The sequence below is a fragment of the Lactuca serriola genome, chromosome 1 (assembly GCF_051521515.1).
Source record: "Lactuca serriola cultivar US96UC23 chromosome 1, Lser_US96UC23_V15, whole genome shotgun sequence".
Classification (NCBI taxonomy): domain Eukaryota; kingdom Viridiplantae; phylum Streptophyta; class Magnoliopsida; order Asterales; family Asteraceae; genus Lactuca; species Lactuca serriola.
This window is the reverse complement of record NC_136408.1, coordinates 42,793,230-42,865,318: the sequence shown is the minus strand read 5'-3', so window position 1 is coordinate 42,865,318 and position 72,089 is coordinate 42,793,230. Positions and strand designations below refer to the sequence as shown.

General features: G+C 35.9%; 1 protein-coding gene and 1 long non-coding RNA gene across 2 annotated transcripts; both read left to right on the top strand.

Annotated features, from left to right (window-relative positions):
• The first annotated feature begins 15,555 nt into the window (after nucleotides 1-15,555).
• On the top strand, nucleotides 15,556-22,141 carry LOC145086031 (CASP-like protein 3A1). The gene is made up of 3 exons (XM_079023741.1): nucleotides 15,556-15,982; nucleotides 16,967-17,102; nucleotides 21,783-22,141. The coding sequence occupies exons 1-3, from the start codon at nucleotides 15,669-15,671 to the stop codon at nucleotides 21,993-21,995; spliced, it is 663 nt and encodes a 220-aa protein (XP_078879867.1). The 5' UTR covers nucleotides 15,556-15,668; the 3' UTR covers nucleotides 21,996-22,141.
• A 13,490-nt stretch (nucleotides 22,142-35,631) lies between these two features.
• Nucleotides 35,632-38,510, top strand: LOC145086023 (uncharacterized). The gene is made up of 3 exons (XR_013700278.1): nucleotides 35,632-36,071; nucleotides 36,782-37,464; nucleotides 37,544-38,510. It is a non-coding gene; the product is annotated as an uncharacterized LOC145086023 (long non-coding RNA).
• The last annotated feature ends 33,579 nt before the right edge of the window (nucleotides 38,511-72,089 follow it).

Genomic DNA, 72,089 nt, shown 5'->3' with positions numbered 1-72,089 from the left:
ACTTACCTACTGAAATCACTCAAGGTGAGTTCATACCCCTACATTTTTATGTTTTCTTAAGTTTTTAGGGGGGAATACAAGTTAAAACACCAAGAACATAACTAAATTTTTCTAACAGTTTTCATTAGAAAAGTTGGACTCCATTCACGGACTGTTTTGGACAACTTAAACATTTTTGTTTGAAAACTGTTTTAGGTGTAAGTAGTTCCAGTTCTTAGCTTTAAAATGACTACTTGCACATCTCCATACGATTTTTCTACAATTTATGGTGATTTTTACAAAACTGCCTATCATTTCAAACATCAATCCAGACCAGTCTGTGATTATGGACTTTTTCACCCAAGTTGGAGGTCATTAAAAATCATGATAAAAATTATGAGTAAACTAGACACATTTTGGGAACTCTCAGAATTTACGGATTTAGTTTTCAACTTCGTATGATTATTCTATGACTTTTCAAAAACAGTGTAGAAAGGTTGAAAATTTGTTAACAGCTTATAACTTTCATAACACTTTGTATTATGTTGAGCAAAGTGTATAACGATAAGTTCTAAATATTGAATGTGTTTCCTTGTTAGTTTATCATCATAAACTGAAATATAGTCATTCATGATAAGATTATTCATTCATTTAGAATACGTAAATTAAGCTATAATGAGCATAGTTTATGGATTCATAGTATTAAAGCATTCATAAAAGAATTCTTATACATTACAAACGTTTTGGATAAACTATAATAGGTATAGTTTATGTATCATTTACTTCTCAAACTTATTTACCAAAGGTTTTCAGTTTAGTTCACGTAAATCTGTTAATGAATAAGTTTGTGAGTCATTCCCTTCGGGTTACTTCCAAAGTAACAAAGTCGACAAGTCCTGTAAATTGTAACCAGAGTCTCTTGTAGGGAGAACGTGATAGTTGTGTATAGATCTATATTGGGTTTGACAAACCCACACCAGAGCTGCTTGCAACAGCTAGACCGGCAGGTCTGTGGTGACAAGTGTCATTTAACGGTGACGCCTGAAGAACGTCGCATTACGAGGCCGTCTATGTCAAGTATGGTTATAATAACTCACGAAAAGTATTAACAAACTTAAGAATTTACGAGAATTTCACTAATATCATACGCGTTTATATCGAAACAAACTCACGTATTTTTTGTAAATAAGGAAGATTACTCATACGTTTCAGTCTTTGGATACAAGACTACAGTATTCATTTTAAGGAAAATATCGGATTTTTCTGGAACAACTATACAATTACGAGACAAGCTTTTTCATAATTATATACAAAAACTTATGAACTCACCAACCATTGTGTTGACACTTTTTCAAACTACTTGTATTCTCAGGAAATCGCTAAACAGGTAACAAAGTACTTTTGAGGATGGGACGTTGAGGCGTCAAACTTATCATATTTTGTCAACATATTGTAATTGATTTTGAAACATGTAATTCATACAATGATGTAACTCTTTCAATTATATATATGTTGGTTGTGTTTACTTTCATCACTATTGTCATTGTTGTTATGATACTACACATGAAGTCCTCCACCCCCGGACGTTTCCGCCATCCTTGGTTTGGGGGTGTGACAGGGAGCCTGGTGAGCATATAGGGTTTTCAACCCACAATAAATATTTATATTTAATTTCCACCAACCAACAATAACCCAATTACCCATTCCCGTTATTCTCACTTTATGTCCCTAAGACAACTAACATAAGGGACCTAGTCTAAGAATATTTCATCGGGGCGACAACACATGCTTCGGGGGTTCCTCAGCAATATAAGTCAAATAAGGCAACCATGAGGGGGATGGAGTACAGCGAATGAACACCCAAGTTCATTAACACCTACAGGTGGCGAACCTGCTAATGTTTCCACAAGACTATCTAGAAAAGTCCATGGTCGTCATCTAAACTCCGCTAGATGACTAAATCAAACAACAACGAGGCCTCTCATCTGTTTATTACACACCAACTATCTACCCATGTTCTACCCAACATATTAGTAGATAAAAATATACATTTTTATACATAGTTTAAAAACCTGTATAGCATGCTTTGATCAATACATATTCCACATAACAGATGAGGCGCACACACATAACACGTATTTCATAGAAAACAAATCAGATCCATGAGATAGAAGAGAGTGAATATACATTCACACATATAACACAAAATATACACATAACACGTATTTTGTATAAAATACTTTATAATTATGCGTTAGAAGAAAGTGACCACACACTCACACCTATAAACAACAATATACTTAATACACTCAAACCATACTTGTATTATTATCGTGTTTATGAAAGGTAGTATACACTCACTTGATCAGAAGATGATCGGACAGCACTACGACTTACAGAAGTAGTAATCCTCAGCAGATCTGGAAGATCTTCACAAAAATCGAACTTCTCGCGGGCAGAGCTTCGGCTCGAGAACCGCACTTCTCGGGATCTTCGGGATCTCGGGACTTGCTTCGGGGCTCGAGAATAATATCGGGGCTTCGGGGTATTTCTGGCACGCAAATCGATGCAAAACGGGAGAGAGAAGAGAGAAAAGAGCAAAAGAACTCGGCTGCCCTCGCATCCTATTTATAGGAGGCTGGAGCCTCGGAGTACGCGGGGTGTACTGCTCCGAAATCGTCACTGCTTACGTATCCGAAGTGCTTGAGTGCGAGTGTCGACATTCCTCGGTGTACGCGGGGCGTACATGAGTACGCGGGGCGTATTTCGGATGAGTCCGATGACTCCTCTTCGGATAATGTCGGATTTTCCAATTAAATTTAAATACAAATTATTTAATAAACTTCGGAAATTCATATCTTCTTCATACGAACTCCGTTTTCGATGTTCTTTATATCCACGCGAAGGTGAGACTACGCTCTACAACTTTCGTTTAGACTCCGTCGGCTAATTTTAAATTTATTTTTATTATTTATTTTTAATAGGTCGGGACAGAAAAACTTCGTAATAAATTCATAACTTCTTCGTTTGACGTCCGTTCTCGCCTAACTTTTCATCGCTTCGATACCAACAACGAGACCTTTGATCCTCGTTTAGATTGCTTCGGATACAAACCGCTCGATCTCAAATCGAGTATTTCAGGCTGCATACCGCTAAGCCGAAACTTCGATAAATCATAACTTCCTCATACGAAGTCAGATTTGGGCGTTCTATATATATTCGGAAACCTCGTTTCAACTACTACAACATTAACCAAAGATATCAAGTTTATTTTACACTTTAATTTTGACGCTTATTTTTATTCTTAATTAATCAAACCACATAATTAAGCAATTAAGCACAAAACACATAATACTCAAATAATACAGTCTTATTATTTCAAAACGGGTTACAAAGGTTAACCTAGACTATTACATTGCTAAAAATGGCAAGCCCGGAAACACAGGCGTTAGAAAGGGTTAGTCAACCTTAGTTGTGAAAGTGTTAATTAGAGATATATTGTGTTATAGGAGGATTATAGCTCGGGGGATCGAACGCGAGTGATTTCCGGGATTTTGCGAGTTATCGAGATACGCGAGGTGAGTCTTCTCACTATACTTTACCTTGAGTAGGTAATCAGAGTTATGTGACAGAGTATTTGTATGCTATATGTATGTTATGTGTTGTACTGCATTATTTCTATGTGATTTATGTTGTGCATGTTTATAGAGTTGGAACCGGAAGGTTCACAGAGTTAGAACCAGAGGGTTCACAGAGTAGGGTCCACGGACCCACAGAGTTATAGTCTCGAGTGGCTAATATGTGTTATGTGTGGTATTTTTGGGAACTCACTAAGCTTTGTGCTTACAGTGTTGGTGTTATTTGTTTCAGGTACTAGTGATGACCGTGGGAAGGCGCCGACTTGATTAGTATACACACACATAATTTTTATGTTATGAGATCTTGGGATTTTTATATGGCAAGGATTGAGTTTCAAACATTGATGTTTTTATGAATGTTAAATGAATTGTGTTTTTATAAAATGCGAAAAATTGTTTTGAAATTTACGGTGTTACAAGTTGGTATCAGAGCCTTGGTTTTAGGGATTCGAGTACACCTTCGGGTGTATTTGAACTCAAACTGAGGATTTGAGAAGTATTTTCAAAAAGAGTAAAAGATTTTTTTGAAAAAAAAAACACAGAGCAGAGTTGTGTGTACGATCAGTCCGCGCCCGAACGGTGACTTCCCAAAATACCCTCATGTTATTTGATATTGATATTGATATGGTGTATTCTCATGCTAGAGTAGGCTAGGTACTCCTATTAGGACTAGAGTGGCCTGATTTGTGATGCCTTAGCCTAGGGAGAGGTGAGTTGCTATGAGATGCTTGAGAGTGAGTAGGTAGCAGTGAGGGGCTTATGAGAGATCGGTTAGAGAGTGGATTATGCATGATAGAGTACTTGGAACTTGGGATCCGAAGAGGAGGACTTGGGGTGTATTCTGATACGGTGCAGACAGTAGTATTGGGCCCGTACTACTGAAAGCACCGGGGCGGTGTACAGCCCAAGTAAGAATCTTTGGAATGCCCAGGGATCAAGGAGGAATGGGTTGTCGAGTGTGAGTATTCTCGAATGGATTTTAATTTATCGTATGTTGTATTTCAGAGGTAGATCATGGTGAGGACACGTCTTATGACTGAGAGCAGTGGGGCCAGTGATGAGGAGATTCGTCGGATCATCCATGAGGAGGTGGCTGCGGCCATCAGGGCAGAGATACCAAAGATGTTCGGGTCTATTAAGACCACGTTGATTGAGACCTTCAATGAGCGTTATGCTGCTCTTTCTGAGGCTGCTGTTGCAGCGGCCACCGCAGCTATTGCTGCCGTGAGGCCGCAGAGTGGTGATGCGTTGCTGTTCCGAGAGTTCAGCAACACAAAACCGTCGGAGTTTGATGGGACCCAGGACCCGGTGGCGGCTATGAGATGGATTTCTGACATAGAGGGGTGTTTCTTCACTTGCTCATCTCCTGAGCATTTGAGAGTTCGGTTCGCGCTGAACCAGCTTCGCTTGGGAGCGAAGGACTGGTGGAAGTTTGTGACGGCGCACTTTACGCCTGCTGAGCTTGCGGCAGTGACCTGGGAGAGGTTCACTGCCATGTTCCGTGATGAGTACGTTCCCCAGGTGGAGAGGGAGCATTTGGCCCAAGAGTTTCTAACCCTCAAGCAGGGTACTGAGTCTGTTACGGTGATTACCAGGATGTTCCACGAGAGGGCGATGTTCTGCCCTGAGCACGTGTCCACTGAGCAGGCACGTATGAGCCGATATTTGAGTATCTTGAGGCGAGACATTTGGGAGTTCGTGGCGAACTCCTCGTACCGGACATTTGTCGAGCTTCAGGAAAATGCCCGGAAGAGGGAGATTGAGCTAGAGACTCAGGCCAGGGAGGAGGCGGAGTCTCAGGGGAGGGATCGGCGACCGGCACAGTCCCAGCCGGCAGCCAAGCAGGCCAAGCCCGCTGATCCCAAATCGGGGAGCCAGAAGGGACGCACTTGTGGAAAGTGCGGCAAGGGTCATGATGGAGTATGTAGAGCTGGATCTTGCTACAAATGTGGCAAGGAGGGGCATATGGCCAAGGACTGCCCCAAGGGGTTTGCAGTGTGCTTTCACTGCAACCAGACCGGACACCGGAAGGCGGAGTGTCCGTAGTTGCGGGGATCAGCTCAGGGAGCACCTCAGGGATCTGCCCCTGCCGCCATCAGAGCTACCGAGAGTCGGCCAGTGAAGGCCGAGGCGCTGAGGGCACGAGGGAGAGCCTTTCAGTTGACCGTGGAGGAGGTCCGCGCAGCGCCTGATGTCGTGGCTGGTATGTATTCTTTCGTGTATTTATTTTGATGTTGAGATATTATGCTTATAATATGTTATGCGTTGGTACTTTTCTTGTAAATTCTGTACCTGCCTTGGTGTTATTTGACTCGGGTGCGAGTCGGTCTTTTGTATCTTTGGCTTTTAGTCAGCATATCAGTGTTAGTCGTGAGGCGTTGAGTCGGCCTCTGAGAGTTTCCATAGCTGACGAAAGGGTGATATATGCCACGGAGGTTCTCCGAGGGTGCGTATTCGAGATTTTCGGTGTTGAGTTTCCGATTGATTTGGTTCCTATTGCGATGGGTGATGTCTGTGTCATTGTGGGCATGGACTAGTTGAGCATATTCGGTGCGGTTATCGACTGTGAGCGACAGCTGGTGACCATACGAGACCCTAGTGGGGGAGTTCTTACGGTGTACGGCGAGGGTACACATTCTGGGTCAGCGTTTTGTTCGGCCGCTAGAGTGAGGCAGTGTCTACAGTAGGGCTGTAAGGGTTTTGTGGCGTATGTGATGGATACGCAGGTGGATTCCGAGAGGCCGAGGTCAGTTGAGGAGGTTCCGATAGTGCGTGAGTTCCCGGATGTATTTCCTGAGGAGTTACCGGGTGTGCCTCCTGTGAGGAAAGTGGAGTTCAGTATCGATTTGGTTCTGGGGGCCGCGCCTATCGCCAAGGTGCCTTATCGCCCTGCACCTCCAGAGATGCAAGAGTTATCCTCGCAACTTCAGGAGCTATTGGGAAGGGGGTTTATTCGGCCGAGCAGTTCGCCGTGGGGAGCGCCTATCCTGTTTGTCAAAAAGAAGGATGGTTCACACCGGATGTGCATTGATTACCGGGAGTTGAACAAGCTGACGGTCAAGAACCGTTACCTGTTGCCAAGGATCAACGATTTGTTCGATCAGTTACAGGGAGCATCTTGGTTCTCCAAGATCGATTTGAGGTCTGGATATCATCAGGTGAGAGTGCGAGATGAGGACATCCAGAAGACAGCGTTCAGGACGCGTTATGGGAATTACGAGTTTGTGGTGATGCCTTTTAGGCTCACCAATGCCCCAGCAGTATTCATGGATCTCATGAACCGAGTGTGCAGACCGATGCTGGATCGGTCAGTGATTGTATTCATCGATGACATTTTGGTATATTCGAGATCTAGAGAGCAGCATGAGGAGCATTTGAGGGAGATCCTCGGAGTTCTGAGATCGGAGAGGCTTTATGCCAAATTCTCCAAGTGTGATTTCTGGTTACGAGAGGTCCAGTTCCTGGGTCATCTCGTTAACCAGAAAGGGATATTGGTCGACCCGTCCAAGGTTGAGGCGGTGATGAGTTGGGAGGTGCCGAGGTCACCCTCCGAGATCAGGATTTTCCTAGGGTTGGCAAGTTATTATCGGAAATTTATCAAGGATTTCTCTAAGATCGCAGTGCCACTCACCAGGTTGACCCGAAAGGGTGTCGCTTTTTCATGGGGCCCCGAGCAGCAGGCCTCCTTTGAGACGCTTCGCCAAAAGTTATGTGAAGCCCCAGTGTTAGCCCGCTCGGAGGGGATGGAGGACTTTGTGGTATACTGTGATGCATCGATCTTGGGGTTGGGAGTGGTGCTGATGCAGAGAGGGCATGTGATAGCATACGCATCGAGGCAGCTGAAACCTCATGAGACGAGGTATCCCACCCATGATCTAGAGTTGGGGGCAGTGGTGTTTGCCCTCAAGATTTGGCGTCACTATCTGTATAGGGTTCGGTGTACGATATACACGGACCATAAGAGTCTGAAGTATTTGATGGATCAGCCCAACCTAAATATGCGGCAAAGGAGGTGGTTGGATGTGGTCAAGGATTATGATTGTGAGATTTTGTACCATCCGGACAATGCTAATGTGGTAGCCGACGCCCTGAGTCGTAGGGCGGAGAGCGCCCCGTTGCGAGGTGTATGTTTGCGATTGACCGTGATGGCTCCGGTGTTGGACACCATTCGTGGAGCACAGGCTGAGGCTGTGAGATCGGAGAACCAGAAGAGGGAGCGAGTTGTCGGGTTGGTATCGGAGTTCGTTACTGATGGTTGGGGGCTTATGACTTTTCAGGGGCGTATATGGGTACCGTTTGTGGGAGGGGCGCGTACCATTTTGATGGAAGAGACTCATCAGTCGAAATTCTCGATCCATCCTGGGGCCACTAAGATGTATTTGGACCTGAGGAGGGAGTATTGGTGGCCCTGTATGAAGAGGGATCTTGTGTGGTTTGTTGAGAGGTGCTTAACCTGTCGTAGGGTTAAGGCCGAGCCCCAGAGACCGCATGGTAAGTTGCAGCCTTTGGAGGTTCCCGAATGGAAGTGGGAACAGATTACCATGGATTTTATCACCAAATTGCCAAGGACTGCTAGGGGAGTCGATGAATTTTGGGTGATTGTGGACAGGTTGACAAAGAGTGCCCACTTCCTTGTTATTAGTGAGAGCTCCTCCGCAGAGAAGTTAGCAGAGATGTACGTGAGGGAAGTGGTATCTCGGCATGGGGTGCCGATCTCGATCGTCTCAAACCGGGATGTATGTTTCTCTTCCAGATTCTGGAAGAAGTTTCATGAGGAGTTGGGTACTAGGCTGCATTTTAGTACCGCATATCACCCCCAGACAGACGGACAGAGTGAGCAGACGATTCAGACGCTCGAGGACATGCTCCGGGCATGTGTGTTGGATTTCGGGGGGAGTTGGGATACGTATTTGCCCTTGGCAGAGTTTTCCTACAACAACAGCCATCATTCGAGCATTGGCATGCCGCCCTTTGAGCTGTTGTATGGGAGGAGGTGTCGGACCCCCATTTGTTGGGGAGAGGTCGGACAGCGTGTGATGGGCAGTACAGAGATCGTGCTTCAGACGACAGAGCAGATCCAGCAGGTCAGACAGAGGTTGTTGACCGCCCAGAGTCGTCAGAAGAGTTATGCGGACAGATGCCGGTCTGAGCTTGAGTTTCAGGTCGGCGACTTTGTGCTCCTGAAGGTCTCTCCTTGGAAAGGAATGATTCGATTCAGGAAGAGGGGCAAGTTGGGGCCCCGATATATTGGTCCATTCCGGGTGGTCGCGAGGGTAGGCAAGGTAGCCTATCGTTTGGATTTGCCAGCAGACTTGGGGCAGATTCACGACACTTTCCACGTGTCGTAATTACGAAAGTGTATAGTCGATGAGTCGGAAGTGGTTCCATTAGAGGATATTCAGGTGGATGCGAGCATGAATTACGCTGAGAGACCAGTGGCAATCAGAGATCGGAAAATCAAGGTTCTGAGGAACAGAGAGGTACCCTTGGTTTTGGTTCAGTGGCAGCATCGGAAGGGGTCCGAGATGACTTGGGAGCCGGAGCGTGAGATGCGTGAGCAGCATCCAGAGTTATTTGTAGAGTGAGACTTCGAGGGCGAAGTCTAGTTCTAGTGGGGGAGAATTGTAACAGCCCGGATTCCCAGGTATTTTGCATTCTTATATTTTTGGTGAATTGTGAGGAGACTCGGCGATTTGGAGCCCAAACTCGCCGAGTATGATCGCGGCTATGGGCATGGGTTCGCTTTTGGACTCGGCGAGTCCATGCTGTTTAATGAAACCCTAATTCCCCGGGTTTGGAGCCTATTTAAGGGCACTTATAGCCTCCCATTGCGGCTACCAGTCCCTTGAGAGAACCCTAAGAGATCTAATTCGTTTTGGGAGAGAGGAAGTCACTTTTGGGCCTTTGTATTCCTTGTTTAGCAAGAAGAAGGTGGCAAGAGCAAGGAGGAGGTGAGATTCCAGCAGATCCAGAGTCCAGAGGCTTCATTTTGAGGTAATAGTTCGAACCTCCTCCAGTTTTAGGGTTGATCTTTAGATTTAGGGTTTTCTAACCCCTTTGGAGAGTGATTATGTGAAGCAAATGGTCCTTCTTCAAGTTTGTGCCTTAGATCTGGACTCAAAGAGGTCCAGAGACCTTAACCCTTGGATCTTTTTGGGTTATTATAGAGTTATTGGACCTAGGTTGTCATTTTTGGAACCAAATCTCCTTTTGATGCCTTGTGGGGGTTATACAAGCATCAAGTTTCAAACTTTACATAACATTCATGCTTGGGAAGGCCAGGTCTATGGTTTCGGAAAGCAGATCTGACCTCAAAAGGTCAATAGAGTTTGTGCATGGCATGAACTCGCCGAGTTGTTCTTGAGACTCGGCGAGTAGGGTTGGGGTTTCACGAAAATTGTTCAGCGAGTAGACTCGCCGGGTTGGGGGATGACCCAGTGAGTCAGGGAGAGTCAATAGGGGGCTGAGTCAAGCCGGAACTCACCGAGTTGTTCTTGAGACTCGGCGAGTTGAGTCGTGGTGGCCCCGCGATTCATGCCAGGTGGAACTCGTCGAGTTAGGGAAGTACTCTACGTGTCAAGAGAGGATCCTAGGAAGTCAGTGAACACGTATAGACTCGCCGAGTCGCTCTAGTGCACTCGCCGAGTCCGGTCAAAGTTGACCGTTGACCAGAGTTGACCAGCGTTGACTTGAAAGGGTTAGTCAACCTTAGTTGTGAAAGTGTTAATTAGAGATATATTGTGTTATAGGAGGATTATAGCTCGGGGGATCGAGCGTGAGTGATTTCCGGGATTTTGCGAGTTATCGAGATACGCGAGGTGAGTCTTCTCACTATACTTTACCTTGAGTAGGTAATCAGAGTTATGTGACAGAGTATTTGTATGCTATATGTATGTTATGTGTTGTACTGCATTATTTCTATGTGATTTATGTTGTGCATGTTTATAGAGTTGGAACCGGAAGGTTCACAGAGTTAGAACCAGAGGGTTCACAAAGTAGGGTCCACGGACCCACAGAGTTATAGCCTCGAGTGGCTAATATGTGTTATGTGTGGTATTTTGGGGAACTCACTAAGCTTTGTGCTTACAGTGTTGGTGTTATTTGTTTCAGGTACTAGTGATGACCGTGGGAAGGCGCCCGCTTGATCAGTACACACACACGAAATTTTTATGTTATGAGATCTTGGGATTTTTATATGGCAATGATTGAGTTTCAAACATTGATGTTTTTATGAATGTTAAATGAATTGTGTTTTTATAAAATGCGAAAAATTGTTTTGAAATTTACAGTGTTACACTGATTTTGACTCACCATGGATCTATTCTTATATATCTTTCGAGTTGATTTTGAGTCACCATTATTCTGTTCGGTGTTTGTTATCGATATGTGAGCAAAAGATTTGAAGTCAGAATTGATTATTAACGTGTGATCTGTTAAGTTGATTTTTATTTTCTCATGGATGGAGGACCCTTTGCTAACATGTGATGTTGGTTGGAATGAAAACGAAGATTGGAACACCCTCTAAACTCGTCTGTTCTTTCTAAAATAGTTTGTTCTTTCTGCAACATCAGGTAAGCAATGATTTATTAAAATTTTTTGTTCTTTCTTCATGTTTATAAAATCGTTTGTTGTTTTTTCAACTATTTTAATTGTTGGTTGGATTTGTGTCTATGTTGTAACAGGTAGGGCAAAAGGGTATTTGGATTCGGGTAATTTCTTGACCAAAATCTTCAATTGTTTTGTGTATGAAAACATCTGCCCACCAAGTGTTCAATAAATTGCCTGAGTGAAGAGTATTTGGATTCAGGCAATTTCTTGACCAAAATTTTGGTCCCTTGATCATCTGTCAAGTTATTAAGAACCATGGATTGAAGATGTAGGTGGTTTGGTTCTGGTTCTCAGTTCATGTCTGAAATTGAATATGTTTTTCCATTTTTTCAGCTTTATTGATCTCTCAAGCATCACAACAGATGTTTTAAGCAGTGAGTTATGTAAAAGGCTTAAAGGTTTTCTTGGAGCATGGCCTCCTTCAAGTCCCCAACCTCATGTCAATGAACTTCTTATAGCAAATGTGTTTTTTTAATCATAGTTTCATGTTATAATGTTATATTTATTAAACTTTTAATAATTGTTTTTTTTAATTTATAATGTTATATTTATTAATATTATATTTAATGTTATATTTAGAATTAATGTTATATTTATTAATTTTTAAATATTTTTTTAAATAATTAATGGTTCTCGATTAATCCCCGCCTAGGCGATTATTCTCTTGACCTCAGTCCACTGTTTAGCCTACGCCGAGCGATTTCTACAACCTTGGATGTTGTTAAGATTTGAAACCCTAACTACTACTTCGTTTAAATAAGGTGCAAAACCCAAAATTTAGGGTTTAGGCCTCCAGATAGCTGTCATGCCATGGCCAAAAGAATGTCACATCGTGGTGGCTTAAATGAGTCCGCGACCAATTTGCCCTTGCCACGTCATGGTGGTTCCTCTAACACGTCGTGGCAACCCCCATAACTCAAAAATTAGGAAATAAAATATATCTCAAGAATCTGGGTGTTACAAGTTCTGTCTTGATAGTCTATGTTTGTGTTGTTTTTGTATGCTATGTGTAACGCCCCGTTCCTAAGAGTACCTAATTGTGAGTCCCCGGGATTTAAGAGAAATGGTATTTTGATCATCTTGTGGGAAAAGTGGAATAATGAGGGCCAAGTATGAAATTTGGGGACTCGCCGAGTACGCCCAGCGTAAGTTGGGATTACGCCCAGCATAAGGCGTAAGTGGACGCGGGTGCAAGGTTGAGTACGCCCAGCGTACTAGAGGTACGCCCAACGTACTCTCAGGGTTCTAAAACCCTAGAATTAGGGTCAGCCACTATATATAGGAACATGTTGGTGCATACCCTAGCCTCCATAAGCTCTCCCTTAACCTCAGAAACCCTAGATAGCCGTTCCACCTCCATTGTTGGGTGTGTTTGGCCTTGAAAAGCTTATTTTGGCAAAGGAGAGGCTAGAAGAAGAAAGAGGAAGTTGTCAAGGAAGGAGTTGAGTGGCTGGAGCTTGTAGATCTGGAGAGATATCATCCTTTGGAGCCTATTTGAGGTATAAAGCTTCTTGCTTGTCAATTATTTTGCATAGATCTAAGTGTTGTGAAGTTTTGGCATCATTCTTGTCCCAAAAGTCCTCATCTTGATGCATGCTTTGAGTTGGCCGAGATTATCTGTCCTTTCAGACCTTTGGAGAGGTCTTGAGTGAGAAAAATGAGGTCCTAAGGGTTGTGGTTGTTCCATGTTTGAGATATGTAGGTCTTAATGGATTAAGACCTTGGAATAAGAGCTTTATGGACGTCCCAAATGATAAAGTTTGAGACTTTATGAATCTTAGGCATATTTGGCCTAGGGATCTAAAGTTTGGGCTTAAGAGCTTAAGCCATTAAGAAGTTATGAGGACTTAATGAGTAGCGAAGTTACGCCCCACGTAACATGTGAGTACGCCCCACGTAGCGAGTCAGTGCCCCGATCCCCTGTTGCGAATCGGCGTGTACGCCCAACGTACTCCCTCTGTTGGGTTTTTATCTTGGGCCTTAGGGTTTGGGCTGTTATTTGGGCTGCTGGATTTTGGGCCGTGACAGGACATTATGGTTAGAGTATTGTGGGCCCATTGGTTGTTATGGATCATGAGTTTAGGCTCATTTGGTGAGGTGGGCCCAATTTAGTAAATTGGGCCAATAGTGGGCTTTGCTTCGGACTTTTGGACTTTGGGCCATTGGTGGGCTTGGGAGCTTACCTAGTGTTGGGCCGGATTGAGTTAGGGGTAAAATGGTCAATTTACCCTTGGAAGAGTATTGTGCTTGGCCTAATGTTTATTTGTGCTATGTTGGCTAGTTCGGGATTTTCGGTGAGTCGGTGATTCGAGAATCTGCTTCTTCAGTTCAGAGTTTCGGCAGTGCGAGGTGAGTTATCCTCACTATATCAACAGGGTCTAAGGCACCAAGGCCGGCCCTTTATCGGATTGAGATCCGGGTATTGTTGTTATGTTATTTCTTTGATATGTTTGCATCCTGGTAGCTAGGATGGTGTATGATAGAGACCTGGTTAAGGTCGGTAACCTGATATGTAGGGTGATGCTATGCTAGTGACCGGTTAGGTCGGTATCCTGGTTAGGATGATGATATGCTATGTGGTCTGTTTGATCGGCTTGTTGACTGCAAATTGTTATATGACTGTATGTTTATGTGCACATGGTTGTTTGGACTAGAGTTGGGTTGAGGCGGGTCCTGCTTTGTGCTGTAGGCCAAGATACCCAGGGCGGACCGGTTGTCCCGAAGGCCCAGCGAGCGGTCTGGATAGGCTGTAGGCCCCAAAAGGGCGGACCAGACGTGCCGAGGCTCGGAGAGTGGACCAGGCCCACCGAAGGCCCGGTGCGGGCGAACCAGTCATACTGTAGACTCAGAGAGTGGACCAGGTGGATTGAAGGCCCGGTGCGGGCGGACCAATCACACTGTAGACTCGATGTATATGGCTAGACTCGGAGGGTGGACCAGGTGGACTGTTGGCCGGTGCGGCCGACCAATCACACAGTAGACCCGAAGTGCATTTCTGTTCTGTGATCGGATATGATATGGCATGTTATGCGTGTATGGTATATGTGGTTGGTATTTTGGGGATATCTCACTAAGCTTTCGGGCTTACAGTTGTGGTTTTATGTTTTTCAGGTTCTTCAGGAGACCGTGGCAAGGCGAAGGCGTGATCGTACCGCTCCTCATGTTTATGTTGTGATGTGATTCTGGGAACACTCTAAATAAATTGTATTGAAAACCTTTTTGTAATAATTTAATGAAATCGGGTTGTTTTTGAAAAATTTAAATTGGTTGGAATTTTTCGGTCGTTACACTATGTTCCAACTTCTCGTTGGTTTATTGTTTTAATAAACTTTTTGCCGTTCAAAAAAAAATTGTTATTTATTTAAGGGTTAATCTTGAAAAAAAAACCTTTATATTTTGTGTTTTTTCCGGATTAAACCTCTTTTTTTTGTCTGAAAAAACTTTGTATTTTTTCATTTTTCCCGAAAAGGCTTCAATTTTGTATTTTTTTTTTCGGAAAAAAATATTCAACCTTCCAACTACTTCTAAATAAACCCTTAACTTTTTTAGTTTTTTTTTGAAAAAAAAAACCCACACATTTTACATTTTTTTTTGGCAAAAAAATGACTAAAATGGTCAAATCAGAAAAAATGAAAAAATACAAAGTTTTTTTCGGACAAAAAAAATTTAGGTTTAGTAAAAAAAAAACTTAAAATATAAGGTTTATTTAGATTAACTTTTATGTAAATATTGCAATATTTATATATAAAAATGATATTTATATAATTTTTTTCAAATAGTTTACTATAAAGGGTTAATAATATATTGTGTTATATGCATTCCAAGTTTTTTTTTAGAAAGGAATTTTTCTCACTATTTAACAACGTAAACAAAGAACACTGAATCACAGAAAAATGATTCAGAACTCTTAATCATTCAATTATTACCAAAAGCCCCTCACTTTTACCTTTGACATGGACTTGTTTTATCCATTAATAAGAGAAAGTAAATTAAAATAAAATATAGAACATTTCTTTTACTATCTGATATTACATTTAACTGCCTAAAAATAGCAAACTTATAGAACTTATGTAACATTTTTTATTATATAAAAAAAGGTTTTGTAACTCTAAAAATAATTAAAAACAGATATTAATTTTGTATTAATTGATAAAGTGGCGAAATCTTGAAATTCTTTTTGACTTTTTGCAGTTAGTTTTAAAATAAATAAGGATTTCTTTAATGTATCGGTTTTGGAGCGTGAAATACAAACAAATTAAGCACTTCTATGTTCAGTCACGGGTCTCCCTGATTTCCGCCACTTGTCCCTTTTCTCCCTCCATTCCACCCCGCTTCGTCCATTCCACCATTTTTATATACCACCATTTCTCTCTTCTCTAACCTTCCGACTTCCGACACCCAAACCCCAAATTTCTCCTTCCATTCACTGAGACAAACAAAACCATGACCAATGACCTCAAAACACCACCTGAAACCGCCATACAGCTACATAATGATCAAACCCCAACCACCAAAGTTGCCGCCGAGGCTGAAACAGGCACCATGAGTGGATCGTTGAGGCCATTGGTTTCTTCCAGCTCCACCACAAAGTTTTCTCGGAATTATCACGTAATGTATATCGGTTTACGGCTTGTATGCTTCTCTGCGTCGTTGATTTCAGTTGTTGTAATGACTACTGCCAAACAGAAATCGAGTATCTCAGTTTTTGGATTTGATCTACCGCTTAACTCCAGGTGGTCCTTATCTGGCTCCTTCCAGTAAGTCCTTTCTCTAGATTTCTGTACTGAATTTGATCAGTTTAGTTCCATTAACAATACATAATAATTATACTCCTTCGAACAGATTTTTTCATGTGATGTGTAGTTAAATTTCGTATACTTATTGAAGTTTACATCAAAAATTGGCATGGGATGTTTGAATTCTTACGTCTTCTGAAATTTCGATCAGAAATTGAACCTGGAATCTGGATTCGAACAATTTCTTCATGCTGTTTTATCGTTGAATTCTAACATTTTTCGAAAGTTATATAAGAGCTTAACATGTGAAGTCTGGAATCTGGAATATGTATCGATCATCCTCAACTACACTGATTCAAGTTTTCAACTTGGATCAACACAATTTCTCTTTGTGTTGAATTCTTACGTTTTTTGTAAATTAAACTAGATTCGTCTTGCTTATTGATCATCGACTGATTTGATTCAATTTTCGATTTCCGAGCATCTTTCATTCCGATTTCCCAATAGCAATCAAACTTTTAAATTAGGGATTCAAGGTTTTAGCTACCTGTGATTCCTTTATTCTGTTGAATTGGTATCTCGATGGACAACGACACCATTGTCAGTTATGCCAGAGCACATGCATCACAAACGATGCAACCGTCTTCCAACTTTTGCACTCTAAGACCATAAACCAAAAAAAAGAAAAAGAAAGATAAAATCAAAAAAATCGTCCATCGAAATAGAAATTAAAATCAATTGTGATATTCGTATGTTTTTCATGCATATCTCGGCTTCCCAAGTGGTTTAATTTGTATTATCTAGCTACCTATCAAGGAGTAGTTAGAACGTATACATTTCTGATGAACCAAAAAAGCAAAAACATACAATTGGAATGCGTTATGGGATATGATAAAACAGCAAATGCGTGTGTGTTTAAGTTGCTTGAGTTCATGTCCATTTGGTGATCCTCCATTTTCTTGTGTTGACTTTGACTGAAAAAACTTGAGTTGATGCACTGCACAGGTATGTGGTTGGAGTATCATCCGTTGTTGGAGTTCACTCTCTTCTTCAACTAGTAATGACCATTTCAAGAATGCTAAGAAAGTCATTGGTTTTTTCCTCCAGAAGCCATGCATGGCTTATTTTTGCTAGCGACCAGGTATCAATAACTTTAGTTATGAATGGTAATGTTGATTTGGAGATTATTGAGTAAAGCACATAAACCGAATCAGACCGAAATAATTTTTTTCTTTAAATCTAAAAACCGAACAACCCATAAAAAAAAAAAAAAAAAAAAAAAAGGTCGGCACAAAGCCACAAAATGATATTCCTTGTAACATATAATAAGATAGCAAAGATAGAAAACAATTTTGTTCTTGTTTCTACCAAAAATAAATGGTGGGGAAAAGGGATTGCGCTCCTTGTTGGGTCCTAGGATAGCGCTTTGGCAAAGTCCAACTTGGAATAAGCAGGGTCCAATGGAGGGACCGGAGCCACCCTTGTAATGTGCGGGTAAACCCCCAAACCTTAAAATTGGATTTTATTAAGAGGAATTATGTGAGAATCTTAACAATTTTTATGTTGTGATATGTCCACACAAGACTACGATGGACCAAGACACCAACTCCAATAACAAATTACAGATGGACTAATGTCTAATGGACTAACTTTATTAAATTTAATTTGAAAAATCTATTAAAAAGTTTTTATTGTTTAGGTTTTATAATCGATTTAGTTTTTATTTTTTTGGGTTTAGGTCATTTTTGGTCACTTAACTTTTGATTATGTGCTTATTCAGTCATTTAACTCATTTTAAGCTTTAAAATATTATTGAACTTTTGGTTTTGTATTCATTTAATCACTTAACTTTTGGTTTGGTTACTTAATTGTTAGATTTATGCTCATTTAATCACCTAACTTTTAAAATTGTGTTCATTTAGTCACTAAACTTTTAAAATATTTTAAAAGTTTAGTGACTAAATGAACACAATTTTAAAAGTTAGGTGACTAAATGAGCACAAATCCAAAAGTTAAGTGACCAAACCAAAAGTTAAGTGACTAAATGAGCACAAAGTTAAAAGTTTGATGACCTTTTAAAACTTAAAAATAATTAAGTGACCAAATGAGCACAAAACCAAAAGTTAAGTGACCAAAAATGACATAAACTCTATTTTTTTAGTTAATTAAGTCTCAAAAATAGAAAATTCTATTCATTTTTATTCTTTTACTCGGTCGACAAGTATCCAACTTTCAAAAATTATATTTTGGCTCAGATTATAATTTATATCATAAATTTAGTCAAAATTTACACTTTTAGCCCATATTATAAATTTTATAACAAGTTTCGTCCAAAATTTACACTTTTAGACTAAATTTCAAAATTTTGTTACAAATTCATCCTAAATTTAGAGTTTTTTATATCTTTTTTTTGTTTCAAAACTTTGTTTCGAATATGATTTTTTTTTTGCTTTATTAAATCATATTTATATAAACACATACTTTATAATAAATGCATTTGTATACAAATACGTTTTATAAAAAAAACCTATACAAACTTGTTTGTATACATTTTTTTTATAAAAACGTGTTTGTATACAAATGTATTTATTATAAAATAGGTGTTTGTGTGTGTGTGTGTGTGTGTGTGTGTGTGTATATATATATATATATATATATATAATATGTGTTTGTATTTATTTTTTATAAAAATAAATTTATATTTATTTATGTACTTAATAAATACATATTAGAAAATTGTTAAAAAGGTTTTTATATAGAAAAAAGAAGGTTTTTTATGTGAAAATATGCTTTTTTTGTAAAAATATGATTTTATAAAGCAAAAAACATATTCAAAACAAAGTTTTGAAAAAAAATGTAAAAAAAAAACTAAATTTAGGATGAATTCATACCAATTTATTGAAATGCTGTCCAAAAGTATAAAATTTGGACCAAATTTGTAATAAAATATAAAATCTGGACAAAAAGTATACTTTTTCAAACTTGGATGACCTGTTTATCGGGTAAAAGGTTAGACTGAGTATAATTTTCGATTTTTAGGACTTAACTGACTAAAAATAGATAAAAACTAATTCAAATATGAAAGCTTAAACATAAAAACTTTTTTTTTTTGCAGATTTCTCATTTAATTTCCTAAATCATACTTTAGACTTTGAAGTATGCCTTTTAGACTTTGAATTTTGGACTCAGGGGAATATGGGTTATATTTTCATAGGTTGCATGCATATAAAAAAGAAAATTTTTCATAATTGGTTTGTTTGCAAAATATTTTATTTTGAGGACTTTCATGGAAAACGTCACGTCACTGGTCACCATGGTTTGCAAAATTACATGAAAAGTCCTCCTGTCGTTAATTTAACTTTTCAATTGTTAGATTTTAATGAAAAAACCTATTTTACCCTTATACCAAATTTGCAATATACTACAAACCTCAATGACCATTTGTGTAATTTTGTAAAATTGAAATTTTGTATATATATAAATTAAAAATTATATATATATATATATATATATATATATATATATATATATATATATAATTTCAACAATTTGATAACTTTTTTTAATCTTTTTGACATTTTATTTTATAATTTTAGTTATTTGTGTTTTTTTTTATTTTAATTCAAGTAAATAAATTTAAATTCGATAAACCATGTCGAAACCGTTTATTCTTTAATTTTTCTTATTTGAGAGTTGAAGCTCTATGTTTTTTTTCTTAGTTTTATGTCGTTACGGTTCATGTTTTGTTTTTTTACTTAGATGTTTCATAGTTAATATCGTTAGTAACTTTATGTTTACATATATCATTATAATTATTTCACCTTTTGTTTCTATTTTTTTTTATAATTTTAGTTATTTATTATTCTCTTGTTGTTTTTATTTATTTTGATTCAAGTATAAAATGTATGAATATATTATAGTATATTACAATTTTGGTGTTTGAGTTTTTTTAGTTTTCTATTTTATTTTATTTTATTTTATTTTTAATTTTTTTTATAATTTTGGTTATTTTGTGCTTTTATAACTTTTGTATTTTAATTGAAGTAAATAAAAAAGTTACATTTATATTTGTAATTTTGGTCCACTTTTTTTCTTTGTATGTATTTTTTTTTGTTCTTTAGTGGTTATTTTATATATGTTATGACAAATTAAAATTAAAACAAAATCTAACAGTTTGTCTATTCAGAATTAATGTTTCAATATGTGATATTTACGATTTATAATTATTAAAATAGGAAAACAAGCTAATATTTTTAAAATGTAACTTGCTAATTAAATTTTGTTTCTATATAAGATATCAATGGTTAAGTTCAAAATAATATTTTTCAATTTGATAATAGACTGAAATAAAGAATAAAAAAAATAATAAGAATCGGACTCTACAATAAAAAGTTATTACATATTTTAAATTGAAGGTTTTTTTAGTTACTTGAATCGAAATAAATAAAAATATTAGAAAAACAATATATATATATATATATATATATATATATATATATATATATATATACACTTCAAATTTAGAAAATTACACAAATAGTCATTAAGGTTTGTAGTATATTGCAAATTTGGTAAAATAGTCTTTTTCATTAAAATCTAACAGCTCAAAAGTTATATTTAACGGTATGAGGATCTTTCATGTAATTTTGCAAACTACAGGGACTAGTGTGTGACGTTTTCCATGAAAGTCCTTAAAATAAGATATTTTTCAAACCATAGGGACAAATTATGAAATTTTATCTATAAAAAATAAAACATGTTACACTGTTCGGAAAAAGTTAACGCGTAGCCCGACAATCACTGGCTAGTCTGCCCCCGGATGTTCGACTTTTCTATTTGTAGTCATTTTCTCGGATTACTATGGTAATGAGCAATGATATATCCAAAAAATAATCAAAATGATGACCGATGTTTTAAAAAACGGTTTTTTTAGTTGAACCGGTATGGTGACCGGTTCCCGGTTTAACAAGTTCGACCACCGATTCAACCGGTTTTCTATAATTTTCATTTTTTCCCTATTTTCTTATACACATAAATATCCACACGTTTAAACATTAAAAATACATATAAATACAAGTCGTAGATCAATCAAAATATATTAAAAAAATATATAACCATAAATTTTACATCTATCCATGTACATCAAAAAGAAAATATAATATAATACGGAAATAATATATAGTTTTAGATGAATACAAACGTATTAAAAAACCTTTAACATTTATCATGTGTTTTTATTCAAAAAAATCTAAATAGATGTGAAAAAAACGACAAAGTTTATTATGCAAAATGATTCATTTCCATTTGTTTTTATTTTATCTAACTGGTTCAATCAGGTTTTTGTAAAAGTCGGTCAATTCATTCCGGTTCAGAAATAGACATAAAATCGGTGCTAGTTGAACCACTCACTTCTCCGATTCTCGGTCTAACCGGTTCGAGCGTCCGGTTCAAACCGTTTTTTAAAACACTGACGGTGACACAAACTATAATACAACCAATAGTTTGAACGTAATTTACATCTTTGGTCCTTACATATAATTTTTTTTGTTGCAATTTTTGTCCCAATAAAAGTCATTTAATTGGGAAGTTACAAAATCTTAAATAAGAAATAAAATTGATTAAAAAAATAAAAAGAAAATAAAACTATGGGATACAAATTGAAAAAATCAACTGTAGCCGACAAACAAAAGTGTAATTTAGTCTAAGTTTATATTAATAAAATAATTAAAAATCCTATCAATCAAACACAACAAAATGAATTAACTCGTAAATTGTTATGAATACAGATTACAATTAAAAATTCTATTAATCCTTTATACAGGTGCTTGCATATGCGATGATAAGTGCCGGATCGGCTGCAACGGGTGTGACCAACCTCAATCGAACGGGGATCAAACACACGGCTCTACCCAATTTTTGTAAGCCGTTACATTCCTTTTGTGAACGTGTTGGGGTTTCAATAGGGTTTGCATTCTTCAACTGCGTCCTGCTTGCCACTTCTGCATTTCTTGACGTAGTTTGGCTATCTAGTTAAATGCTCAAGGTCGCTTAGTTTTTCGATTTTAAATAGGAGTGTTTATGTCTAGATTATGTATGTATTTATTGCAATATAATGGAATCAATGTAGGCGACCTTTAAAAATATACATCAATACATGCAGTATTTAACCTTTTCCTATAATTGTTCACTTCGGAACTAACTCACATCGTCCCATACGAGAAAATCATATAAGTTGTAAATCAGGTAAATTAATGGAATAAGAAACGGTGACCATATAGAATTACAACTCCTACAAACATTAATATTTTCTGCAAGTTGAGAAAAGATAAATATGCCAATCATCAATAAACTTACTACGATGAATTTAAGAGCAAACGGTATGGGACCTAAACGAGACACAACGCGGTGACGTGGCAGCTGGCGACGCCGTTATGACGGGGGGAACACCGCCCCCCCTATCTCGTTGCATCTCGTCTAGGATATCTCGTGGGCGTTACGACGAAGTGAAACGCGAAGAATTTTACCGTTTGATTTTTTTGACCGTTTCAAAACGGTCGAAATTCAATTAAAAAAAAAACTTTTTTTTTTATCTTTTTACCTATATATATACATACACTCTTTTTAATTTAAACTTTACACATTTTTTAAAATCCTCTCTATATTTTCTATACTTTGTTAATCAAAAAATGGAGCAAAACCCAAACACCCCCCCTCCATCATCAAACCCAAACACAACATCGCCTCTCGGATTTGCGGGGTACGAAAATTATTTCAACCTTTTGTCGTCTCAAGGTTCACCACAAATACCATACCACGGTGTCGCTTTCAATCCCGCTTCACCGCCACTGCAATTTCCCAACTCACCTTACGTTCAACAAAATCAATTTGGTCAAAACCCAAATTTACAACAAAATCTTTTCTCTACTTTTGGTTCGATGCAACAAACAACCAATCAACCGTCGCCTACAACACAACCAACAGTTCAAGTGGAAGCGGGAAGTAGTAGGAAAGGGAAAGGGAAAGGAAAATCAAAAGGGAAATCAATAGTGGTGGAATCTGAAAATGCAGACGTTTCACAATGGTGGACACCGGAGGAGGAATACGCTTTGACGGCGGCTTGGTGTGCTACTTCAAAGGACGAACTTCGTGGAAATGGAATGAAAAAAGGAGCTTATTGGGGGGCGGTGCTCAACAAGTTTCACGCTATTTTAAGGAAAAATCCGTATCGCAACAACGACATGTTGAGCAGCAAATGGGGTATGATAACTAAGCGGTGCAGCAAATTCAACGGTATTTACAACCGGATTGCGGCGCAACAACAAAGTGGATCCAACGACTTTGATTTGTTCAAAGCTGCTAAGGAATAATATCGGGTCGAAATGGGTCATGTTTTCGACTTTGAAAAATCATGGGAATTGTTGCGAGCGGATCCAAAATGGAATAAAACGCCTACATCGTCGGAGGTTCAATCCAAAAGGTCTCGCAATTCTAGTTCGGTCGACGTGTCGGACGCACGGACTAACATCGACCTAAACGCCGATGACGATGAGATCCCGAATGATATCCAAGAGATATCCCCACCACGACGACCGCCTGGACGCGACAAAGCGAGGCGCGCTGCAAGACATGCGGAGGAGGTGGAGACGAGAGCAAAAGATGCGGCGGAAATGAGAGCGAAATTCGACGAACATAATTTGTTAATAAAGGAAAAAAATGAGTTGAAACGTCGTCATTTGGAAATTCTGGAAAGTCAGGCACGGGAGAAGCGGGAGCAAAAAGAGAGGGAACTAATGACACAACAGTTGTCAATTCTTCGGACAAGCGAGGATGGTTTAGCACCTGCTGATCTAGCGGTGCTACAAGCAATGAAGGGACAAATTAGGAAAAAATATTTGGGTTGATTAGGATTTGTGTGTGGTATTTAGTAGTGATTTCAATGTTATTTTAGTTATTAATTTAGGTTTAAAATTATGTTTTTTTAATTGTAATCGGATTTTAGATTTTAAATATTATGTCTTTTTTTTGTTTTTAAAGTTATATGTTTAAAAAAAATATTAGTTATTATTAAAAAAACGCTAAAGGAAAAAAAAACGAAAAAAAAAATTAAAAAAAAAAACGAAATAGTAAAAAAACATACAAAAATAATAATATTTATTTTCAAAATGTTGGTGTTACATCTTGTTGTATCTTGTTGCCCATTTCCTCACTTGGTGTTATAACACCATTTGCTTACGTGGCATGTGAGGTGGCACAACTTGGTGTTGCACCTTGTTGCCCACACCCAATGCTCTAATATTTTTAAACATCCTAAATAGATTTGGAATACTAGTGTTACTTTGTGTTGGGATTCGTGTTTTAGAATTTAATATTCGATATAATAATTTCAAACAACACAATAACAATTTAAAAAAACATTTTTAATAACACGATTCAAACAACTGATTATTAAATTTTCATCATATAATATTAAAAATAACAATGTCGAAACGAACATCCAAACCACAATTTAGTTTGATCAAAGAAAGCTTTATTTTGTTTCGAATGTGTTTAATGACAACTATTCTATAATCAAACGTGGTGATTATAGAGTATTAGTACGACATATAGTTGTTTCGAAGAGTGTTTGTAATTTTTTTTAAGTGAATCAAAAGTTAAGCCAAACCTACATACAAACACTTCGTCTAGACGTTATTGCAAGTGCGTGAAATGGTACGATTTACGTCCACCTGGCACAACACATCATTTGTTGGGAGTTGATCCATTTTTATTTTTGACGAGTTCGGGTCAAAACGGTTTGACCAACCCGGTCAAAGAGTTGAAGAATTCATTGGAAAGATCAGATAGATTTCAGGTTTGGATTCGAAATGGTGTGCTTAGTCTAGCAGATGTTGCGAGTGAAGGATCATTATGATTTGTGGACAAAACTTGGTAACAACAATAATAATAAATGAATAATTGATTTCTGGAAAAATCGGATAGACTTCAGGTTTGATGTCGAACAACAACAATAATAAATTAATAATAATAATAATAATAATAATAATAATTGAATTTATTATCTTACGGAATCTCAACGTTTAATCATCAATATTAATCGTTGGTTGTTTGTAAAAGCCTTTTGGATATTTATTAATAAACTAGTTTATAACCCGTGAGAACTACGGTTATAAAATTAATTAAATTTTCATATTAAAAAAATCAATTATTTTAAATAAATTATATTTAAGAGATATTTTTTTAGTTTAAATTATAATCGTTGATTTAAATAAATACGTGAAGTTATATCACCTTATAATATGTATTAATTTAATTTTAATTTTTAATTTAATGTCATTAATTTAATATAATAAGAGTGAAAAAATTTAAAATTTGAAATTTGAAATTTAAAATGAAGAATCAATTAATAATTTAATATAATTAGAGTGAAAAATTTAAAATTTGAAATTGATAATTAATAGGTTTATAAGTGGCATGATATGTAACATACAATATTAATGATAAGTTCTAATAATATGACATTTGGCAATAGGAGAATAAACTTATTTATTTATTAGAATATATATATATATATATATATATATATATATATATATATATATATAACACGTGAGAACCACGGTTATAAAATTAATTAAACTTTCATATTAAAAAATCAAAATTATTAATCAATTGTTTTAAATAAATTATTACTTAGAAGATTTTTTTAGTTATATAATATTATAATCCTTGATTTAAATAAAGACAAAATTGCAAAAATGGTCCCTATGGTATGCATTTTTTTGGGGTTTTAGTCCAAACCACGACTTTTTTGGATTGATAGTCCTTTTGAGCTAGTTTTATTGTACATTTGGTCCCTCGGTAAACTGAAATGACTATAATATCCTTGGGGTATTTATTTATTTTTATTTTTCTTTCATTTTTAAACCAAATAATTATTTATATTTATTTAATTTAAAAATAAGAGGTCTCTCTCTCTCTCTCTCATCGTCTACTGATAAAATGTGTCCCATTTGCATATTGGAAACCAAATCAATTTCTCCCATGAAATTATCAAATATTCACTTCTCCGAATAAATTGTTCATACTCCTTATGTTTAAGGATTTGGTTTGCCTATGATGAAACACACAAGCTCTTTAGGAAACCCAAATCGATGATTCATGTAGTGAAACAAACCCAAAAACATCGGAATTTCACAGTAGTGGCAGCAATGGGAGGTGAAGATGGTGGTAGTGGGTGGTGATGACGGAGGGTGGAGGAGCCCTGGTGGTGTCGTGGCGGTTGAACTACAGCGGCAGGCGGTGGCCATACTAAAGCACAACAATAGTCGGTGACAGAAACGGTGTCGGAGTATATGGTGGTGGCGAGTCACGACAGGGGGAAGGCGGAGGGACTGCCAACATTGGTTGTGGTGGTCCATTTCTCCGGTTAAGTGAGAAACGGAGGAGAGTGACAAGAAGAGGTGGTTTGAGGTGGTTTCTGGCAGGTTGCTTGACACAAACAGGGAGGGAATGGTGGCGGGGCTCGACCAAGATTGAAGAGGATGGTCTCCGGTGGGGTTGCGGTGGTCTGTGGCTCCACAACAGTGGTACGATACCCATAGTGGTGGGTTGATTATCCGAGCAGGAAAGAGGTTAGGGTTGTTGGTTGCCAAATGGTGGCCAACGGTGGTGATTCACGGCGGTTACTGGTGGTTCTATGGTAGAACAGTGGAGGGACAGTGTGTTGGATTAGTGTCTAAGTCCATAACTATTTTGGTATGTACTTGACCCGATGGTGCATGGTCCTTTTGGGTTGCCTTCACCAAAGCAACTTGATAGGATGAATTATGGAGAGAAAGTATTAAATATGATTTATTAATATATTATGAGAATAATATATTAAAGGAGAAATCATATTGTTTAATTAATATTAGTCAATAATTAATTGGTAATTAGTTTTGTGACTAAAAGAGATTAATTAAACTTAAGGGACTGGAATTGTAATTATAAGATAATTGAAATTTGGGCCATGGATTGCCTTATAATAAGGAGTGAACGAATTCTATGGGGAAGCCCATAAGGAAATCGTCCAAGGCCTTAATTAAAGGAGTCCATGGGTTGCTTAGGGCTTAAGCATCCAAATTAGGGTTTCCTTATTAGATAACCTTAATAGCCTCACTATATATAGACCCTTTAAGGACCAAAAACGTGGCTAAGAGACTTATTCTAGGGTTTCACACGTTTTAGGGCAGCCTCCATCCTCTTTCCTCTTCATCCTCTTGCTTATGGTCTTTGTGAACCATTAGAGGAGTGACATTTGTGACTCTAGGCTTTCTAAAGTCAATACAAGGAGATTTGGGATTGTTATTGCTACATAACAATCAAGGTAACATCTTAAACCTATTCTTATGTTAATATGATTACTTGTATGCTAGAATTATGGTTTATAGTCTTGGATAACTTGCATGTACAATAGAGAAACCTAGATCCAAGCATTACGGTTTGTATGAGCACATAGAATGTTCTTAGGACCAAAACCCATCAGTGGTATCAGAGCCTAGACTGGTTTCTATTGTATTGATGCATTATATGTTTGAAAAATTCGATTTTTGGTGTTCTGGAGGCTGGACTCGCCGAGTCCATGCTGACTCGACGAGTCCATGCTTGACTCGACGAGTCAACTCGTCAGATGGAGAATACTTCGGGATTTCTTGCTGTTTTTGCTTAAGGATAGTCGTTTTATCATATTAGATCAATATAAATCCAATTTTATGATATATTTGAATATATTCTTGATCTAATTGAAAATATTTATCAATTAATAAAATATTTGTTTCCTTATGTGATAATTGATTAATTATTTTGATTAAATTGGTAAATTGTTTTGCAAGAAATCATTAAATAAATCAAATATGGATAATTATGTGATTAAATGTTAATTTAGATTATTTGTTATTTGACCCTTGTTGTTATGAAAAGTTTCATGTTTTCCCCTTTAGGTTTTATAGTTTAAATTTGAACCCAAAAGTTTTGTTGTTTTGAAATTTAAATAGTTGAAACCCTAATGTTTTGAAAAAGGTTTCAAAACTTGACCTCAAGTTTTGGAATTTAAATTTTGATTAATAGTTTAATTTTGATGTATATTTAAATTCTAAACCCTAATGTTTTGAAATATTTCAAAACTTGCCCTCAAGTTTTGGAATTCAAAAGTTGATTAAAAGTTTAATTAGGAATGTTAAATTCTAAAACTCTAGTATTGTTTTGAAAAAGTTCAAATCACACCCTTATGGTTTTATTAATTAATTAAGGTGTATAATTAAAAGAGGTTTAATAAATCCATAAAAGTTTTGGTTTACAATTTAATTGAATTAAAAGTATAATTGTTAAATTTGACCACCTAATATTTTAAAAGTGTAAAATACACCATATACTATATATAACATTAAAAGTCTAACATTATATATATGTATGAGTAAAAGTCAGTCTTACCGTTAGTAGGCCTCATTCACGAAGCTGGTCTATAAGGGGTGTTTAAGGAAACTTCCTATAAAATGGCGATTGAATGGGTATCCACTCTTACCCACCGCAGTCTTGACTAGTGGAGGGTCGTTAGCCGAATGGGTAGGATAGGACGAAACCTTCCATTATAAGTATAATGAATTACTAAAGTAACTGAATGTTTTACAAATTCCCAATCTTAGTTACTTAGGCTAAAGTGAATTGATGCAATTCCATGAAATTACACTTTGTGCCCTTGCGAAGACATTAGTGGAGCGTGTGTGGTTTACCGACACACTACATGGTTCTAAGCAAAGGTAGCAAAGGGTGACTCAATGTTTGTCATAGTTCGGTGGAGCGTGTGTGGTTTAACGGCACATCGAATAGATGACTGTAACATGTGAGGGCACCATGTAAGTTTGCATGGTTATTCACACCCGCTTTGTGATCCTCGGCATCCCAGTCACAAACAAGAGGGGCATATCAAGATTTAAACATGCCAATGAAATGTTCAATGAATCTCAAAGGATCTAGGAGTTTTCATAGATTTAAAACTTAAATTTCTTTTTCGTTTTTCATGGTGGAAATTAGTGAATCGTCATTCACTTACCTTCAAATGTTCTGCAATTTGGGTTACGGCATCCCTCTCCCGAGTTGTAGAATATTGTGTTGGGTCCCAGCCTTAGTATCTCATTTGGGTGATTTACTAAGGACTCAATCAATCAACTAACTTGAATTTGTTTTCTCCCGTTTTGTAGATGTCAAAGTTCGACAACTATGGTCTTCCCAAATCCCGTGGAACAAGCTTTCCACATGAAGATGATATTCCACAATTCGATCGAGGAACAAGATATCATGTTTCACTTCCTCCACCTCCTCCAATTATTCTCCCTAACCCACAAGTTCAAAGGCTTGAAAAGTTCAAGATCACTCAAGCCCTTTAGGCAAGTAAACATAAAGAAGGAAAGTCGGTGTGTGCACATGTCCTAGGGATGAAGTCACACATTGATAGGTTAAGAATGTTGGGATCCATTGTCTGTGAGGAAATGACTGTTGATTGGATTCTTCAGTCACTCCCTAACTCATATAGTGAGTTTGTAAGAGAGTACTATATGATGAACCGCAACGTGACCCTTATAGATCTCACCTATATGCTTATTACTGCTGAATCAGCAATGGTTTGGCGCAATAGAAAAGCAAAGTTGATTGGTGAATCTGCCTTCAAGACCTATATGGATATAGACAATGGCAACGAAAGACATGCTATGATCGAAAAGTTTGATCATAAGAGAAAGGCAATGTCTGAAGTAGTTCCATGTCATGTTCCAAAAGAGTCAATTTGCTTTTGTTGCCAAGAGAAAGGGCATTGGAGACGAAGCTGCCCCATTTACCTAAGAGATCTAAGAGATGGGAGAGTCGAAACGTATGGCTCTAATATAGGTAAAATCCATTAACTAACTCTTTTAAGCTTCTATTCTAGATTCTTAATACATAATGTGATAAGATTACAATTGATGTTTGTAGGATCGAAGAAAAGAAATGAAGCTTAAGGGAAGAAGTGAGCAAAATCTAACCGTGAAGGAATGGATTTCGATCACATTTCTCGAAGATTAGATTCTTGAGCTACTACTTAGAGTTAGAATTAGATTGCTAAGAAATATGTATTAGCATAGTTTTTCAATGAATTGCATTGTAAGGACAAAATTTTTCCGCAATAAAATAAAATTTGATTTTATATTATTTATTTATCCTTGCAATAGCGTATATGAAAAATTGATGTTTGAATGTTTCTATTATTAGCAATAATGGATTTGGTTCTTATTATGTTATTTATGGAAAGTCGAGAGTTTACCAAATAGGGAGAGTTTCTCATCGCCCAAGTTTCAATTAGATAGAAACTTGGAATCATGCAACTTGGTTGCACGATGAATAAGAAATTTTATATTTGGAAATTAAACTAATTCATTGACAAAGTGTCGAGTGAAGGACTAGGAGATCGAGTACACAAAGTTGTGTGCTGATCAAGTCCACCACAAGAATAATAAAGATATTCGTCATGATTTACTAAAGGTTTAGTAAATATGATTATACTTATAAGATTAAGTGTAATTCTTAATTGATTGAAAAAGTTTAAATCAATAGCAGAACGAATAAGAAGAATCAAGTAGGCAGAAAGATAAAAGTTTCTCTATTCTAAGAAGAAGGGAGAGTACCTTTAATGCTTTATGATAGGTCTTAATGATTAAGAACCATATCTCAATTGATCCTCTAAGTGAGTCTTAGTGCAATTGTATGTCTAAGAAGAGGAATCAAGAATTGAAGAAATGGTTAAATCAGAAAGTCAATCATACTTCGTTCCAAAACAAGTCTTAGAGTTAAGATTGTAATATTGAGTGATAAGTATTAAGAAGGTTTATAGCATTCATCAAATATGGAAAAGTTGTGATGTCTTGGATAAGACAAAGACTAACTAGGACCAATTTATGAAATGTTTTGATAAAAGCTACGCTAACTCTTGAATAATTGTTTGTCAAGAAATGTTTATTGACAAGAGAATCTTATATGTCAAGGAGTCAGTGGGAGTCTTAATGTTTGAAAAAGGTTCAAGAACAAATCAAATAAACCTTATCGATCATCACTAGCACACGAGTTGAGGTTTACAACCTATCTTGTTGACATTATTTTGTTTATGTGCCAATCCAATCGAGTTAATTATGCATGTGAGTCCTATGAGTTCTCATTTGAATGCATAAAAGTCAAGGACCTTGATCAATGGAAAGTACATTGATAAGAAAAGGTGAGCTGCTTAACTACTTGGAAGACATGGTGGGCAGCTGTGCTACCATAAGGCAAGAAATCGAGATTAAGAAAGTTCGATCCATCTGAGTTTGAATTTGTCGTAAACTTTGGTTTTAACAAATTACATGGATAGGAACACATACACCGTTTAAATCTAAGTTTCATAAGATTTCCTCCTTCATGAAAATGATTATGAGGAAATGCTTTCACTAAGAAAGATTTTAAGAAGATAGTGATTGTAAAATTGCATTCTCAAATTTGATCATGGTTACGGTATCCCTTTCCATGATTTGAATTGTGAGGTTTGGCAATTAGTCTTAATTGTTTAGACACACATATGAACTATCTAAGACAAATGTGTATAAGTTCAAAAAGCCTTGATAAAAGGTTATCAAAGCATTAAATATTAGAAACATGGACTTAAGAAATTCAATAGGTATTGTTTTTCTGAAAGTTAAGATGTTTCTGAATACATGTCAAAGCTAGTGGGAGCATAAGTGTTATGTTTATAATAATCATCATGATAGTGGGAGCAAAAATGTTATGATTGTATGATTATTAAGGAAAGTATTGCAAGTTGGCAATATTAATTATAGAAAACAAGAGTCATTCTTTGCAAAGTTGCAAGGATGGAATAGTTATTTTGCTATAATTAAGGGAGAGAATATTATGCTTCATTTCAAATCTAAAGGCTTAGGTTGAGAAATGTTAATAAATTTAGTCAAAGGTACATAGTGTGTTCTTAAAATTTTGATTATGATTACGACATTCCTCTTCACAATTCGAATTTTGAGAACATAGCAAATGAAATATTATGGCGGAAGATTGATAAAGTATCAATTCTTTATGTAAGACATTATGCATTGTGTCCCATACGCTTCGGGTATAGGATCGATTGCATAGGCTATAATATTTGACCATTCTAAAATTTTCCAAATGTCTAGCGCATTTAGAGGGAAAAGGGACTAGAATCGGTTTTGATTAAAATAATTAAACAACTATCAAAGGACAATCCAAAGTTTGCCGAGGATTGGTCGCTTGTGAGTAGTTAGAAGTATAGTATTGGAAGATATGCAAATGTTTCCATATTGGATGGACCATATTGACATTATTATGAATATATAAGATTCTATTAAGAATAAGTTGTCATATGGAAAATATGGAAACGTGTCCATATTGGGAATTGAATATTGAAAATCTATGAATAGATTAGAAACCTTTATGCAAAAGGATGTTCAAAGGAATGTACTTTGAGTGAGAGACATCATATCTAAGGAATTGTATTGTAACAATCTCCGATAGAGGACTTTGTAATCTCATTGGCAATAGTCTTTGTGACTTTGGTGCAGTGATATTACGAAAGGATCATTGCATAAAATGTTAGAATCTAGCATATTCTATAAGTAGCAAGAATTTGATATTCTTTCACTTATGAAAAAAGGATTTGGAGTTATGAAATGAGAATGATTGGGAATGTGCTCAATTTGGTCTATTTCACAAAGTAAGAACCATAGGTAAACATTGTGTGCATGCTAGAAGCATGGGACAAGTGTAATAATTCAAGTAAGAAGTTGATTACCCGAAACGACAAATAATGAGTAATCGATATGGTGATAAATAAAAGGTGTTTTATTTATGCTCAAAGGTTTGAGGCCATATGGGATTAGTATTATTCTTGTGTTTCACTTTGAATGTTTTGACTTCCTGAATAATTTAATTGGTTTAGAACAGTCAAATTACTCGAACGGGCCACAGTCGTTCATATGTTGGAAGTAGATATGAAAGAAGACTGTCGTGAATTGGTGTGTGGATTGTCTAAAGAGCATTAGACATAAGCAAATGTTTGCTGCAACATTCATGAGTGCTTATAAATATGATTTGATCATTGGATTAAACCCACGCTCACTTGGATCACTCCATGAATTGTTTCATGAGTGATTGGTGAGACGATAACATCTTATATTCTTGAAACCGAGATGTGTGAGTTGTATCTTGCAAATCGGTTGCACATTGATAATATGTAAACGCACTAGTAACTTGGTGTTATAAAACATATTGTTGTGTGTGATTCGGTGAGTGAGTGCAAGCAAGCATTGTATCAAAGTTTATCCGTTCCTTTTATCCAAAGTAGGATAAAAGCGATATATTTGGGCGCCTCGATGATTTAGTAATGACAAACGTAAATGCTCGGCCGGGCTAGGGCTAATTTGATTTGTTCAATTAGTCAGTCGTCATAAATCGGAATTCGAGAAATAGTACAAAGAGAATGATTAGAAATCATGTCTTACAATATCTAGAATGGAGGAATATATGATCCCTTATCTAAAGGACACGCGTATCTGATAGGATCAGAGTTGACAGCGGCTTTAGAAAGCTACGATTGCAGATCAGGATCTGAAGTCATACGCATAATAGTTATTAGACTTATCCAAGTGGGAGACTGTTGGATTAGTGTCTAAGTCCATAACTATTTTGGTATGTACTTGACCCGATGGTGCATGGTCCTTTTGGGTTGCCTTCACCAAAGCAACTTGATAGGATGAATTATGGAGAGAAAGTATTAAATATGATTTATTAATATATTATGAGAATAATATATTAAAGGAGAAATCATATTGTTTAATTAATATTAGTCAATAGTTAATTGGTAATTAGTTTTGTGACTAAAAGAGATTAATTAAACTTAAGGGACTAGAATTGTAATTATAAGATAATTGAAATTTGGGCCATGGATTGCCTTATAATAAGGAGTGAACGAATTCTATGGGGAAGCCCATAAGGAAATCGTCCAAGGCCTTAATTAAAGGAGTCCATGGGTTGCTTAGGGCTTAAGCATCCAAATTAGGGTTTCCTTGTTAGATAACCCTAATAGCCTCACTATATATAGACCCTTTAAGGACCAAAAACGTGGCTAAGAGACTTATTCTAGGGTTTCACACGTTTTAGGGCAACCTCCATCCTCTCTCCTCTTCATCCTCTTGCTTATGATGTTTGTGAACCATTAGAGGAGTGACATTTGTGACTCTAGGCTTTCTAAAGTCAATACAAGGAGATTTGGGATTGTTATTGCTACATAACAATCAAGGTAACATCTTAAACCTATTCTTATGTTAATATGATTACTTGTATGCTAGAATTAGGGTTTATAGTCTTGGATAACTTGCATGTACAATAGAGAAACCTAGATCCAAGCATTAGGGTTTATATGAGCACATAGGATGTTCTTAGGACCAATCACAGTGGTTATAGGGTGGAAAAGGTAGGGTTATGAGCTGACTTTTGTGTGAACAATAAGGAAGTTCAGTAACCCAAACTGATCAAGGTGGTGCTGGACATGGTGAGCGGGTATATTAGGAAGAAGCAAAAGTTTCACATTTTGTCTATGACCACATTTGATCAGGAAGAAAATGATTTTACTAGTTTCCATGAGTTGACTTTTGAGAGAGAGAGAGAGAGAGAGAGAGAGAGAGAGAGAGAGCTATTATTTTTAAATTAAATAAATATAAATAATTATTTGGTTTAAAAAATGAAAGAAAAATAAAAAATAAATACCCCAAGGGTATTATAGTCATTTCAATTTACTGAGGGACCAAATATACAATGAAACTAGCTCAAAAGGACTACCAATCCAAAAAAGTCGTGGTTTGGACTAAAACCTCAAAAAAATGCATACCACAGGGATATTTTTGCAATTTTGTCTTAAATAAATAGATGAAGTTATATCACCTTATAATCTATATTAATTTTAATTTATTTTTTAATCTGATGTTATTAACTTAGTATAATTAGAGTGAAAATTTTGAAATTTAAAATTTAAAAAGGAAAATCAATTATTAATTTAATGTAATTAGAATGAAAATTTTAAAATTTGAAATTTGAAAGTGATTATTAATAGGTTGACAAGTGACATGATATGTGACATATAATATTAATGAAGAGTTCTAATACTATGACACTTGTCAATAGGAGAATAAACTTATTTATTTATTAGAATAGGGAGATATTATCTATCCATTCGTTTGTTTGTAAATTCTAAATAAGTCGTGATTAGTTCATAATAATAATTATCGAATTGTTTAAATATCAAGTCTGAATTTTAGGGATGCAAGCGGATCGGGTATTACCCGCTACCTGTGGGGATCCGAACCTAACGGGTCGGGTATTACCCGTCTTAACGGGTAACGAGGCGGGGACGGATGAAAATATTTATACTCGAAGCGGGGACGGGTCGGAGACGGTTATGACATTATCCGCCCCGTTTAAAACCTGATATTATATATATATATATATATATATATATATATATATATATATATATATATATATATATATATATATATATATATATATATATATATATATATATAAAATAAATGTTTATGGGAATTGGGAAATCTTATTCACAATATCAAGTTCAAGACGACGCTTCAAGAGTTCAATATTTCGACTCATTTCTTTAAGCATTGATTGAATCACCGATCTTATTCTCTCTCTAGTCTCTTCTCGGATTCTCCTAGAATCAAGAACTCATTATAAAAAGATGCAGCCACACACGGAAATTATTCTTCTTCGCTTAAGCCCTTCATTCCTCTATGATTCTTGTTCAGTTCAATATTCAAACTTCATCTTATTCTAGAATCGACCCCTCGTTCTTCAGTGAATCCTTCACATTTAACCTTCACACCGACATTAATCCTTCACTATACAATTCAATCTTCACGGTGAGCCGACGACATCAATCCTTCACCTTCGCTTTAACCTAGTCTGCACTCATGGAATTGAAGGAGAATAGCGTACAAGAAGTTTTGGCTTCATTAGAAAATCCTAAGCCCAGGTAATCGATTTTAGTAAATTAGATTAATTTGTAACTAATTAATCCTCCAGCCGATTTTCCTGCACTCGGTTTTGGTTATTACTCACTCATTGAGTGATTTTGGTTGTAGAAACCTGATTAAACTATGGTTTTGTAGAAACATGATTACCCACTTGCATCTATTTTGGAACTGATTAACCCTTCACTCGATTTTCTTGTACTCGATTTTAGTTATATTAGTCAATTAATTCAGTGATTTTTGTTCCAGCAATGTGTCCATATGCGATTACTAGATTTTCATTAACCGGATTTGTATGAATTTGGTTTCTCTTTCATGAATCATGAAATAATATGTAACTTTTTTGTTGCTGATTGGTAATATATTTCATGAACTTGGTTTCTTTAATGCTCTAGATATGTATGTATACTAAACTGATATGGCTACTTTTGTTGTGGTTGTAATCTGTCCATCTTAATTTTTCTGACTTATATGTGTTGTGGTCGTAATCAGTCCATCTAAATTTACCTGCACTCGACTTTTTGTTGTGGTTGTAATCTGATATGGCCTTTTTTTTACCTTGAGCTTGACAGTGCAATATGTCTAAGTTTTTTCCCCTATAACTACAATTTGTCCATATTTAGCTTTCTTTAAACTTATCTGATTCAAAAAAGAATCATGTTTATTGTGATGTTGATTACATCTTGTTTATCCTTTTGCGGTGACATTCAAGATCAACGAGCCCCACAACCAAGTGTTGAGGCTGTTGGAACAGCAGATGGACAATTGGCTGGAACAACAGATGGTGAGCGGGCTGGAACAACAAATGCAGAGGCTGCTGAAAATACAAACAGAAGATTAACTTGTAAAGTTTGGAGACATTTTAAAAAGCAAAAGATTGATGGTGTTGATAAGGCGATATGCAACTACCGTAAGAAAAAATTGAGTGGGATAAGCAAGAATGGGACTACACACTTACATGAGCATTACAAAAAATGTTTGTGAAAAATAATAAAGACATAAGACAATCGATCTTGAATCCACGCCAAGAAAAAAAGATGGTCCTGTATCACTTGGTGCACATACATTTGATCATAATGTTTCTCGTGAAGAACTAGCAAAGATGATCATTTTTCATGAGTATCCACTGAACATGGTGCAACATGTTAGATTTAGAAATTTTGTTAATTCAGTTAACCTGTTATTTAAACATGCATCACGAACTACCATTACGAGTGACATAAAGGACATTTTTTAGAGTGAAAAACTAAAACTAAAAAGGATGTTGAATTCTAACCAAGGCAGAATTTATGTGACAACTGATATGTGGACAACCTCTAACCAAAAAAGAGGTTACATGGTTGTCACTGCACATTATATTGATGATTTGTGGAACTTGTGAAGTAAAATTTTAAGGTATTTAGTTATTTTGACTCTTTTATATTCTTTCTTTTTTAATTGTGAACTAATTATTTTTCTATTTTATAAATTGTAGGTTTATGTATGTTCCAGCCCTTGATAATGCTAAAACGCTAACTAAAGCATTAATTGGGTGTTTGGTTGCATGGTCCATTGATTGCAAGTTATCTACCTTGACTTTAGATAACTGTAGTGTAAAATTTTCTTTGATGGAGAATATGAAAGAAAAATTGAGACATGATAATTTTCTCTTGAAAGGGGAGTTGCTTCACATGAAATGTTGTGCACATATATTGAACTTAATTGTTCAACAAGGGTTAAGTGCAATTCAAAGTGGGATAGAGTCCATTCGAGAGAGTGTTGTTTTCTAGACTGCAACTCCAAAAAGAGTTGAGAATTTTGAGGAAACGAAGGATGGTCTGTCTCTTTCAAGTAAAAGAAAGTTAGTTTTGGATTGTAAAACTAGATGAAATTCAACTTATTTGATGCTTATGAGTGAGATTCCTTATAAAGAAGTCTTCAATCACCTTGTACAAAAAGATAAAAGCTACAAGCAAGCACCTAGTGATCATGATTGGCTTTTAGCAAAAGTGATGTGTGAGAAACTCAAACTGTTTTATAGCGCGACTGAGATGTTTTCTTGGGTCAAATATCCAATTGCCAATCTCTTTTTTCCCAAAGATTTGTGAGATCTGAATATTGCTTCAAGAGTGTGCTATATCACCTTATGTGGAGATCAAGACAATGGCTACCAATATGGCTGGGAAGTTTGAACAATATTGGTCTCTTATACATGAAGTATTAGCCATAGCCACTATATTGGACCCAAGATTCAAAATGAAGTTGATTGAGTATTATTTTCCCAAAATGTATGGTGATGAATCCCCACATTGTAACATCCAAGCATTTTAAGCCAAATTTAAACTTTTTCAACCATAAAACAAATAGTGTTTTACAAAAATGTTTTCAAAATATTATTCATCAGAGTGTCCTAATAAGAAAATCATAAGGAGGTGGAGCAGTACGGTCACGCCTTCGCCTTTCCATGATCTCATGAAGTACCTGAAACAATAAACTAAAACTCGGGCTTAGTGAGCTACCCCTAAAATACCAAAACCACACCGATAATACCATATCAGTAAAAAAATAATCAACAACATGCATACTGGGCTTTCGGCCTGACCGGATCGCCCTGCAGGGCCTACAGTCAATCTGAGTCTATCCCGAGCCTTCAACATGACTGGACCGTCCTCCTCAGCCTACAGTCTCTTCGGACCGCTCGTAGGGTATGTTGGCATTCAGCACAAAGTAGGACCGCCTCAACCCAAACATCAAGCAAATAATCATGTGTGCATAACTAACATATACTAGCATAAACAGGTATCAAACATAACTTATCACATTGATCATTAATACCAACAATCCCTCATAACCAGAGCACCGACCTAGCAGGTCACTAACATACCAATCCCTACGGATCATAAGAGCATAATAACATACTGCCTATTCTGATACCGAACTAACAGATCATAACCACATATAGCATACCACAACCAAGATAATAACTAAAGGCTCGGCCTTGGTGCCTTAGACCCTATTGATATAGTGATGATAACTCACCTTGCTAGTAGCTCGGAATGATACTTCCCACACGTCCAGATAAAGCTCCAACCACCTCGCCTGTACCCATAAGTGGCCCCCTCAAAAATCACTAAAATTACCAAAATGCCCTTGGGAGGTACAATACATCCCACAGTCCAATCAAGTTGTTGGTCAATGGTCAACAGTCCATGTTGACCTATTTGCTGAATATAACTTTCTTTGCCTTGAGTCCCTACTGATTCTAGAATTTCTCGACTCGACTCGCTGAGTCTCTAGCAGACTCGCCAATTCGATACGTGACTTAGTGCTTGGAGGTCCAAACTGACTCGCCGGGTTATCTTCCAGACCTCGCCGAGTCCATGCGGGACCAAACTGGACAAAACCCTACCCGACTCGCCGAGTCATTTCCCAGACTCGCCGAGTCCATATGCATATTCTCACGATCAAGCGATTCTGAGCTATCCCTTTGTTCCAAACAGTAGATCTAGGTCCTTAGAGTGTATTAGCAACGTAAAGTTGCTACCTTTACGTATTTGCATGCCTCAAATTCCACATCTAAGCTTGAAATAGGACTTTACTCATAAACAAGGGTTCCTTCATGACCCTATTAGGAACTTTATGAACGTAGGGCTCAAAAGAGGTTCAGATCTGAAGTTTCAACTTCAGATCTAGCTCCCATAACATAATCCCTTCATGAATAGCTAAAGAAAGCCCTAATCTTCACATATAAAAGATTCTAGAAGAAAAGAGGTCAAGGTAACAACTTGTTACCTCCAAAACGTGCCCAAGCTGAAGTAGACTCTGGATCCACACAAAATCCTTGATGCTAGCCTCTTGATCTACAAGTTTCCTTCACAAAAATCACTTCCCAAAGCTCCAAAACACTCTCCAAGCTCACACTCACAGAAATTAGGGTTTTTGGCTCTCAAGGGGTGATAAAGGACAGCGGGAGGCGCTAATGGTCCAATATATAGGGTGCAAAACCTCTTAAATTTAGGGTTTCCTCTATCAGCTCCTACTCGTCGAGTCCCCTTGCCGACTCGTTGAGTCCCTCATTGAATGATGTGTCTTGCCCCGCTTCTACTCGACGAGTCATAGCGTCAACTCGTCGAGTAGACCTTAAAACTTGAAATTTAGAAGGAATAATACTGATACCTGACAGTTGGAATGTTACACACATGAAGTTGAGCGGGTTAAGAAGTTGACTTATGATTTGCTAAAAGAATACAAGCCATGTGATGCCAAAGAAATCGATTTTTCGTTGAACATTTCTGATTTTGGCATGGATATTGATGATTGTGGAGATCCTTTGGCGGGTTTTGATTTATTTGTGAGTACCAATTCAACTGTTGATACTTACAAGTCTGAGTTAGATTATTATTTAGAGGAGAATGTTTTTCCAAGGACCGAAGATTTTGATATTTTAGCATGGTAGAAGGAGAATGGTCTTAAATATCCTACTTTGCAATGAGTTGTTAAAGATGTTTTGGCTATACCAGTGTCTAAAGTTGCTTATGAATCAGATTTTAGTACCGGTGAAAGATATGTCACTCCTCATCGTAATAGGCTTCATTCGGATACATTAGAAGCATTAATTTGTGTCCAAGATTGGCTATGGGATGAGAAATTAGGTATGGTTTTCTATATTCTAACCCTTTTATATTTTACTTTTTTTTAACATAAAATATTTTGTAACAAGACTTATATTTGTTTATTTTTTATTGTTAGGTGCACATTCAAATAAAGAAAAACATCTTGCAATGTTTGAAGTTATAAAAGGTGATGAAGCGGGTCCAAGCTTTATGGATTTTGATTTTTAGTTTATGAAGAATTGTGGTTTTTATTTTGGTTTATTTAAACAAACTTTAATGTTATGGATTTTGTTTTTATTTTAGTTGTTAAGTATTGGTTTGTGGTTATCTTTTTTACTATTTCGTGTATGCGAATGAAGTAAGAACTCTAAATTGTATTGGTTATCATGATTATTATTATTATGTATTATTTTTATATATTTTTCAGATTTACAATTTTTTTACTAAATAGGTATTCATCGGGTTCCCCGTATTCGGCAAAGATTTTTGTACCCGAACCTGTCGGGGATTTAGAGGGGCGGGGCGGGGCGGGGATGGATATGTGGATCGGAGGTCGGGTGTGGGGACGGATTTTGTGGTATCCGACAATATCCACCCCTGTTTGCATCTCTACTTAATTTCAATAATCTTAAAGCTTTTTACATTATATATTTTAGACTTATGGAAACCGAAATCCTAACTTCTAGTCTCCGACTCATGAACCAAGAGTGTTTCAAGCTTGGCCGATTTGATGGTTAGAACTAAACCTGTCGGGGCGACAAGTTCAAGTTCATGCTTCATGTGTTGAAGCTTGCTTATGTTTTAGACCCTAACTTGACCTCAATTCCTACTGATCATATTCCTTAAGCAAGAAAGACTATGGATCCAAATGTCATCTTTTATCTGGACAAACGAAGGGCTCTGCGTAAAGATTCTGAGGAACTATGTGTGGGTCACATCAAGAACTCCCAATCTGAGTGGCTTTAATATATGTATGTGCCAGTCATAGATCCGAGAGAGTTATGGAAAGCCTTGGAACTTAAGTATACGACACATGAGGAAGGTACTAACAATCACCTAGTGTCTAAGTACCTAGATTTTCAAATGGTTGAGGACAAACCTATACTGGAGAAAGTACATGAACTACATGTCATGGTCAACAAGCTAAACATGCTCTCCATCTCTTTACCATAACTCTTTCAGGTTGGCAGGGTCATCGCATAACTATCACCCTCATGGAAAGACTTCTCTAAGAGAATTATGCACAAATCTGAGGACTACTCCTTGGACGATCTGATAAAGCACCTCCGCATTAAGGAGGAAACTCATATCAAGAACAAACACGGTAAAGTTGGATCGAGTGTGCACCACTTATCAGCCGGGGGTTCTGGTCATAAGACCAAGTCTTGGGCACTAAGCGAGAGAATGCAAAATAGAAAATTAGGACTGGTAGCACATGCAGTCGACTAGGTTACAAATATGGTGGAATATGTGAGCCTTGGAGAGATTTTCATGATCTCTTCTCTGACTCGAGCAATCTATGCTCGAGGATGGTTTGTAGAAACTGGATCCATTATGCATGTTTGTGGGTAACAAGAAAGCTTTCGTACTTATCGTCCAGCAGCACCGGGGATGATCATGATCTATGCAGGTGGTCATAGAGTTGAAGTTCAAGGGAGAGGTGGTGTTCGCTTGAAGTTCACACATGGGAGCTGGGTTACTCTTCGATATATTCTTAATGTCCCTACTATCTCGAAAGGGTTGGTTTTTACAGACGTTTGAAAAAGGTGGGTTAAAGATGGAGTTAGAGAAATTATGATCAGTAAGGAAAAAATTTATGTTGGGAGGCGAACAATTGTTTAGGAATGTATCGTCTTTCCTTAGTGATTAGGGCAATGCGAGTAGGCTAGGTGTTGATAGTGATGGTGCAAGTGTTGAAAAATGTCTAGTGTTGATATGAATGATGTAATTAATGGTATGATTACATATGTGAATGAAATGAACTTTTCTAGTTATTTTGTTTGTTCAATTTCTTCATAACATAAACATTTAACACACACTAATATTAAAAACATTGAAAGATATGAAAACTAAAGGAATGTTAAAATATGAAACAAGGATTTTGAAAAATATGAAACTTGTGTGAAATCAAAATTTACAAAGAAACCATTTCCATTAGTTAATAGAACTACATCATCACTTGATTTGATTCATTTTGATATATATTGAATTAAATGGAATACTTACTCAAAGAGGAAAAAGGCATTTCATCACATTCTGTGACGAATCTAGTTGATATCTACATGTTTATCTACTGAGATCAAAATATGAAGCTTTTGATGCATTTAAACTATATAAGGTTGAATTCGAAAATCAACTTGAAAGACGCATTAGAAATTCCTCACTTAGATAAATGCAAAGAATATTTCAACCAAGAGTTTGACACGTTTTGCGAAGAGAATGGAATCAAACATGAAAGAAATTCACCCTTTTATGATCAAACCTTATAGTCTGATGTGTAAAACCTTGACCACACTGAATACATCATCAGTGCTAAAGAAGTCGATCGGGCTTCAGAATACAATATGATATATTACTTGTTGGGTAAGTTTTTCATGATCTGTTATCTTTATGATATGATCTGTTTTGTATAGTATATATCTTTCATATATGGTAGTTATCGTAGTTATTTAATTCCATTATATGTAGGGATTTGAATCTAGAATAGTCATCAACTTAGTATATAAGTTACACTAGGGTTGTATGTAGACATAGCTTTGTGTACTCTCTCTTTGTGAGAGATTTTCTTAATCAAAAATTGTTTATGATTAATCTCTTCCTGTTCTTGTCATTGTTTGATTACTTATGTTCTTATTTTGATACTTCAATTAGTATTAGATTAGGTACCTTATCTCGTAATGACTAAACCTTCTTATTCATCTTCTTCTTCCAACTCTAAACATTTCTCTAATACCACCTCTAGAAACAAAATTCTTACTTTAGATGAAAAGAACTCCCTCAAGTGGAAAAACAAAGCTACAGTTGTTCTTGAAACCATGGATCCTGATATGCTAGACATTATTAAAAAAGGTCCAGTTGTTCCCACCTTTGATGAAACAAAAGATGGCGTGAAGACTGGTGCTATTAAGAAAACTCCTAAACATCAGTTTAGTGAAGATGATAGACTTCTGCATAGCCTTGATGTTCGAACTCATGCTGTAATAGGTGTTTTAGTCAAAAATCGATCAAATGGATATCAACCAAATTGCATGTGAGGTTGTGGTGTTGTAGTTGAAGTGATTAACAAAATTAGAACATAATTGAACAAGTGATATACAAGGAAAGCCCTTCATCCTTGATAAGATCTCCAACATAAAATCTTGGGAGGTGATAATAATCACATGCCTTGTATGATCTTATTGATTTGAATGCAAATTACAGAGATGATGATAGAAATACGATTACAAGTGTTTGTCTAGCTCTAGGTCTATAAGGTGTCAAAAGTGAAGGATCTAGTATGCTCAATAATCATATTAAAGTGATATTGCTAATTAAAATATGATACTAATGGGTCACACTAACAACAACTTGATATAACTGATTATTTATTAGAAATTAAATTTAATAAATACTCAATAAACTCTTATAATTAAACTGGAAATTTGTAACAACGAAAATTTCCAAAACAATTTTTCATTTTTAAAACATAATTTCATTCATAACAAAATCCGTTTCATCACATATTATCTCAATAAACAACCCCAGAATCTCAAGTACATAAATCTTCATCAGTGTGTACAGATCATGACGGCGCCTTCCCGCGATCCTCGATGGTACCTGAAACACATATCACATATACGGTAACCATAAATGCTTAGTGAGTTCCCCAAAATACCACATACAACACATACGCCACTCGAGGCTATAGCACGACCCTCTGGTCGATGTGTCTCAGCGGGACCCTCCATTCCCGTAGTTCGTTGGACCCTCTGGTTCGGTCATAGCTCATTGGATCCTTCGGTCTGGTCTATATCGTTGGACTCTCTGGTCCGGTCTATACAACACATAGCATACAAATAACAATTACACATAATCCCATACATACACATAGCACACAAGACCCTCCGATCTATACATGGATACCACTCTAGGTAATGTATAGTGAGAAGACTCACCTCGCATGATGTCGGATACCCTCTCGTGCTCGATAACCCGACCTAGCCTCCTCCTAGCAAAATGATAACATCTCTAATCAACACTTTCTCTTGTCCTCATCTCTAAAGAATGGGTAGAAGACCATTCTACCCTTCCCTGACCTCTCTTGAATCAGCTTGACCAAAACCCTAAGGTCAACTGAAGTCAATGGTCAAACTTTGACCCGACTCGTCGAGTGCACATGGGAGACTCGGCGAGTCCATGCGGGTCCTCTGAATCCTTCTAGCCTCACTTCGCACATCGAGTCGTCCCTTCACTCGATTGGTTACTCCTGTCACGAATCGCGGGGCAACCCCGACTCGACTCATCGAGTCCACTTATAAACTCGACGAGTTGCTTCCATGGCAACACTCAAACGTTCTCCTGAGGTCAGATCTGTTTCTCTAACTTGTAGATTTGACCTTCTAACACCCAATAATCATGTAAAGGTCCAACCTTTAAGCTCATGCACCACTCATAGGGTCTTATTTTGTGAAATAACTTCTAAAATGGCAATCTAGGTTCACAACTCCAATGGAACATAATAAAGTTGAAAGAGTGGGACTCTCTGGACCTCTCAAGGTTCAGATCTGAAGTTTCTCACCTCAGATCATGACTCACTTAGCTCATAATCACAATAGAAGGGGAGTTAAACCCTAAAACTCCTAATTCTCGAGGTCTAACCAAAAACAGGTGAAAAGGATGCAAGATATACCTCCTGCAGCAGTCCCTTGCGAAGAAATGTTAGATCCACAACTCCCCTCTCGCTCCTTGCTCAAATCATGCTCTTTTCCTTCTATAAAACCCACCAAATTACTTGATTGCATCATAGTAACTCTCCTATGGCTCCAATGGCGATTTAGGATTTCACACAGGAGATATGAGGTGCACCCAAGGTCATAAGTTCCTTTAAATAGGCTCCAACCCCGAAACTTATGGTTTTCTCAGCCCAGAACCTACTCGGCGAGTCCATACCTGGACTCGTCGAGTCCGCTCATTAACTCCACGTGTTCAACTCGTCTTGACTCGACGAGTCAGGCATTCGACTCGTCGTGTCCCTCCTAAATCCTCAAAATTGAAACACGAACTATCATACCCGAAATTCCGGATGTTACAAAATTATTTATTTCATGAAAATAATAATTTTCATTAGCAAGTAACACTATATAATTCATATGGTATGGAAATAAGTTATGTATAACATTTTGGACCATAAGGACTTTTTGTCTTTTACCAAAAGGTTGAGGTTTATATTTTATAAAAGAGTTTATAAAAAATTGCCAAGTTTGACTTCTTTTATATGTTAAAACCGTGAGCATGCTTGCATGCATGCAAGTGATGGGTTTTTGATTATTTAAAGAGGAAGAAACCATGCTTTAAAGGTATAGGAGACAAGTAGGCTTGAGGAGACATTATTGTCTTAAAGTGTTAAGGACTTATGGTCTATAAAATCACTTTATGCATATAAAAGATGAGGCTTGCACTCATTCTTCCTTCCTTGATGAAATGGTTGAAAGTTATACTCTTCCTCATTCTCTCTTAATTAGTTAAGAACACTTGCTTTTACATGCCCTCTTTAAGTTCATATTGGTTATGAACTTAAAGCTTAAGGGTTTACTAGTTTATGGACTAGCATCTACATTAAGTTAAGTTATTGTTGGTGTCTCAAAGGTTTCATATTCTTCATCAACTTCCAAGTCTCCCAAGAGGATCCAAAGAACAACAAAGGTTGTTATTTCTTCATCCTTTTTATGGTTGGTGCTTAATCTTTCTATAACTTGCAAGATGATCCTTGGTGGGTATAAAATGTTTATGTTATGTTCTAAATTTAAAGTCTTATGTTTGCCAATTTTTGTAGTTTTTTAAACTAATTTTGAACTAAAACCCAACAAAAAGATTGTGTTCGCTGTGTGCGTTTTACAGGTGTATATATATAGTCTAGGTTAAGTAACTAAAAGTCTAATATTTATGGGATCCTGCTAAACTGGTATTTGCAACGTGCTTTGACTTGGTATTCTTGTGTTTTAAGCATGGTTGAAGTGATTCTTCATAGTGAATGAGTCTTATATTGACCATTTCTACACATGTGAGAAATAAACAAGAAATATAGTTGTTAAACTTGTTAGAAAATAATAATGACGATGTTCAAGATCCTAATGCATGTTCAGGATCCTGAGACTCTTTTAAGATCCGGGATCCTGAATAGGTTTAAGGATCCTTAGATATCTTTGAGATCCGGGACCATGGATAGGATTTGTAACAACTCAAACATCTTTCTGTAAACGACGTTAGTTTTCCGTTGCTCGAGAATTTGTTATTCTAGAGTTATTTTGATTTTAAGAGTATTAAAATGGAAAAAATAAAAATAAAAAGGGTGTTATTTAATATCTAAATAAATTAATTGATATCCATATGTTGTATAATTTAAGTAAATGGTTTTGTTGAAAATAGAATAACTATAATTCATTTAAATTGTGTAAATGATATTGAGGGGTTAAAGCGTTATTAAAAAGAAACTTGATTTATTAAAGAAATTAATAAAAGGTTAAAAGAATTAATTGAAAATAATTGGAGGGACTAAGTTAGAAATGTTGCATTAAACCTTCAATAGGTTACAATTGATCGTGTATGGGTTTTAACTTTTTTTTTAGCCGTATACGATTTTCTTTGTTTAGCCGTTTTCTTCCCTTTCGGCTTAAACTTCAATTCAATCTAATCGACTCTTGGGTTCTTGCTGCGTCGTTCCTGCTTTTCCTTACGATCTTGATCAATTGAATTGCTAGTCCAGTATGGTGGTGTGTGAGTGTGTCATTCGGCAAGAGGGCAAAGGAAAAAAAAACGATCGTGAGTGGAGGGAGAATGTCGATTGCGAGGATGTGGAGGGGTTAGGTCGTCGAAACTATTTGTAGGGTGCAATTGAGGCTTGAAATCCATCACTTTTACTTGGTAAATCCTTAATTCTTTTTCCTCTTGTGTTTATGAATTGGTAGTGATTTAATAGAAGTTATGAGTCGAATTACTTCCCGTTTGATGACCAATCTCGTTCTCATTCATCTCAATTCTTATGGTTCTCTCATATGGACGAATTCCCATTTATTGGATGGATTCTTGGCTGATTCTTGTTGTCAAAACTCTTCTAAAAACACTATCTCATGTGTTATCTTGGAGTCAATTTTTTTTTTTTTTTTTTTTTTTTTTTTTTTTTTTTTTTGGTAAGAATTCATGTTTTTGTTATCTTCAATTCTAGTGATTATTTTTCTGTAAAAATATCATGTTTTGAACCAACCAAAAGGTTATCAAAATAGTCCCTAAATGTCTTTATATGTGGCTTAAGGGTGGAGAAAATCCAAACCCTAGTGATGTTTTCTATTTATAGCATCACACTTTGAATTTCTCTTTAAAAGTTGCATATTTTGGATCATGGCTTGATATTGGAATTGCCATCTTGACTCAATTCATTGTGACTACTGTTTGAATACCATTTTTCGGTTATATGGGGTCTTTGAGTGGTGACTTATTGGGCTAAGATGCCAAATTAACCCAATAAGTCAAAGCTGGGAATTTAGGAAAAATTACAAACATATCCCTGTTTTGAAAAAAAAAAATATAGAAAAATAATTAGGAGTCGGATTAGGGATACGTAAACTCTCAAAGTTTGAATTTTGAGTCTAGTTTGTCCATGATTTTTCCAAAGACCTAATGTTGTCTCCAACCAAGGTGAAAATCGTCATTTTCATTGACTGGTCAGAAATTAGCTTCATTGATATCTCATTTTGCAAAATCCATATAAAATTATAGAAAAATCGTTTGGACTTATACGAGTACTCCCTGAAAAGCTAAAAGTGTAAACTATTGTAATATAAAAAATATTGTATATTTTGTAGGCCTTGGTGGTGTTAAAATGGCCTTGAACAAGTGGTTGTTACAAGTCAAAATTTGGAACTTTGGTTTAAACGTTCATCTATATCTTTAGACATTCTACTCTCATCATTTAATCTCTTTGATATTTTCATAAAGTACCCAATCGATGTCTCAATACTGTCATTCAAGCCTTTTGTGTGTACAATTGAGTGACTTTAATCCTTTACCTAAAGTCTTAAAGCATATGGTGATTTTTGGTGAATGTTGGAATTCTGCTTAACAACTTTGCCCCATCTTACGAGAGCTGTAGCTGCTAATGTGGGCAGAATTAGTTGATGCTCCATTCTGATGAATTTGTAAGAAATATAGTCTAGGTTCCAGAAAGTCTGGTGTTCGTTCATTTGGAGTTGTACATTCTGTTTTATGCTTAAAACATTGAACATGGGTCGGGCTGGGAAATTATAAAATATATATATATATATATATATATATATATATATATATATATATATAAAAGTTAGAATAAAGTTGTATTTTTGAAACATATACTTTATTTGTTAATTGCTTGTTATGTGTGGTGTTTAGGTGGGGTATTGAGAACTTCAAGTAAGTACAAGTCTTGGAATAGAAGGAGGATTCCATCAAGGCTAAAGGTGAGTTCATTGTTTTAACTCACTAAGGTTGCAAGATTGAAACATGTAATCTGTAGATGATGATTTGATTCACTTTAGGATGACTATGCCATTACTTGTTCTTGATGTGATATTTTTGATGCTACTACATGCTTTGTGTTTTTTCCATGTTATGAGTTAATTGCTATGCTGCTTATACTTTGATGAACTTGATGAATATGGCATGCTAGCTTAAGTTGCTTGAAAGTATGATCTATAATCCTTTCTCATGAAAGGAATGTATGTATAATTATTATCTACTATAATTGACTCAATTTTTTCTGAAAGTGATACATTATAATTGTTATGTTTTAGGATTATGTAAAAAAAAAAACTAAATGACGCCAAGCAATAAACTAAAGTAAAATTCCCTAAATGAATAATATTTATCCTTGACAAATGGATTTTCACAGTTAATCAATTACATGACAAAAGTAGAAATTGATTAATTAGCCATGTAGGCTTCTACTAATACAACTTCATATCACCATTAAAGTTTAAGAAAACAATTAAACACTACAACATAATTCCACAAACACAACATTACAATTTCACATGTTAACACACTGTGCTTCTAAATGTATCTTTTGTCTAGACAGTGATAAGCATGGATTCAATATTTTTTCCTTCATTATCTTCTTCTATATTAGGAACAAAGTACAAACATATGTGGCACATTTCATCTATCTTGTAGTCAACCATAATAGGAAGTCTGAAGATGAGTCGAGTTTGATTGTAGTACTGGACATGGTTTAATCTTGGAAAATAAATTCATATACCTCAATACAAATTCAAACATTGTGGTTGGCGCATATAAATCAACATTTATTAATTAAAACCATAAGGATAAAAATATCCACCCAAGAAAAAAAAATTGTATATGTAACATTATCTGTTGTTATGTTCTGTTTGCATATTACATCTGAAGTTCCAGTATTGTTGAGAACTTGAAAACTTCATGAGTCCTAAATAAGATTTTAGAAAGTTAAATATATAATTAAATGTAATGCTTCCTTGCCTCCACCTACACTTCATGACACAGAAAAGCAAAACCAAGTCAACAATGGCAATACGCAACCACACAATTTTTTTGGTTAAAAAATAGTGTCAAAATAAGTATTATACATAAATAAAAATCTTTTACCTATATTTGATGAAATATGCAAAATTTAGAATCATACAAAGGTGATAAGACAGTGTGTTGTTTTGGATGAGATGCTTGGATCTGTAGATCTGGAGTCATACAGATTTGACATGAGATTTTGAGTAACCAAAACAAAGTTATGTAAGAATAGGAGCGAGGAGGAGAGAGTGTTGATATTCACGTTGTTCTTACCCAGATTTGGTGGCTGGAAGACTTCAAGGGTGGTGGATAATAGAGGATATGGGAATCTTCATGATAAAATAAAGCCAAACAAAAAAAATATAATGGATGAAAGTTTAAACAGAAAATCTTCAAACCTGACAATAGAATAGGATGTTTATGATACATCCTTATACTTCAACCTAATCAAGTAATTATAAATAATGTTACCAGTTTCTTTCAAGCATTACATGAAGCATTTGTTGTACATCTTCAAACCTGCCAACTTTAAACATAAAAAATAATCTACTCAACCCCAAATTAGTACCAGAGAATAGCTAAAGCAAAAAACTAAATCTACTTTTCTGTTGAACTTTAAAAACTAATAGAAATCATTATCTAAAGCTAAATTCTCCATACATACATATGGTTAATCACCAATAACATACACATCACCTTATGACTGAAAATTTAAGTATAACTGTCAAACAAAATGTTAGATACATTAATTTCATCATCAACTAACACATGATCATAAATATAATGTCTTGAAATTCCAATGGGCATTTGAAACAGGAGGAAGAAGAATTGTAGTTGCCGACCTTAAATTGATGTGTAGAGCACAACAATGTTGAATCGTCAGTACAGAAGAATGATATCAATGAGTACAATTACAAATGTATAGAGTGGAGGTATATATGAAGCCGATACCTATCGAAATAAAAAATTGAAAGGATCGGATTCCTGATTTTGTGCTCATCAATTGAATTCAAATATAGGATGATGATATTTTTGGAATACAATAAAGCAGTAACGAAGCAATATTTGTCGAAGTTTTCTGGTGAAGGGGACAATGTTTCTAAGCAAAGGACAAGCAACAGACGAAGAATTATTTGATGATGAAATTGATGCATGATAATGGTAAGTATTTGAATATGGTATGTGTAGCATATTATGTTAAAATACCACATCAGTTACATATATGTCGATATAAACGGATTAAAGGCTAAATGGCAACGTAGGAGGGCAAAAATGGAATTTAACATTACAGGGAAATCGAAGGTGTAAGTGACACATGGTAGTTTGGAGTCCTTTTTTAGTAAGGATGTAGATGTTTCATCATAAAATGAATGGTTGACCCATTTGGGTTTGTATGTTTTATGTGCAACCTTTATGAACTCACTCAACAGGGGCTGACACTTGTATCTTTTCTCTTTTATGCCTTGTGATTGGTGTAGGCAGCTTAGGAGTTTGGCCTTGGTGAGAGGGGTACTTATGGGTAGTTGACTTATATTATCAATACCACTCTTAGATACATTTCTTATTATTTAGTTTAAATTACTTTTGCTTACACTACATTTTAAAGGGTTTGGATTTATGTTTGAATTTTTGAAGTAACGTTGAGGTTTGAAAATGTTTTGTATTAAAAACTTAGTCTTTCGCTAACGTATTCTGTTAAATAAATGTTTTTTTTTTTAAAATTATGGTAAAGACGTTACAGACTTGAGGATTTTGGTCATAACAATTGCCCCCAAATTATACCCTACAAAATATTTGAATTAATTTTAACTATTTAAAGTGTATAATTTAATTAATTCGAAATAAAAGATTTGCAATTCAAACTCTAACAGATAGAATTGTATCCGTTCAAAAGATATGATTATGTTGTCAAATCTCTTCTCTATCATATGCGATATACATAAATGGGGGTTAATGGTTATCAATATTCTATTACTTCTTTTAGCTCTCTTTCAATTGTTATCAGATATCTTGAACGTAAATTTCTTATTCTTTTCTTCTCATTTTTCTTGGTTCATGATCATGGGTAAAAAGGCACTATGTTCTCGCTCGAGCATCCTTACTCTTCCCGAAGTAGGCTTACTCAATCAAACGATATTGTCTTATGAGGGTACTTGATCTTTTGATGATAACAACACCGATTCCTTGAATTCGATCAAACTATTCCCGCCGATGTCATTTTCAAGACTTTTGATGCTAAGGCCAAACCTGGCTTCATCTTTCCTACTTGGGTTTTGTTTTCCTGAATATCCTTTCTCCTTGGGCTTGATATACCCTTTTCTGGAATCATCTCTGAGTTCTTTGAAGTTACAAAAATTTCTTATTTTCAAACTACGTCAGTTATCTAGAGGATCCTTTTTTGGATTGATCGGATGAATCAGTCTACAAACATTGACATGGTGTTAGCTGAATTGCCCAATTTTTATGATTTTCAAACTTTTGGATCTTCTCAATTTCTGCTCAAATTCAAAACCAACAAATCACATTTAATTTTGAAGACAAAAAGACGGTGCCTGGAAAGAAAGTTTCTTCTTTGTGAAACGCAACTCTGTCCAACAACGATCTCCTGCCAATAAAATGGGCTAAAAAAGATACTATTTTATTTAGTTATGATAATGATCCTGAAATTCACACTTATTTTGTTTGTTTTGGCGTAGCTTTCATGTACGAGGAAGTTGTCCAGCTGCTGAAGATACTGAGGAGAAGATTGAAATCTTTCTTGCTTTGCCTGAGGCTGGAAGATCTTGCAAGTTTGACCATTCCAACTTCCAAGAAGGATCCTTCTTTTTTTCTTTTTTCATTTCAAGGATCTCGAACCGATGAGGGTTAATTGCAAATTTCAGGATCCAAGGCCACACATTCTAGCGCTTGCTTCTCCCTCTCGGAACTTGATGAGGCCATATCTAGCAGTCAGCTCTTGGCCAATAAGGATAAGACATCCTCCTAGAGCATGAATTGGAGATCAAGGAGGTGATTGTTAAGGTTAAGTGCAGTGTCACCGAAGCCATCTGGGAGAGGACGACTAAGTTGGCAAAGGAGGTGGTGAACACAAGATCTTGGAATGTGGATGGTTGGCATGAAGCTCTGGCCAAGTTGACTGGTAGGCACGTTAATGCCATTTAGGATCCTGTAGAGAAGAAGAAGAGAAGGGAGGAAGAGAAGGAGACAGAGGATACCTCGATTGGGGGTGATCAAACCTTGAATTAGGTTTAATTAACTTTTTTAAACAATTTTAATTTTTTGGTATGTAAAACAATATTTTCTTTTGTTGGATTGGAGGGAAACTCCTTTTAAATTTGATGTTTCACCTTTTCTCTTTTCTTGTGTGGTTGCTTTGGTTGTACAAATAGGATAATGAATTTTTCAAAATCTTTTCAGATAATTAAGATCCTAAGAAGTTTAGAGTTTATACAAACTATTAGGATCTTAATAATCTGTAATAAATAAACACCAGATTAGGATCCTGTAATATCCAGGATCCTTAATTTTTATTTAAAAAATCTTGAAAGTTGTTGCATAACTTTTTCAAAGAAAAAGAACTATAAATGACAATCTTAGGTGTAAGGATAGACAGAACCTGATGTCATCTTGAACTCCAATTGAACTTTTGGTCATCTCTCTGAACATTACTTTGGATATGTTTTATCATTTTTAAGAGAGTTCTTTCGAATATGTTTTTGGGAGATGATCCTAACTTTAGACTTTACTGGGAAAAGTCCCAACTCAGTTAATATTAGGAAAGATCCCATATAGTAATTCACTGGGGAAGATCCCAAGTTAGAGTTTTACTAGGTAAAATCCCAACTTAAGAAATACAAAGGAAGATCCCAACTTAGATTATACTAGGGAATATCCCAACATAGATTGCACTGGGAAAAACCCTACTTTAGATAATAAACGGGGAAAACCTCTACTTCAGATAATAACTGGGGAAAATCCTAACGTTAGATAATAAGTGAGGAAAATCCCAACTTTAGATAAATACTAAGGAAAATCCAATTTTAGATAATAACTAGGGAAATGCCATTTCGTAAGATAACATGATAATGCTCTAAATTTAGAAATTTACTTTAGGATCTTAACATATGTTTAGAAATAAGAGGGTTGCCAAGTCACTAAAGCATGAAATGATCCCCTTATTCATATCCCATACTTAGATATCGTGTGTCCAAGCGAGGTGTAGAAACCTAAGCTTGTGAAAAAGAGGTCATTAACTCTTTAAACCTTAGTATCTTAACATATATTTAGTAATAAGAGGGTTTCCAAGTCACTAAAGCATAAAATGATCCCCTTACTCTTATCCCATACTAAGATATCGTGCATCCAAGCGGGGTGTGGAAACCCAAACACAGATGAAAGAAGTTATTAACTCTTTAAACCCTAGAGGATATTAAGTACCCTTAATCATAGGAGAGATGATCAGTCTCTATTCGTAGTGGCTAGGATCCTTGAGTTTCTGCATGTTTCAAACATTAGCTTTAGGTGAGCGTTATCTTGGCTAACATCCCTATGATGCTTAAGTAAGTAGTGTTTTGGAATAAAAATAAATAAAGAAAAGAAACGAGAGTAAGGAGTAGATATGTACCTTGACTTGGTTGTGATGGAATGTAAGTAAATCAACTTATATAAAGTACACTTTGAGGTGTATAGCATTCCAGGATCTTTGCAGGATGCTAGAATCTAGGGTAGCTAGCCAATATGCCCCATTCTTGCTTCTGAATCGATGAGATAGGCATCAAACTTTTGAGCATGCATGAAGGCATCTTTCTTCAAGGTTGGCCAATAGTATCATGTTCTTAACACTTTATAACAAAAGGATATGCCCCTAATGTGGTTTCCATAATCCCCTTCATGTATTTATTTTAGAACTTCTACGGACTCTTCATCTTAGATACGGACCTGTTATGGATTTCTTGTATAATACTCCATGGATCATCATAAAGCATGAGATCCGCATCTTGAACTCTTTATCACTTTTTTCTTCTTTTGGGATTATACCATTCTGGAGATACTATATGATGGGTTGTTTCCAGGATCTCAAATATCTCTAAGGATCCTGGTTAGAGGATCGAGGAGTTGGGCCTCCGATTGTTGCTATGTTGGTCGTCTGATCATGGTTGTCGAGGTCGTCTAGTCTCCTGGCAGGATCTTCTATCGCCGAGATCATTATGTGGGTTATTGGGATCATGTTTTTTGGCGGGATCCTGAGGGGAGATTCTAAGTTGGCTAATGTGTATTCCTTGGTGTTATCTTCTCTAGGAACTGTTGGGTTTTAACTAAAACAAATAAACTAGAAAAAACAATTCCTAAGTTCACATGCAACCTACTTTGGATCTATGTTTTAACTATTGAACATATAACTTTGAATTGAAAAAAATAACCCTAAGGAGAGAGGCTATTTTCGAAATTAACCAGTTAGGGTTTAAGAGTTACATACATTTCAATTGTTATAGCAAACAATTGGTATTCCTTTTGATCTTGATCTTCTTGGAAGCTTAGCACCACAAATAAAATGCCTTTAATGGAGTCACACCCAAAAACTAGCAAGAAGGAAACTTGAAGGAGAGAGGTTAGGGTATGCAAAAATCGGCCCTAGGGTTTCTTCAAAGAAGGAGTGACCAATTTTAGGTGCCAGGAGGCTCCTTATATAGCTGAGGGATCTAGGGTTAAGCAACGTTGCAGAAAACGTTAGATGTTAGCTAGTCGGTGAACTGGGGTCTACGGATTAATCGGTTAGGCGGGGATTAATCGGGGACCGTTAATTATTAAGAAAATTATTCAAAAATTTATAAATCTAACTTTAATTGTAAGAATATAAATAAATAAGCATAAAAGTTTAATAATAAGTTTAACAAACACAACAATTTATCATCCAATTAATAAGAAAAGTTATTCAAATTTTAATATATCTTAAGAAAAATAAATTTGGGTATTTGTATATTTGAAAACATAGAAATTTTGAAAATTTTGGAGAAAAACTTTAAATTTTAATTTTTAAAATTTTTTTTATATATTAGTTGAACACTGAAATACTATGAACTTTTGAAATTTTGGTTTAATATTTAAAAATTTGAAAATTTGGCCAATTAGGCCGCCTAGGACCGATTAGAACCGTTTAGCTCCGACTTTGACCCCCTTTGACCAAAACCGATTAAGCCGACCGATTAGCCTTAATCCTATTCGGTTGTAGACCGCCTAGCGATTAATCCCCGATTAATCGGCCGCCTAGACCGATTTTTACAACACTGGGGTTAAGGGAAAACCCTAATGTTCCTTTTCTTGGGGCCTAAGCTTATCCAAAGGCCTTATCCGAGCCCCTTGGACGAAATCATTAGGGTTTCCCCTATAGATTTCGTCCACCCCCTTCCTAGGAGGTTTTGGAACCTTCCACTCAACTATTAGATAATTGCAAACTAGTCCCTACACATTATAATTAATATAGTTAACCCCAAAATTAATTCTAATTAATTTCTGGCTAACTATTAATTAAACATTATGATTTCTAATTAATATATTAATCTTTTAACATATTAATAAATCATTTATATTAATTTATTAATCTTATAATAAATCAATATCTCTCCTTTCATAATTTCCTTGTCCGGTTGCAAGGTTTGAGGGCAACCCAAAAGGACTGTGCTGCTATCGATTCAAGCACATATCAATTATAGTTATGAGCTTAGACACCTAATCCAACAGTCTCCCACTTGGATAAGTCTATAACTATAATTGCTAGTATGACTTCTAAATTTGACCAGCAAATTGTAGCTTCCAAAAGCTGCTGCTGAACTCTGACCCAGTCAGTTACGTGTCCTAAGATAGGTGATCACATGCCCCTTCGTTCTACTAGATATCCCTAGACATAAGACATGGAATATAATCAATCTCTTTGTCCAAAATCTATGTTTCCCAATTTCTTATTTGAAATGATATAGGACTTCTAATCGAACACATCAATTTAGTCCTGGCTGGCCCTAACATAAAAGTCAAGTCCAAATCATCGAGGGGCCCACAGATATCGCTTTTCCCGTTAGGGAAAAAGGAACGAATAAACATTGACTCATATGCTTGTATCTTTTACTCGTCAAACCATACATGACAATACGGTTTATAACACCAAGTTACTGATGCGTTTTCGTATCACCAATGTATAGCCGACTTGCAAATTACAACGCATATATCTTTGTTTCAAGATCATAGATATTATTGTCTCAGTATTACTCGTGATGAATTCCATGAAGTAATACTCTGAGCGTGGGTTTATCTAATACTCAAATCTCACTTTTTTAGTACTCATGAACATTGCAGCAATTCAATTGCTATGTCTATCCTTAGGCAATCTGCAATCCAATTCATGACAGTCTTAATTCACTACTTACTTCCAAAAGTACGAGCGACTGTGGAGTTTGAATAATCATATTATTCAGGAAGTAAAACATGGAAAATATGAAACACAATAATAAACAATTGACAAAAGACAGTAAACGAACTCATAAATAATACTTTATTATTTAATCACCAAAAGTCAATTACATTTACTTTGTAACAAGTTTCTTAACTAATCTAACTACTAAAACTAATATCATCTTTCAGTCCTGTGCTTCGAGCATGCTGAATATGCTTAGCCCTACTCATACCCTTTGTGAGGGGATCTGTTGGGTTATCTTCAAATGACACCCTCTTTACAACAAGATGGCCTTCTTCTACTCTATGTATGATGAAATGGTACTTTCTATCGATATGTCTGGTTTTACCATGAGCTCTGGGTTCCTTAGTTAAGGCAACTGCACCCTCATTTTCGCAGAATAGTTCCATAGGCTCCTGGATGGTTTTTCCAACTCCGAGATCCCTGATGAAGTTCCTTAACCAAGCTGCTTCTTTAGACGCTTCACTCGGTGCTATTTACTCTGATTCACAAGTAGAATCAGCCACCGTATCTTGCTTGGAACTTTTCCAAGTAACTGCTCCTCCATTCAGTAGAAATACCCAGCCAGATTGAGAACGGAAGTTATCTCTATCCGTTTGAAAGCTGGCATTACTGTAACCATCTACTCTCAAAGAATCATTTCCTCCAAGTACAAGGACCCAGTCCTTCGTTCTCTGCAAATACTTCAGCATAATCTTTACTGCTATCCAATGAGCTTTACCCGGGTTTCCCTGATAGTGACTGGCCATGCTCAAAGCAAAGGCCACATCAGGGAGAGTACATGTCATAGCGTACATGATCGATCCGATAGCGGAAGCATAAGGTACACGACTCATGTCATCTATTTCCTCATTTGTACTAGGGCATTGAGTCTTACTCAATTTGGTATTGCTCTGGATAGGTAGTTCTCCCTTCTTGGAATTTTCCATACTAAACCTCTTCAGTACCTTATCCAAGTATGTGCTCTGACTAAGTCCAATTAGTCTTTTCTTTCTATCTCTAAATATTTTAATCCCAAGAATATAGGCAACTTCTCCAAGGTCTTTCATGGCAAAACACCTTCCAAGACAAGACTTAACTTCGTTCGAGGTTGGAATGTCGTTACCAATGAGTAATATGTCATCGACATATAACACCAGAAAAGTCACTATACTCCCACTAGCCTTGATATACACACATAATTCATCTTCACTCCTAGAGAAGCCAAACTCTTTGACTTTCTCATAGAAGCAAAGATTCCAACTGCGAGATGCTTGTTTCAATCCTTAAATGGATTTCTCAAGCTTACACACTCTATTGGGAAACTTTTCATCAACAAAACCCTCTGGCTGATTCATGTAAACATCCTCAGCCAATTTCCCGTTAAGGAAAGCAGTCTTGACATTCATCTGCCAGATTTCATAGTCATGAAAGGCAGCTATGGCGAGCAATATCCTGATAGATTTAATCTTGGCTACTGGCGAGAAGGTTTCATCATAGTCAACCTCTAGGGTTTGTGTGAAACCTTTCGCAACCAGTCTAGCCTTGAATGTGTGTACATTCCCATCCATGCCTGTCTTATTCATGAAGATCCATTTGCACCCAACTGTCTTACGACTCGGTGCATTATCAGATGTGGACGACTGAACTGGTGAGTGAGTCAGGGTCTGAGACCCTAAATGATATGATTTCTAGAGCCCGAGAGCGGGAGATTTATTTGGAGCACTTTGGGAAGAAGGGTATTATATGGGAGGTCTATGGACAGGGTCCCACAGGATGGTTATTCAGCATGGTCAGGATTCAGTGGTTTTAGTAACCGTTATTGATTGGTGGGTGAGGGCGCAAAGGGAAGTAGCTCGTTGTAGAGATATTAGTTGGAACACCTATCTTTAGGTCTTCAAGATTTGAATGTGGGATCATTTAAGCATTAGAGACCGTCGGTTTCACTGGGATTCAAGAGGTGTTCAACTAGTTCTCAGAAATGTGTGATCACTGGGATTGGATGGTAATGGAGCACTAGTTGGAAAGAGTTGGTTGTCATCGGATCGATCGTTGGAAAGCGAGGACGACTGGGAATTTTCCAACTTTCATGCATTGTGAAGCTTAGTCGAATCTAAGTGGGGGAGAATTATCCCAGGATTCAGAAGCAGGAGCGGTTTTGAAAATGGGATAAGTTTCGCATCATTGTCAGGAAGGAAGACAACCCAAGTGGCTGTTTGGTTGAGGGTTGTGTGAGTTGGGAGTTCGGTAAAACTCCCCAACATGTGAATCGCGTCTTCTCGGTGCTTGATAACCAGCATTTGGGAATTTTTAGGTTAAGCGTCAGCCATTGAAGGTTTTGTCTGTTGCTGTCCAGATTATGGTTTCCAGAATGGACGGACAGGCGTTAATCGGTGAATCTCTCAGGGAGCGGGAATTCTCTGAAGGAATTCAAGAGGTGACAGTTGAGAAGCTAGGAGCATGTCATCAATTCCCTGATGCAATGTGTTTATGTTTCCTAAGTCTTTGGCGTATGTTTCCCCTTGATGATGGAATAGAATCTTGATTCATATCGAACTTGGATTTTGGTAACCTTCGGGATAATCGTGGAAGTCTTCTCGTACTAGTTCGGTATTAGTAGAGTCGGATTAGTCTCGGTCAAGTATGGGCTTTGTGGCGAGTGAATATGAAGTTGGGAATTCCCAAATATATGCATGGTAGTGATTCCCCGTGTGTATCTGTGGGTATTCAAGGTGGTAATAGAGTTGGTTCGGCTTACGTGTTTGATCAGGTCTGGGTTATAGTTTGTAGCTGGATCTAGAGTTCGACTATCACTCTATTCTAGGGTTATGTGCGACCAAGATTTGTGGGATTTTGCTTGGATAGCAACTTGTTTTATAAGTGAATCGTGCATGGTGGGGTTTCAGCATCGTGGCGCTGGTTGGTGTTGTGAAGGACGTTGGTTAGGCCTTTTCTGTTGGACAAGGTTGATAGTTCATCAGGAGGATTCCAGTCATGAGCGGAGGGCTAGGTAGGGCATACCAGACTCTTGTGGTGGGCTCAGAGGCAATCCAGACCTATGATGAGGGCCTTGTAGGGGTATTCCAGTCATAGGCTGTGGGCCTAGTGATCTTAGTAGTTCATTCTATTGTTTAATCGTTTTCAAATGGACACATTGTTGAGATTCGGGAGAGCCGTAATCGGCCGCGAGGAACCAAAAGATTTTGTGAGAAATACAAGGGTAGGTCCTTGAACCTCAAGTTATGAGTTTAGACCCGAGTTCGTATATAGTGGTATTCAGATCTAGGGTATTCCATCCCGAGGATGATTAGACCTTATGATTGATTGGACTTGACGTGTTTGGTATTCCAACCAGAGGGTTGATTGGACCAAACATGTGCAGGGTACGAGGGTATTCCATCCTGAGGATGACTGGACCCATCGTAGGCATGCCTGGTATTCCAGCCCGAGGTTAATTGGGCCAGGTATGAGTGTTCGTGCTTATGAGCCGGTTATTATATGTATGTGGTCCTGGGGGATAAAGGAGGCATTATCTTATCAATCCAAAAGGGATCATCTCTAAGTTTACATCTTGTTGTTCATTATATCCCTAGGAATTGGTTATCAAAACGAGTTCCTCTTGAAGGAGTACCTAATCTCTTGTTAAGAAAAGAATTATAAGTATCAATGTATGATTTGTGATTTTGTTTTCGGGTGGGAACCCAAGGTTATTAGAATTTGAGTAGCCAGTTGGGAGTTAAGTACAATGAGTTCGTCAATGATTCAATGTGGGCGGTCTGTCAGGGAGCCAAACCAACTCAAGACTTCAAATTTCAGATTGAGTAAATGTAATCATATTGCAAGGAATTTGACTATCATCAGGTTTTAGAACCCTCCAAGGGTTGGTTATGGTTGCCTTGGAAAGGCTGGGATATGCTTGTAGTTGTGGCAATGAAGTTCAAGTTGTCGGGCGTGTAAGGAATGATAAGAAACGATTTCGAGGAAGACATCAAATTTAAGCGGGGGAGAGTTGTAACATCCCATTTAAAATAGAATAATTAAATAATAAATTCGGAACCCCGAGAAGTAATTTTTATTATTATTATTTTATAGTATTAAAGCCCAAAATCAAATAATAATTAGTGGGGTGTTGGTTTCGGGAAGCCAAATGACAAGAATGGAAGTTCTGTGGGTTAAAGTGTAAGTTATGGACTTAAATTGAAAGGATTTGAAGGCTTAGGGGGTTGATTGGTATTTTTGGGGACCCATTTTGAAAGGACTTTTAGAGACAGGGGTTAAAAAGGTAAATAGTGGCCTCAGTTTGAAAGAAAGGAGGGGCTATTTTCGGCATTATGGAAATGCTCTTAAGGGGACCATGTATAAGACCTAAACCCGTCACCATGTGCATCAAAACCCCTAACCCTAATGGGATGTGCAACCGCCAGTCTCCCAACTTTCGGCCGCCACCACCTCGGTTGAGACTCCAACCACCGGAGGACCTCCCCCCTCCCCCTCGCATCCATCCTGATGCTGGGAAACAAAGCCACACGCGTTGCTGTCGCCACCGTCGCCTTGCGGTTGGTTCATCCGGTCATCCAACGTTCTTCTGCCGCCGATGGGGGTGTCCGTTTCTAGCAAGACGAGCGCCACTGCTGCTGTACTAGGTGGGTTCAAACCACCTTCTTCCCTCTTCTTTTCCTCCCGATGACTGCCTCACCACTGTCGTTTGGAGGCTGACGCCCTCGGCTGCCACATGCCACCGTGGAATGGTGGTTGGATTCATTGAATCGCGAAACCGATGTGGGTGTAGCTATAACCGAGTGATGTGCGGTTGCTGATGAGCATAGGTTGTGAAGAACCACCATGGCTGTTGGCCATGGTGGTTGCCGCCGATAACGGAGCTGTTGCCGCCGACCATTGCACGCCATTAGGTGGGTGGCTACGTTTGTGAGGCGTATTTCATCGAGTGATGCTGTTGCTAAATGTTTTTTTAGGCTCCTTATTGTTGGCTGGAAATGTAAAGGGACCACCATGGCCACCAGCCATGGTGGCTACCACCATCTAACCACCGCCTGCCGCCACAAGGTTGGTCGGGTATGTGTGTATGTGTTATCGCTAGTGTGTGTTTATTTGAATATCGTGTTGTAATATGGTAACTAATCAAAATAGTAAAGAAAATCTGTCACCACCACCGTTAGGTGGTGGCTGCCGCCACCAGCCGCCGTGTTGGGTGGCGGTGTGTTTCGTTTGGGTTTTGACTCGTTTGGACAAATGGACTAAAACCCTAATGGGCCTAATGAACCCTAATGGATCTAAGAACTTGGTATTGGGCCTATTGGTTGGAAACCCTAATTAGGGTTTAAAAAACCCTAATTTTGGAGATATATATATATATATATATATATATATATATATATATATATATATATATATATATATATATATATATGCCTTGGACTTATCGGGACCCAGGTTTGGGCCACTGGAATTGAATTATTAATCATACCCGAGCATACTACGTGATTAACCCAATAGATTGATGGACTTAATGGATTAAGTCCTTAATGGGTTATGTGAGAAACATTTAACCTAAATGTCATTTTATGTGAAACCCTAATTTCACTTGGGCTTTATGTTGGGCCTTTCTATTGGGCTTTGACAATTAGGCTATTAATGGGCCATCTAAAATCAAGCAGATGGGCTACAATAATTTAATGGGCTTTAGTGTAAGGCCCATGTAAGGGTTTTGGGCCTAATTTGGAAAATTGGGCCATATATGGGCTATAGTGTGGGCCTTTATGACTATATGATATTAGGTTATGGGAATACCAAAAGGTTGGACTAGAATAATTTGATGGGCCTTAAGGAAAGACCATGTAGAGGTCTGGGCCCAATTTGGATAATTGGGCCATATTTTGGGCTTTGGCTCATTACTTGACTATTGGACCTTTGGAGTGCGAGTTGGACAAGGGCTTGGACCCGAATTAATAGTTGGGTATTGTTTGATGTTGGCAGTTTGGGAATCTGTCAACCAACAGCTGGAGTTTCATCCACGGGTCTTCAGCAGTGCTAGGTGAGTTGTCCTCACTATACTAAGGGGTCTAAGGCACCAAGGCTGGCCCATTGGATATGATATCCTAGAAGTGGTAGTATGTCGAGTATGAGTAGTGTTCCATGCTAGTTGTTATGCCAGTTAGGTAGGTCTGTAGGACTACGTGTGTTGTTATGTGGTTATTTGTATGCGCATTAGTTATGACATATGTTGACATATTATGTGGGATGGTTTGAGGTGATACTACTCCGTGCACTAATCCAACAAACCCAAGAGCATTCCAGTTACGGGCTGAGGGAGACTTGTACTGTGGGCTCGATGGCAATCCAGATGTGAGTTGTGGGCCCGGAATGCAATCCAGACTCACACTGTGGGCCCAGGGGTAATCCAGTTTGTAAAGTTATGGACCGAGTGAATGTTGTTATTTGTATATGTGTTATGTGCAATGTATTTGTATTTTGAGGGAACTCACTAAGCCTCGGACTTACAGTTTCAGGTACATCAGATTATCACAGGGAGGCAAAGGCGTGATCGTACAACTCCTCACCTTTTATGTCTATGTTTCTGGGATACTCTGATATAGAACTGTTTTGAAAACAAACTGGTAACAACTGTTGGTTTCTAAATGTTTTTTTAAAAGGCTTAAATTTGGTCTGATTTTTTTATGGATGTTACATTTAGGATCCAACTATGAGGGTTCACTACCTAAAAATGGGATGCCGAGATCCAAGTGTGAATTTCGTAAATGTAAGTGAATGATGATTCACTAATTGCACCATAAGACGAAATGAAATGAAGTGAAATTCCTAATTCTTTTGAGATACATTGAAACTTTTTAATGACATTATTTAATCTTGGATTATGATCTTCTGTATGTGACTGGGATGCCGAGGATCACAAACAAAATGTGATTAACCAGGCAAATGTGCTTGGTAACCTCATTATCTTTATCATTATCTATTGACGTGTCGGTAAACCACTCACACTCCATCAACAATGATAATTATGAGATACCCATTACGGCTATTTATTAGTCCTTATTAGTGTATCGGTTAACCACACACGCTCCACTAACGACTTATGTAATCTGCAATTTCATGGGTTAGCATACTATTCACATTTTTCCTAAAATAACTAGAGTTGGGATTTTTTAAAAATAATGTTCTAGTACTTTATTAATAGCATTATACTTTTAATGAGATTAACTTGTCCTATCAAATCCATTCTGCTAACAACCCTCCACTAATCAAGGAAGCGGTGGGTGAAAGTGGACACTCATACAAAAGCTATAAGATTATATATTCTACATGCCTTCTACCAGTACATGACTATACTGGATGCTTATTACCTGCAATATTTTAAACATTGACAGGGGTAAGCGGGTAACACTAAGTGAGTTTAGTAAAAGTTACAATATAATGTTATGTCATATACATATCAATATGACAGAAGCAAAGAGGGACAAAGAACAACAAGGCATATGTGTATCATATGACAGACTTTCCATATCAACCAACAATCAATTTCAACTTGATATACATCAATAAAGCTTCAGCCCAAATGACACAGAAAATACAATTTCGGATTATCATTTTGCTAGAATATACAGGCTTTCAGCCCTACATAGCCCTATGCCAATACCAAAAGTTATACGAGTCATGCTCTACATGGACAAAGGCACAAAGCCAATACCAGAAAATTATACGAGTCATGCTCTACATGGCCAAAGGCATAAATCTGATATAACATAGGAAAGTACATTGAATATATAACACATAACATATAATTGTCCATATATTGAACTCACCGTGAAATAACCGGGGATTAAAGTATTAATTTGGGCAGCACTTCGACTTTAAATATGACTTTCTGTGACGAAACCGGGGATTTTAGTTCAAAACCGACCTTAGTGGGACAGAGTTTCGACTTGGAAATATGATTTTCTCGGGAACTTCGGAGCGTCAGGACTTGCTTCGGGTGTCAGGGATGATATCAGGACTTCGGGGGGTTAAAAGTAGGTAGAGAAGAATTAAAGAGTGAGACAGAATAGATTTTGTAAACAAAAACCTGGAGGTCTTGCTCACTATTTATAGGGGCTGAAACCCGAATTACGCTGGGCGCAATTTTCAAGTACGCGGGGCCTACTGCCCTGATAACCTCGTCGTTGGGCGTACACTCTATTACACGGGGCGTAATGTATTGCGGCTCAGTATGATGGGCGTACACCATGTACGTTGCGTATAGCGTGATGCGTGGCATCAGATGTGTCGAGTTCGTATGATACGTGTCACATGCAAGGGTTTGGGCTATGTGGCTAACTCTGGTTCACACACACGAGTACGCTGGGCGTACACAGATTTTCCAAACATCTAAAATCCATATCATTCGCATGCGAGATCTGTTTTTTACGTTCTTTTTATGAAAATTCTTGTTTTATCGAATACTACGACTTTCAATTAGATCATAAAGGCTAAAAAGTAGTTTATCGAAAACTCACTTTTTACGTCATACGACGTCGTGTCGGTTCTGTCGTGAAACTTCAAATAGTCATAACTTCTTCGTTATAACTTGGATTTCGATGAGGTTTTTTGCCTAAATGTTTCTAACGAGATTCTTTACAACTTTCAATAATATAATTTTTACTTATTTTCAACTTTATATTTTCGTTAATTTCAATACCTCACATTTGATTGGAATCTCATAAGACTTCCAATACTTTATGAATGATTCTAAACATAGTTTTATTTCATTTCTAGTAAAAACTATTTGTTAGAACTCAATGCTCAAAATCACATAATATTATTCATTTTTAAAAGTTACAAAACACGATAACTGAACGTCTACGTTACATTAAGTTTAAATTTGGATAAGTTATATCCCTGTGGTTTGTAAATATTGCAATATTGTAGGTCATTGCTTGATATAAAGAGGTCAAATTATCCTTTCTTTCTTTTTTTTCTTTTTCTCTTAACAGCTTATTCTGTGTGTATATATATATATATATATATATATATATATATATATATATATATATATATATATATATATATATATATATATATATGTATATATAAGTAGGTTCATGCGAAAATATAAATATCTTGGGAAATCACGAAAACAAATTTTATCTTATGAAAATCACACATTTACTATTAAACAAATAAATTTATTAGCAATAAATTAAAGATAGTAAGTTTACATTGGATGCTATTATGGTAATATAGATTTAAAGACGGTTTTAATCATTGTTTTTTCATGTCCTTAATAATTTTTAAATTCATGTTTTCATAACAAAAATGTTAAAAATCATACTTTGCTAATATGATACAATTTCTCATCTATCATTGATTATCATCATGTATTTTTAAGTTTGGATGAATTATTTTCCAAAATATAATGTTGACGTGACACAATATCATAGGTTTTCTTGTTTTCGCATTTTCGCAAATTTTTTGCATTTTCGCATGAACCCTCCCCTATATATATATATATATATATATATATATATATATATATATATATATATATATATATATATATATATATGTTATCGGAAGATTGATAGTTATCTGGGTTATTATTTTAATTTCATTAATCGAAAAAAAACGTCAAAAAATCATTATATAATTTAAAAAAAATAACATTAAATAATATATTCAAATAAACCGTCAAAAATATTAAAAGATTTTTAAACCACAAAAACAAAGATAAATAAATAAATCAAAAAATAAATAATAATAATAATAATAATAATAATAATAATAATAATAATAATAATGGTAATATTATTTTATATTGTTTAGATAACTAATTTTAAAAAATTAAAATAATTTTATAGATAATCTATATTAATTCTATTAATATAAAGATAAAAACAATTATATATATATATATATGTATATATATATATATATAAATATATATATATATATATATATATATATATATATATATATATATATATATATATATATATATATATCTAGGTTCATATGAGACAACCTAATTTTGTGAGACCGTGAGACGCAATCCTAGCCATTCATTTGGTAGATAAAACAAAAAACATTTTTATAATACTAAATAATTGAAAATTTTCGAAAAAAAAATCCAATATTATTTTCGGACTTTATATTTTCCAAAAAAATATAATAAAATACCAAAAAATATTTTTAAAATATTTTTTTTACATATTGTAGTAGAATAATAGAATATTCTATATATCCGAGAAATCTAGTATAATATTCTAACATTCTAAAAATCACATTAGAATATTTACAGTGTAATATTCTATTAGAATATTTCACATATTTTTCAAAAGTTTGAAAATAATAATTAAAAAACGAATTTTTGGATTTTTTTTTTATTTTGCATTTTAAAATTATTTTTAAATTTGGTCTCACGGTCTCAAAAAATTAGCATGATCTCAAATGATTCTGAACATATATATATATATATATATATATATATATATATATATATATATATATATATATATACACACACACACACACACAAAAGTTCAACAATGACATTAGGTTACTAAAGTTTGAAAATAATAATTAAAAAACGAATTTTTGGATTTTTTTTTATTTTGCATTTTAAAATTATTTTTAGATTTGGTCTCACGGTCTTAAAAAATTAGCATGGTCTCAAATGAATCTTAACATATATATATATATATATATATATATATATATATATATATATATATATATATATATATATATATATATATATATATATATATAGACACACACGCAAAAGTTCAACAATGAGTCATTTTAAGTCATGAAACCAAGAAACCATTTTTAACCCTTTATCCTCATTTAATCATGTCCAACTCTATTAATTAGTCACCCAGGGGTATTTAAGGTATTTCATAGTAATCTAACTGGCGGTCGTTATATCTAATTATTTAGAACATATATCTTCTCCTTCTTATATTATCTTTATTGACGATGAGAAGACTTTCAATGTAGAAGTTTTTCATTGAAATCGTAAGTAATCGACTTTGCATAAGGTACTGTTTTATGTCTTTAACCTATATTCAATCGATTTAACAAAGTTATTTCCTTTTGGTTGAAGTATTGATCGATGTTAAGTTTTATAAATTCGAAATTATTTTTCATTGATTCGTCATTGCAATCAATATTAATAATCTTCGATTATGCTTGTTGTTTATCTTATTCGATCTAGAATTTTTTTTTACTGACGTTTAAAATCATGATGGATTTCAAGTTTTGTGGATTCTGAATCATCTTTTATTGATTCGATATTAAAATCAACATGCATCACTGTTTGTTTTCTTAATGTATTCATCGATTTTAGGTTATATGGATTTGCAATTAACTTTTACGGATTCTGCATTGAAATTGACATTAACATCATCAGATTTTTTTAAGTCAAAAGTATCGATTTATATTGTTGTATTTGCATAACATCGATGTTTAAATGTTATGTTTTTCAAATTGTAGGTGATAATTCATCCTTACGTATGGAAGCTTCTCCTTCAGATGTTAATATCATCTTTCTTGATCATCATGTTGAATGTAGTAAGTGTTTTTTATTTATTTATTTTATTTTATGTTTAATATTATGTGAGTTTCCTCTGTTAAGCTTGTTTTATGTTTAGAAAATTATATGTGAATTGTATCAATACTTCATTTTATTATTCATCTATTCAGTTAAGGCTCACCATGTAATTATTTTTAATAATTTTATTAATTTAATATAGGCAAAAGTAATGCATAAAGTTGTGAATCAGAACAGTTTAGGAATGATAGTGATTTTTCTGATGATGATGATGAAATGATTATTCCTGAGGTTCCATATGAGATGAAGCCAAAAGAGAAAGATGTTTATAATTCTTTGGAGGATGGTGTTGAATTTTACTTGCAGTATGCTAAAGAAGCTGGATTTGATGCTAGTCTGTCACAAATAAAGCGTTCTAAAGGAGAAAGTTCACTTAGATATGTGATATGTAGCAAATAAGGTTTTTTATGAATGTGTTAATCATGATTCTAACAATGAAAAGCAGCCAAAACATAAAATGAGAACATCATCAAAGAAGATGCTAGGTCCAACTCTTATAACTTTCAAGCATGTTGCTTTCGGTTCATTGCAATTTTTGGTATATAAATTTGTGGAAAAAACATAACCATGTATTGGTTTCAAAATAAAATTTTCATTTGTTATGTGTTAATCGGAAGCTTGATGTCGTTGAACAATCGTTCATTCATAAACTTGGAGCATATAACATTGGTGCCACTAGAGCTTATACATTGTTAAGTTCAATTAAGGGTGGTTATAATCTTAGTGGCGGTATTATAACTGATTTCAAGAATTTTAAAAGGGATTTAAATGTTTTCAGTTGGTAAAAGTGATGCACAAATGCTTATTGACAGAATGGAAGATAGAGTAAAGTATGTTCCAAACTTCTTTTTTGATCACAAGATTGATAAAGGTCATGTTACTGGTCTCTTTTGGGCTGTTGAGGCATCAAGAAGAAAATACAAAGAATTTGGAGATATTGTATCTTTTGATGCCACCTGCAGTACCAACAAGTAATATTCTTATTATTATCTTGTTAATTTAATGTTCATTTTAATTAACATTAGCATTCAAATTCTTATCTTGTTAATTTAATGTTTATTTTGATTATCATTATCACTCACATTGTGAATGATCACATTTTCGTAAATTTTATATCACATTATCATTCACATTGTGAATGTTTTTCCTGCATTACATATAAATTATTATAATTTGTTATTAAACTTCATTGCCATTGTCATTGTTTACATTTAATTCATTATTTCAGATATTGTATGGTATTTGTTCCATTCACCGGAATTGATAACCATAGGCGATGTGTAACTTTTGGGGATAAATTAATAGCTAATGAGTCAACTTAATCATATATATGGCTCCTTAAAACATTTCTCAAAGCTTTTGGTAGTTATCCAAGTATGATTGTAGTTGATCAAGATGATGCAATGAAGAATGTCATTAATATTGTTCTTTCTCAGTCTAGACATAGACTATGTATCTAGCACATCAACAAAAAATTTTCTAATACGCTATGTTTTTATTTTATTCTAAGTTTGATTTTCTCTAATTATTTCAATAAGAATATATAATTATTTCATTATATAAATTCACTTGTCTATTCTAAAAATTGAATTTTATAAATTTCAGATTCACATTGTGAATCAAATAAAGCTAAGTGTTTTTTACTTTATTTTAAGGTTCCTTCTAAAGTTTTTAACCATCCAGAGTTCAAGAAAGCTTTTCACAAAACTGTTTGGGATTCTAAAATTCATCCTGAAGAATTTGGGGCTTCATGGTCTTCATTGATTCGAAATTTTGATCTTCAAAGTAATAGTTGGTTATCTATTATATTTGACATGAGGAGTTCATGGATTACATCTTATTTGAGAGATTTCCAACTTTTTGGTTTGATGCGAACAACTTCAAGATCGGAGTGTGAAAATTATGTTTTCTCAAAATTTCTTCATCCGGAAGCAAACTTTCTTGATTTTATTGATTCTTTTGAGAATTCTATGGAAATGCAAAGGCATAATCATTGTTTACTTGATCATCAATCGTTAACTACCAATCCTATATACAGAACATTTCTTCCCATTGAAAGATTCACAGCTGATGTTTATACTCGTTCTAATTTCTTTATTGTTCAAAAGGATTTTTAATTTCATCTGGTCTTGATTCCACTTGTCTGTTATTATGGAAAATGAAGTTGAAGTGTACTTCATCAAAGATAAAAAGAAGTCTCCATGGAAAGATGTTAAACATAAAAGAGTTGATGATGGTGAAAAGGTTTAAACCTAGAATCTAAGGTTGTGCATGGGTCAGTTTGGGTCGGTTTTGGACCCAAACTCAACCCAACCCATAAATGGTATGTTTCTGGTTTTCACAACACAATAGGATCGGTTTCTGGTCGGCTTGGTTTCTCGGGTTCTAAGGTCGGTTTGGGCGGTTTTTTGGTTTCTTGGGTTCAACCCATTCATTCACGGGTTCTGGTTTTTAACCCATTTTCCATAAATGAAGCAACAAGTTAAATACTTCAAAAAGCACCAAATTTAAGTTAAATACTTCAAAAAACATGAGTCTTACAACAAATAGTCTATTACAAGTTATAACCAAAGCCTGAAATACTCTACTAAAA

Excerpts from the sequence above, each read along its gene's own strand:
- LOC145086031 (XM_079023741.1), top strand. The coding sequence starts at position 15,669 with ATGACCAATGACCTCAAAACACCACCTGAAACCGCCATACAGCTACAT. Across the intron at positions 15,983-16,966 it reads TCCTTATCTGGCTCCTTCCA|GTATGTGGTTGGAGTATCAT; the intron begins GTAAGTCCTTTC and ends TGCACTGCACAG. Across the intron at positions 17,103-21,782 it reads TTATTTTTGCTAGCGACCAG|GTGCTTGCATATGCGATGAT; the intron begins GTATCAATAACT and ends TCCTTTATACAG.